Source organism: Saccostrea cucullata, unplaced genomic scaffold (assembly GCF_032062105.1).
Source record: "Saccostrea cucullata isolate Sc308-1 unplaced genomic scaffold, CSIRO_AGI_Scuc_v1 ctg4035, whole genome shotgun sequence".
Classification (NCBI taxonomy): Eukaryota; Metazoa; Mollusca; class Bivalvia; order Ostreida; family Ostreidae; genus Saccostrea; species Saccostrea cuccullata.
The window spans coordinates 10,739-72,659 of NW_026936878.1; the positions used below are offsets into that span (position 1 = coordinate 10,739).

Below are 61,921 nucleotides of genomic sequence, written 5' to 3' on the forward strand. Positions count from 1 at the left end.
TCTAGGGATGGACACTACCAGACTTGCTTTGGATGCTGGATCTGACCTATTTTTTCATTCCCAAGTAACTATAAGTCCTACCTGAACCAAACTTGCATGGATGATGCATTTAGAGATGGACACTACCAGACTTGCTTTGGATGCTGGATCTGACCTATTTTCATTCCCAAGTAACTATAAGCGCTACCTGAACCAAACTTGCATGGATGATGCATCTAGGGATGGACACTACCAGACTTGCTTTGGATGCTGGATCTGACCTATCTTTTTATTCCCAAGTAACTATAAGCGCTACCTGAACCAAACTTGCATGGATGATGCATCTAGGGATGGACACTACCAGACTTGCTTCGGATGCTGGATCTGACCTATATTTTCCATACAAGCAATTCAGCTGCATCACTATTCAAGATATTCTAATCAAATTTTATACACATACAAATTTTCATGTTGCTTTATTAATATATCCTCAGCGGGGCATTCATGTCCCATGGACATATTTCTAGTTTTTCAAGTACCACTGGGCCAGAAAAGCTTTATTGTATGTGGAAGCATCCGGGGGTAATTTAGATATTAAATTGTTCAAATCATGATCCCTTGGGGTAGGGCGGGGCCACAATAGGAAATACAATTTTCACATCGAAATATAGAAAAATCTTTTAAAATCTTCACAACCACTGGTCTAGGAAAGCTGAAACTTATTTGGAAATATCTGTTAATGTAGATTCAAAATTTCCCAAATTACCATCCCATGGCATAGGTTGGGCCAATAGGTATTGCAATGGAAGGGGAGAATGAAGAACAGCATTGCCAAGTTTTTCAGATGAGCACTGTGGTCCATGGGCCTATGTTTAACAATTGTTTCTCAACAAATCAGATTCAACCAATCAAAATGAAAAGTATAAAATTCATAGCTATAACATATTTCATACAGAAGCAACTTTTTCATGCATAGGTCGAGGACTTTAAAAAAATTTTTCGGGGAGAGGGGGCACTGGTCTTTAAACAAACGTACGTGACTCTAATTACATTTGTTTTTGTTTAAGACAGATCCCTCCTTCCCAAGGATCCCAGTCACCCTACTTAGATCCTCGCGTGGGGGGGGGGGGGGGGTGTGTGGGACAGGTCACTTTCCAGCTAAATTCTTGAGAGTCCTATGGAGGTTTGGATCCCTCCTTCCCAAGGATCCCAGTCACCCTACTTAGATCCTCGCGTGTACATGCGGGGGGGGGGGGGGGTTGTTATATTTAGGACAAAATTCTTTCTTTCTTATCTATGACTTTCCTTAAATTCTATGGTTAAAACTAAACGAATTAGATTATTATATCCCAAACGGACTATTATATCCCATTTGGGCGATTGGTCCCAACCTGCAGAATAGTGAATTATTATGTTGTATTTTGAAAATGTATTGTGCTGTTAGACTGTATAAGTTTGAGATGTCAGATCCTGAGTTAGGCTAACTTTGCCTTGAATCAGCTGTGCATTGATATTGCAAATATATTTACTGTCAGGCATTTTAGGGAGTTGAAGGGGGCTGTTTTTGTTTTGCTCCTTTCTTAATGGCAAAAAGTGTTTTCCCAATTTCATCATAGAAAATTTCCAATAGACAATCAAAACAAACAAAATTTGGTTATAAAATGTTGAGACTTGGTAACATATAAAGTAAATGATGTTCAAAAAAATATATAAATTGTGTGCTCTGTTACAGCGCACTTTGAAAAATTACACACTTTGAAATTTTTTTTCAAAGTGCGTTAAATTTTGGACCACATCAACGCACTTTACAAAAATAAAATTTCTTTTTCAAAGTGCATTAAAATCGACCATATTAACACACTTTGAAAAAATGTGCAAGGCTAGGTCAATATTCTTGCAAATCTTAGTTATGATAAATAATTGAACATGTTCGATAACTCATCATTGATGATGAGGTCACTTCAGGATTTGAAAGTGAGCGATTTTGATTTTTCCATGCTTTGAAAATTCTTTCTCTCTAAAATGTTTTACTGTACTTATTTTTTTCCAGCTTGCATGCATTTTATTTAAACTAAAATTTATTGAAAGTTTTCAATGTTATACCAGTTATGCAAATAAATACATTTGGTGTAGCATAGAAATTGGTGCCGGAAGGGGGGCTTAGGCACACGTACAAATGTTTTACAAAGATATACATAATACAGGCATTGAAAATTGTGGCTTACCTTGGGGGCTAGGGGGTTCCACTTTCAATTTGCTACTGACGGCTTTGTACAGTGTATAAGAAAATAAAATTAAGCTGACAGACCTTCTTCTCATCTTCTCCTTGTTCTCATTGAGGTTAATTATCAATGTGTACATATAAATTAAAAAAAAGTTTTTTGAAGGATATAATTACATGTATACATGTATATTACAAATTGATTCTCTCGGTTACTAAAATCTTAGTCAAGAATTTTGGGTTTTATACATTTTTTTTCAAAGTGTGTTAAATGTCCCTGTGGTAAAAATGTTTATGTATACTCTTAACGCACTTTGAAAAAAATTTTCAAAGTGTGTTGAGTGTGTCCCAAATTTAACGCTTTTTGAAAATTTTTTTCAAAGTGTGTTGATTTTGTCCCAATTTTAATGCACTTTGAAAAATTTTTTCAAAGTGCATAATTTTTTCAAAGTGCGTTGCCACAGTGCTCCAAATACTGATTGAGGGAATGTTGAAGTATTGTATGTATAAACTGACATTGCTGGTAATTGTTTATATTAATTTGTATTCAGCATTAATCATACAAGACTTACAATATTATAATACGCAATCTTTCCTGCAATACAAGTGACTAGATCTACACACCTCCATGCACAACAGACGATAACGTACTCACACTTGCGCATCGCACACAGTGTCAAGTTAACACATACCTGCACACACTCATACCACACTACACTCCCCTCCCTTTTGAAAAAGAGGGAGGTACTCCTGTACCTTAATACAACATATGCAAGTAAAAAAAGTCAATGAGTACCTTGAAAATAAAAGAAAAACTATTATTTATTTACATAAATAGAAAAATGACAAAATTATAGTTTTTTTTTTAAATTTCAACCAAATGTCACTTTTTTCTCAAATGGAATAGCCCAGCCCATTGATGTTTTGCCCTCTTTCCGGATTCTGCTGGAAATCAAGCGGTGAGGTTGTCGGCATGACATTTTACTTGCATAAATTTATTCATCAAATGCATAAAAAAATGCATTTTAATATTAGTAACACCCATGGGATCAGTGCAAGTGTTGGTGTCCCAGATGAAAGTTATTGGAGCAGACTTCTTTTTAAGTACATCTATGCCCTAGCCCCTAAGGGATGCATGTAAGATGCTTAAAGTGTGTTTCATTGTACTAGCCAGGGTTTCAGAGACAATAATTTCAGCTAATTTAAAAGAATGATCAGGTTAATGTTTTTGAAGCAGGTGTCATTTCCAAGTATTTTGACCTAACTTACAAGAATCGTTCATGTACATCTGAAATAAAATATATGGACGTACACTACCAGGCTTGCCTCGGATGCTGAATCTGGCCTTTATTTTTAATATGAGTGACTAGGTTAAAAGTTTTTTGAGCTAGTCTCATTTCCAAGTAACTATAAGGCCTATTTTGACCAATCTTCCATGGATCCATTACCAGGCTTGCTATAGATGCTGAATCCAACCTACATTTTATGGATGAGTGAAAGAGTCAAGATTTTTGGAGCACGGAAATATTTGGAAATAGTCATTCTAATATAACTATTTACCTGTTGAATGATCACAATCAAATTAGGCCACACCAATAAAATTTTTTGTTTGTCGGACCCGCTCGTATATAAACAAAACTATGAAAAAAAATTAAATAAATTTAAATTTTCCGCACCATGGGGATTCTGTGCTATTTTTCTGTTTTATTTCCGCTCTATGTATCGTATTCTTAATCGGCTTACTCTGAAAATAATGAATAAAAAATTAATTGTCCGCTCAATTTTTTTCTTGATCTGCCTAAAAATGTCGCCTACAAAAAGTAATAATATTATTTTTAAAACGGCTTGACTGCTTGTACTTTTTTTCATCAAATGCCCGACGAACAAGAAATTAAATTGGTGTGGCCTCAGAGATATAAAGGTTATTCAGATGCAACAATTTTTTTTACCTTGAAGCTTTATTTTGAACTTGAACTTACCTCAGCAAAGTCAAGATGTAGTTATGCTATACCCTGACACCAGCCTCAGGGATAGCATTAGTGCCCTGGTATAGTTTTAGGAGCAAGTCCATGTTCAAGTAGAAGAATTACATGCTTAGTTTGGACTTTCAGTAAGGCGTGGCATTCTCAACGTTACCTAATTAGCTTCTGAAATTTACACAGCTTCCCTTCACTGTTGAAATATACATATGATAGAAATGCGGCCGAATGTCAACTGGTGTAGTAAATAGCCAATTAAAAGTTCTCTCACGGCACAGAGGTGGGGCATAAGTCGTCTGATCATTCGTATGTTATTAATTTCGTAACCAATGAGAATCTACTAGTATTTGCCATTACGTAGCGCCGAGAAAGTCACGCCCTACTGAAAGTCCAAAGATAGGGTAAAATACTCCTAAGTATAAGTTGTACCTGGACCAAAATTGCATGGATGATGCATTTAGGAATGGACACTACCAGACTTGCTTCGGATGCTGGATCTGACCTATATTTTCCAGATGAGTGACCAGGTTAAGGTTTTTGGAGCAGGTCCATTTCCAAGAAACTGTAAGTCCTACCTGATCCAAACAAGCATGGATGATGCATCTAGAAATGGACACTACCAGACTTGCTTCAGATGCTTTATCTGACCTACATTTTCCAGATGAGTGATGAAATTATTCCCAACTCAGCCCTACCCTGACCAAACTTGCATGGATGATGCTTCTAAAGATGGACATTTGAAACTTGCTTCGGATGCTGGATTTGACCTGCATTTTTCAAACGAGTGACCAGGTGCAAGTATTTGGAAAACGTCAATCCTCAATGAATTTTAAAACCTATTTAAACAGAATTTGCTTGAATATTGTTTTCAGGATAAATACTAACTGTTAAGGAAATAAGATGTGAATTTTGGATTACTTAAACTGATAACATTCATCGAGGTGAGCTTCGTAATTTTTGATTATCTATGCTTTTAAATGAAGTTTCATACTTGATATGAAATGAGAGTGTCTCCCCTTTGATGTGTCTGTTTTCTCTTTATAAGAGCAGAAGAAAGTTGAGGCTGACCAGGATCCTGAAGTGAGGAGTATTCCCTCTCCTGTTTAACAGCATTCATGAGGAGAAAGTGGGGGTATGATTCATACTTGACCTCTTTGCACCTTTTCCCAATATTTTGGCTTTCCAATTTGGTGTTAGCTTTGTCAGGCTTTGACCTCTTGATTTTGAATTGACAGAAATTTAAGCAGAGATGCTGAGACAGTTCAGAAGAAACATCACCAGGAGCCACAGGAACAGCAAAGGAAACTTATATGGAAGTATTTTTGATTTTCTCCCTTCTATCCTCTGCTCCCTGCTGACTCTAACATTACTAACCATTCACTTCACTTTTCCCCTCATTCGTCTTCCTGAATTCAGTCAATGTTTTCTGATTTTTCAATGAATTGTGTTGTACTGATTTTATTCACGTGAATTTTTGTGATTTGTTGCATTGTTTTGAAGTTTTACTAACATTGTGCCAGTTTTATACTTTCAGGGACTCGGAAGAGGAACAACGATGGAGGAGCAGGGTCGACCAACAGAAGGAGACGAGATGACGAGTCCATTTCCCATCTCTATACAGCAGCCAACATGGCCCAAAGTGGTAAGTAACTTTTCGTGATTTGTTGCATTGTTTTGAAGTTTTACTAACATTGTGCCAGTTTTATACTTTCAGGGTTTCAGAAGAGGAACAACGATGGAGGAGCAGGGTCGACCAACAGAAGGAGACGAGATGACGAGTCCATTTCCCATCTCTACACAGCAGCCAACATGGCCCAAAGTGGTAAGTAACTTTTCGTGATTTGTTGCATTGTTTTGAAGTTTTACTAACATTGTGCCAGTTTTATGATTTCAGGGTTTCAGAAGAGGAACAACGATGGAGGAGCAGGGTCGACCAACAGAAGGAGACGAGATGACGAGTCCATTTCCCATCTCTACACAGCAGCCAACATGGCCCAAAGTGGTAAGTAACTTTTCGTGATTTGTTGCATTGTTTTGAAGTTTTACTAACATTGTGCCAGTTTTATACTTTCAGGGTTTCGGAAGAGGAACAACGATGGAGGAGCAGGGTCGACCAACAGAAGGAGACGAGATGACGAGTCCATTTCCCATCTCTACACAGCAGCCAACATGGCCCAAAGTGGTAAGTAACTTTTCGTGATTTGTTGCATTGTTTTGAAGTTTTACTAACATTGTGCCAGTTTTATACTTTCGGGGTTTCAGAAGAGGAACAACGATGGAGGAGCAGGGTCGACCAACAGAAGGAGACGAGATGACGAGTCCATTTCCCATCTCTATACAGCAGCCAACATGGCCCAAAGTGGTAAGTAACTTTTCGTGATTTGTTGCATTGTTTTGAAGTTTTACTAACATTGTGCCAGTTTTATACTTTCAGGGTTTCAGAAGAGGAACAACGATGGAGGAGCAGGGTCGACCAACAGAAGGAGACGAGATGACGAGTCCATTTCCCATCTCTATACAGCAGCCAACATGGCCCAAAGTGGTAAGTAACTTTTCGTGATTTGTTGCATTGTTTTGAAGTTTTACTAACATTGTGCCAGTTTTATAATTTCAGGGTTTCAGAAGAGGAACAACGATGGAGGAGCAGGGTCGACCAACAGAAGGAGACGAGATGACGAGTCCATTTCCCATCTCTACACAGCAGCCAACATGGCCCAAAGTGGTAAGTAACTTTTCGTGACTTGTTGCATTGTTTTGAAGTTTTACTAACATTGTGCCAGTTTTATACTTTCAGGGTTTCGGAAGAGGAACAACGATGGAGGAGCAGGGTCGACCAACAGAAGGAGACGAGATGACGAGTCCATTTCCCATCTCTATACAGCAGCCAACATGGCCCAAAGTGGTAAGTAACTTTTCGTGATTTGTTGCATTGTTTTGAAGTTTTACTAACATTGTGCCAGTTTTATAATTTCAGGGACACGGAAGAAGAACAACGATGGAGGAGCAGGGTCGACCAACAGAAGGAGACGAGATGACGAGTCCATTTCCCATCTCTATACAGCAGCCAACATGGCCCAAAGTGGTAAGTAACTTTTCGTGATTTGTTGCATTGTTTTGAAGTTTTACTAACATTGTGCCAGTTTTATAATTTCAGGGTTTCAGAAGAGGAACAACGATGGAGGAGCAGGGTCGACCAACAGAAGGAGACGAGATGACGAGTCCATTTCCCATCTCTATACAGCAGCCAACATGGCCCAAAGTGGTAAGTAACTTTTCGTGATTTGTTGCATTGTTTTGAAGTTTTACTAACATTGTGCCAGTTTTATAATTTCAGAGTTTCGGAAGAGGAACAACGATGGAGGAGCAGGGTCGACCAACAGAAGGAGACGAGATGACGAGTCCATTTCCCATCTCTATACAGCAGCCAACATGGCCCAAAGTGGTAAGTAACTTTTCGTGATTTGTTGCATTGTTTTGAAGTTTTACTAACATTGTGCCAGTTTTATAATTTCAGGGTTTCAGAAGAGGAACAACGATGGAGGAGCAGGGTCGACCAACAGAAGGAGACGAGATGACGAGTCCATTTCCCATCTCTATACAGCAGCCAACATGGCCCAAAGTGGTAAGTAACTTTTCGTGATTTGTTGCATTGTTTTGAAGTTTTACTAACATTGTGCCAGTTTTATAATTTCAGGGTTTCAGAAGAGGAACAACGATGGAGGAGCAGGGTCGACCAACAGAAGGAGACGAGATGACGAGTCCATTTCCCATCTCTATACAGCAGCCAACATGGCCCAAAGTGGTAAGTAACTTTTCGTGATTTGTTGCATTGTTTTGAAGATTTACTAACATTGTGCCAGTTTTATAATTTCAGTGTTTGGGAAGAGGAACAACGATGGAGGAGCAGGGTCGACCAACAGAAGGAGACGAGATGACGAGTCCATTTCCCATCTCTATACAGCAGCCAACATGGCCCAAAGTGGTAAGTAACTTTTCGTGATTTGTTGCATTGTTTTGAAGTTTTACTAACATTGTGCCAGTTTTATAATTTCAGGGTTTCAGAAGAGGAACAACGATGGAGGAGCAGGGTCGACCAACAGAAGGAGACGAGATGACGAGTCCATTTCCCATCTCTATACAGCAGCCAACATGGCCCAAAGTGGTAAGTAACTTTTCGTGATTTGTTGCATTGTTTTGAACTTTTACTAACATTGTGCCAGTTTTATAATTTCAAGGACTCAGAAGAGGAACAACGATGGAGGAGCAGGGTCGACCAACAGAAGGAGACGAGATGACGAGTCCATTTCCCATCTCTATACAGCAGCCAACATGGCCCAAAGTGGTAAGTAACTTTTCGTGATTTGTTGCATTGTTTTGAAGTTTTACTAACATTGTGCCAGTTTTATAATTTCAGAGTTTTGGAAGAGGAACAACGATGGAGGAGCAGGGTCGACCAACAGAAGGAGACGAGATGACGAGTCCATTTCCCATCTCAATACAGCAGCCAACATGTTCCAAAGTGGTAAGTAACTTTTCGTGATTTGTTGCATTGTTTTGAAGTTTTACTAACATTGTGCCAGTTTTATAATTTCAGAGTTTTGGAAGAGGAACAACGATGGAGGAGCAGGGTCGACCAACAGAAGGAGACGAGATGACGAGTCCATTTCCCATCTCAATACAGCAGCCAACATGGCCCAAAGTGGTAAGTAACTTTTCGTGATTTGTTGCATTGTTTTGAAGTTTTACTAACATTGTGCCAGTTTTATAATTTCAGAGTTTCGGAAGAGGAACAACGATGGAGGAGCAGGGTCGACCAACAGAAGGAGACGAGATGACGAGTCCATTTCCCATCTCTATACAGCAGCCAACATGGCCCAAAGTGGTAAGTAACTTTTCGTGATTTGTTGCATTGTTTTGAAGTTTTACTAACATTGTGCCAGTTTTATAATTTCAGGGTTTCAGAAGAGGAACAACGATGGAGGAGCAGGGTCGACCAACAGAAGGAGACGAGATGACGAGTCCATTTCCCATCTCTATACAGCAGCCAACATGGCCCAAAGTGGTAAGTAACTTTTCGTGATTTGTTGCTTTGTTTTGAAGTTTTACTAACATTGTGCCAGTTTTATAATTTCAGGGTTTCAGAAGAGGAACAACGATGGAGAAGCAGGGTCGACCAACAGAAGGAGACGAGATGACGAGTCCATTTCCCAACTCTATACAGCAGCCAACATGGCCTAAAGCGGTAAGTAACTTTTCGTGATTTGTTGTATTGTTTTGAAGTTTTACTAACATTGTTCCAGTTTTATAATTTCAGAGTTTCAGAAGAGGAACAAAGATGAAGGAGCAGGGTCGACCAACAGAAGGAGACGAGATGACGAGTGCATTTCCCATCTCTATACAGCAGCCAACATGGCCCAAAGCGGTAAGTAACTTTTCGTGATTTGTTGCATTGTTTTGAAGTTTTACTAACATTGTGCCAGTTTTATGATTTCAGGGTTTCAGAAGAGGAACAACGATGGAGGAGCAGGGTCGACCAACAGAAGGAGACGAGATGACGAGTCCATTTCCCATCTCAATACAGCAGCCAACATGGCCCAAAGTGGTAAGTAACTTTTCGTGATTTGTTGCATTGTTTTGAAGTTTTACTAACATTGTGCCAGTTTTATGATTTCAGGGTTTCGGAAGAGGAACAACGATGGAGGAGCAGGGTCGACCAACAGAAGGAGACGAGATGACGAGTCCATTTCCCATCTCTATACAGCAGCCAACATGGCCCAAAGTGGTAAGTAACTTTTCGTGATTTGTTGCATTGTTTTGAAGTTTTACTAACATTGTGCCAGTTTTATAATTTCAGTGTTTCAGAAGAGGAACAACGATGGAGGAGCAGGGTCGACCAACAGAAGGAGACGAGATGACGAGTCCATTTCCCATCTCTATACAGCAGCCAACATGGCCCAAAGTGGTAAGTAACTTTTCGTGATTTGTTGCATTGTTTTGAAGTTTTACTAACAATGTGCCAGTTTTATAATTTCAGGGTTTCAGAAGAGGAACAACGATGGAGGAGCAGGGTCGACCAACAGAAGGAGACGAGATGACGAGTCCATTTCCCATCTCTATACAGCAGCCAACATGGCCCAAAGCGGTAAGTAACTTTTCGTGATTTGTTGCATTGTTTTGAAGTTTTACTAACATTGTGCCAGTTTTATGATTTCAGGGTTTTGGAAGAGGAACAACGATGGAGGAGCAGGGTCGAACAACAGAAGGAGACGAGATGACGAGTCCATTTCCCATCTCTATACAGCAGCCAACATGGCCCAAAGTGGTAAGTAACTTTTCGTGATTTGTTGCTTTGTTTTGAAGTTTTACTAACATTGTGCCAGTTTTATAATTTCAGGGTTTCAGAAGAGGAACAACGATGGAGAAGCAGGGTCGACCAACAGAAGGAGACGAGATGACGAGTCCATTTCCCATCTCTATACAGCAGCCAACATGGCCCAAAGTGGTAAGTAACTTTTCGTGATTTGTTGCATTGTTTTGAAGTTTTACTAACATTCGGAAGAGGAACAACGATGACCAGTCCATTTTATACAGCAGCCAACATGGCCCAAAGCGGTAAGTAACTTTTCGTGATTTGTTGCATTGTTTTGAAGTTTTACTAACATTGTGCCAGTTTTATAATTTCAGGGTTTCAGAAGAGGAACAACGATGGAGGAGCAGGGTCGACCAACAGAAGGAGACGAGATGACGAGTCCATTTCCCATCTCTACACAGCAGCCAACATGGCCCAAAGTGGTAAGTAACTTTTCGTGATTTGTTGCATTGTTTTGAAGTTTTACTAACATTGTGCCAGTTTTATAATTTCAGTGTTTAAGAAGAGGAACAACGATGGAGGAGCAGGGTCGACCAACAGAAGGAGACGAGATGACGAGTCCATTTCCCATCTCTATACAGCAGCCAACATGGCCCAAAGTGGTAAGTAACTTTTCGTGATTTGTTGCATTGTTTTGAAGTTTTACTAACATTGTGCCAGTTTTATAATTTCAGGGTTTCAGAAGAGGAACAACGATGGAGGAGCAGGGTCAACCAACAGAAGGAGACGAGATGACGAGTCCATTTCCCATCTCTATACAGCAGCCAACATGGCCCAAAGTGGTAAGTAACTTTTCGTGATTTGTTGCATTGTTTTGAAGTTTTACTAACATTGTGCCAGTTTTATAATTTCAGAGTTTCGGAAGAGGAACAACGATGGAGGAGCAGGGTCGACCAACAGAAGGAGACGAGATGACGAGTCCATTTCCCATCTCTATACAGCAGCCAACATGGCCCAAAGTGGTAAGTAACTTTTTGTGATTTGTTCCTTGTTTTGAAGTTTTACTAACATTGTGCCAGTTTTATACTTTCAGGGTTTCAGAAGAGGAACAACGATGGAGGAGCAGGGTCGACCAACAGAAGGAGACGAGATGACGAGTCCATTTCCCATCTCTATACAGCAGCCAACATGGCCCAAAGTGGTAAGTAACTTTTCGTGATTTGTTGCATTGTTTTGAAGTTTTACTAACATTGTGCCAGTTTTATAATTTCAGGAACTCGGAAGAGGAACAACGATGGAGGAGCAGGGTCGACCAACAGAAGGAGACGAGATGACGAGTGCATTTCCCATCTCTATACAGCAGCCAACATGGCCAAAAGCGGTAAGTAACTTTTCGTGATTTGTTGCATTGTTTTGAAGTTTTACTAACATTGTGCCAGTTTTATAATTTCAGGGTTTCGGAAGAGGAACAACGATGGAGGAGCAGGGTCGACCAACAGAAGGAGACGAGATGACGAGTCCATTTCCCATCTCTATACAGCAGCCAACATGGCCCAAAGTGGTAAGTAACTTTTCGTGATTTGTTGCATTGTTTTGAAGTTTTACTAACATTGTGCCAGTTTTATGATTTCAGGGTTTCAGAAGAGGAACAACGATGGAGGAGCAGGGTCGACCAACAGAAGGAGACGAGATGACGAGTCCATTTCCCATCTCTATACAGCAGCCAACATGGCCTAAAGCGGTAAGTAACTTTTCGTGATTTGTTGCATTGTTTTGAAGTTTTACTAACATTGTGCCAGTTTTATAATTTCAGAGTTTCGGAAGAGGAACAACTATGGAGGAGCAGGGTCGACCAACAGAAGGAGACGAGATGACGAGTCCATTTCCCATCTCTATACAGCAGCCAACATGGCCCAAAGTGGTAAGTAACTTTTCGTGATTTGTTGCATTGTTTTGAAGTTTTACTAACATTGTGCCAGTTTTATAATTTCAGGGTTTCAGAAGAGGAACAACGATGGAGGAGCAGGGTCGACCAACAGAAGGAGACGAGATGACGAGTCCATTTCCCATCTCTATACAGCAGCCAACATGGCCCAAAGTGGTAAGTAACTTTTCGTGATTTGTTGCATTGTTTTGAAGTTTTACTAACATTGTGCCAGTTTTATAATTTCAGAGTTTTGGAAGAGGAACAACGATGGAGGAGCAGGGTCGACCAACAGAAGGAGACGAGATGACGAGTCCATTTCCCATCTCTATACAGCAGCCAACATGGCCCAAAGTGGTAAGTAACTTTTCGTGATTTGTTGCATTGTTTTGAAGTTTTACTAACATTGTGCCAGTTTTATATTTCAGGGTTTCGGAAGGATGACGATCCATTTCCCATCTTATACAGCAGCCAACACTCGGAAGAGGAACAACGATGGAGGAGCAGGGTTGACCAACAGAAGGAGACGAGATGACGAGTCCATTTCCCATCTCTATACAGCAGCCAACATGGCCCAAAGTGGTAAGTAACTTTTCGTGATTTGTTGCATTGTTTTGAAGTTTTACTAACATTGTGCCAGTTTTATGATTTCAGGGTTTCAGAAGAGGAACAACGATGGAGGAGCAGGGTCGACCAACAGAAGGAGACGAGATGACGAGTCCATTTCCCATCTCTATACAGCAGCCAACATGGCCCAAAGTGGTAAGTAACTTTTCGTGATTTGTTGCATTGTTTTGAAGTTTTACTAACATTGTGCCAGTTTTATACTTTTAGAGATTAGGAAGAGGAACAACGATGGAGGAGCAGGATCGACCAACAGAAGGAGACGAGATGACGAGTCCATTTCTCATCTCTTCACAGCAGCCAACATGGCCCAAAGGGGTAAGTAACTTTTCGTGATTTGTTGCATTGTTTTGAAGTTTTACTAACATTGTGCCAGTTTTATGATTTCAGGGTTTCGGAAGAGGAACAACGATGGAGGAGCAGGGTCGACCAACAGAAGGAGACGAGATGACGAGTCCATTTCCCATCTCTATACAGCAGCCAACATGGCCCAAAGTGGTAAGTAACTTTTCGTGATTTGTTGCATTGTTTTGAAGTTTTACTAACATTGTGCCAGTTTTATGATTTCAGGGTTTCGGAAGAGGAACAACGATGGAGGAGCAGGGTCGACCAACAGAAGGAGACGAGATGACGAGTCCATTTCCCATCTCTATACAGCAGCCAACATGGCCCAAAGTGGTAAGTAACTTTTCGTGATTTGTTGCATTGTTTTGAAGTTTTACTAACATTGTGCCAGTTTTATAATTTCAGAGTTTCGGAAGAGGAACAACTATGGAGGAGCAGGGTCGACCAACAGAAGGAAGACGAGATGACGAGTCCATTTCCCATCTCTATACAGCAGCCAACATGGCCCAAAGTGGTAAGTAACTTTTCGTGATTTGTTGCATTGTTTTGAAGTTTTACTAACATTGTGCCAGTTTTATACTTTCAGGGATTTGGAAGAGGAACAACGATGGAGGAGCAGGGTTGACCAACAGAAGGAGACGAGATGACGAGTCCATTTCCCATCTCTATACAGCAGCCAACATGGTCCAAAGTGGTAAGTAACTTTTCGTGATTTGTTGCATTGTTTTGAAGTTTTACTAACATTGTGCCAGTTTTATAATTTCAGAGTTTCGGAAGAGGAACAACGATGGAGGAGCAGGGTCGACCAACAGAAGGAGACGAGATGACGAGTCCATTTCCCATCTCTATACAGCAGCCAACATGGCCCAAAGCGGTAAGTAACTTTTCGTGATTTGTTGCATTGTTTTGAAGTTTTACTAACATTGTGCCAGTTTTATAATTTCAGGGTTTCGGAAGAGGAACAACTATGGAGGAGCAGGGTCGACCAACAGAAGGAGACGAGATGACGAGTCCATTTCCCATCTCTATACAGCAGCCAACATGGCCCAAAGTGGTAAGTAACTTTTCGTGATTTGTTGCATTGTTTTGAAGTTTTACTAACATTGTGCCAGTTTTATACTTTCTGGGACTCGGAAGAGGAACAACGATGGAGGAGCAGGGTCGACCAACAGAAGGAGACGAGATGACGAGTCCATTTCCCATCTCAATACAGCAGCCAACATGGCCCAAAGTGGTAAGTAACTTTTCGTGATTTGTTGCATTGTTTTGAAGTTTTACTAACAATTGCCAGTTTTATAATTTCAGGGACTCGGAAGAGGAACAACGATGGAGGAGCAGGGTCGACCAACAGAAGGAGACGAGATGACGAGTCCATTTCCCATCTCTATACAGCAGCCAACATGGCCCAAAGTGGTAAGTAACTTTTCGTGATTTGTTGCTTTGTTTTGAAGTTTTACTAACATTGTGCCAGTTTTATAATTTCAGGGTTTCAGAAGAGGAACAACGATGGAGGAGCAGGGTCGACCAACAGAAGAAGCCGAGATGACGAGTCCATTTCCCATCTGAATACAGCAGCCAACATGTTCCAAAGTGGTAAGTAACTTTTCGTGATTTGTTGCTTTGTTTTGAAGTTTTACTAACATTGTGCCAGTTTTATAATTTCAGGGTTTCAGAAGAGGAACAACGATGGAGGAGCAGGGTCGACCAACAGAAGGAGACGAGATGACGAGTCCATTTCCCATCTCTATACAGCAGCCAACATGGCCCAAAGTGGTAAGTAACTTTTCGTGATTTGTTGCATTGTTTTGAAGTTTTACTAACATTGTGCCAGTTTTATACTTTCAGGGTTTCAGAAGAGGAACAACGATGGAGGAGCAGGGTCGACCAACAGAAGGAGACGAGATGACGAGTCCATTTCCCATCTCTATACAGCAGCCAACATGGCCCAAAGTGGTAAGTAACTTTTCGTGATTTGTTGCATTGTTTTGAAGTTTTACTAACATTGTGCCAGTTTTATACTTTCAGGGTTTCAGAAGAGGAACAACGATGGAGGAGCAGGGTCGACCAACAGAAGGAGACGAGATGACGAGTCCATTTCCCATCTCTATACAGCAGCCAACCTGGCCCAAAGTGGTGAGTAACATATTTCTTATTTAAATGAAGTTTGTCACTTGTTAGGGAATGAGAGTGATTCCCCCTTGATGAGTTTGTTTTCTCTTTTTAAGCAGAAGAAAGTTTAGGCTGACCAGGATCCTGAAGTGAGGAACAGTCCCTCTCCCATTTAACAGCATTCATGAGCAGAAAGTATAGTAAGATTCATACCCGATCTCTTCGCACCTTTTCCCAATATTCTTGCTTTCCAATTGATGTTGGCTTTGTTAGGCTTTACCTCACTTTTAAATTTCAGCTTCTTCTTTAACCGCTCAACCAATTTCAACCAGTTTTGGGATTAAGCATTTATGGGTGAATGGGAAGAAAAATTGTGAATTTCATGGTCTCCCCCCCCCCCCCCCCCCCCCCCCCCCCCAAGGCCTGAGGGGTGGGACAATCTTTAAAAATCTTCTTCTTTATTCCTGGACTTATTAAGCAGTCTGTTTGCATGATTGTAATCAACTTTGAGTCCTCTACCAAAAATTTGAAATTCATGGCCCCTTGATCAGGGGTTCTTGTGTAAGGGCGGGGATAAACCAATTAAATAGTGAAAAAAGTGCATTATTTCTTTAAAAATCTTCTTCTCTACTCATGGGCAATAGATAAACTAACCAGGTACATAATTATGTTGAATAAGGCTGCCTCTTTCAAAATTGCGAATTTCATTTGGTCCCAGGGTCAGGGGTTCTGTTGTAAGGGTGAAGTTTGTTTGATATGCACTTTATACAGGGTTATTTTCGCTCCATGTTATTTTCGCCCTTTCACACATAGAAAATATTTTGCCCAGTTTTATATTTGCCCAGTTACAATTCTTTCTAAGAAATCATTCTATGTTTTTTAAATTCAACCCCGTTTTAAATTCACCCTCATGTGTGTAGGGCAGATGGGGAGAAGATAAAACGGGGGCAAACATTTCCCTGTATACAGTAGTGAAATTGCATTTTTTCTTTGAAAATCTTCTCTTCTCCATGATAACAAACTAATCATGTACATAGTTATGATGAGCAAGAAAGTCTTTTCCAAAATTGTGAATCTCATGGACCCTGGGTCAGGGAATCTGGTGTTAGGGTGTGGCTCTATTGATTATTTAGTGAAAAGGCATAATTTTTTGAAAATCTTCTCTACTACTGGGTATTAAACAAACTAAGTACATAGTTATGATGAGCTAGAATGCCTCTTTCAAAATTGTGAATTTTATGCCCTCTGTATTGAGTGTTTTGGAGTTAGGGCAGGGCTGTATTGATTATATAGTGAAAATACATTAATTCATTAAAATCTTGTACTCTGCTCCTGGGTATGAAATAAACTAACCAAGTACATAGTTATATTGAATAAGGCTGCCTCTTCCAAAATTGTGAATTTCATAGCCCCTGGGTCGAAGGTTCTGGTGCAAGGGCAGGGCTCTATTGATTATATAGTGAAAATGCATATATTCTTTAAAAATCTCCTCCTCTGCTCCTGGGTATTAAACCAATAAATTATGTACATAGTAATGATGAGGAAGGATGCCTATTTCAATTTGTGAAAAGTGTCAAATCAGTTTGCAAGGAAAGATGAAACTTGTGTGGATTTATTGTTAGGTAGTGTAGTGGTTGAATAAGGAGGTTGCTGACTCTGCATCGTTGAAGATGGTGGAATAAGCATTTGGAGGAAGCTGGACATATTGGATTGGAACAACATGCCAACAATGCTGGAATGGAGGTATTTCTTAAAAGTTAGAGAATAGCAGAGGTAAGTTTGTTTTATTATTATTTTGACACACCTACTGAGTACTAACATTTCTGATATTTATCATTAGGGGTCTATGTGGTCCTTCGTGTTTTGGGGTCCCATCGGTTGTTCGCGATGGCCACCTTTGACGGTCAGTCTGGAGTGTTTCCTGCTGCAGTTGGAAGGTAAGAAGTGTATAGTAGTTGTAAGTAGCGTTACCAAGGTGTTTCTTAGTGTTAGGTTTAGTTTGGTGTTGTAGTTTGAGTTAGTAATTAGGCTTTAGTTGTTACTTAGACAGCTTAGAGTTCTTTAGGAGTGTAGATTATTATTATAATTAAGGTATTTGTTAGTTAGTGCATGATTAGTGCTTGTGGTGGATAGGTTTGCATGATTAACACCCTAACAAGCAGGGTTCTCCATGAGCTGTTTTACTGTGTTGGTCCCGACACAGAAAAATGTTCTCCGACACAGTAATTATTCAAATTTTATCTGTGTGAACAGGAAAAATTTTGCCAACACAGTAAGATCTGTGATTAGAAGAAAATCGAAACATACAAATTCTCTGTATCTGAAACATTATTAATCAAACAATTCTACCGTCTTTCAATTCTAAAAGATATCTGGAGCACTTAATTACGGTTTCACCTTGCGTAATCAATTATTTCCTACACCCTTGCCAGTCTTTACGCATGAAAGAACAAAGGCAAATAATTGGTTTCCATACTTCCATGTAACAGTTAATTGGTACTAGTAGTTGCAATTAAAGTACATTGTATTATTTTTAGAAATATATTTAAATGTCTTTTCTATAGAGCAATGGCTCTAGAATTACTGTAGATCACTAAATTTTCGCGACACCTTATTTTGCGAGATAGTCATTGACTCTTGATAAGCGAGACAAAATTTCACGAATTGTGGTCATTGCTCTATATAATTTTAAGGAATACTATTATACGCGAGAATTAAATTTTGGCTAGCACACTATCTTGCGTAATTACACGAAAAATAAAGTTCACACAAATAAAAAGTGATTTACAGTGTGTTAGCAATGTAAAATCAAACATAACACTGTACCGAAATCATTTACTTGATGTAAATAAATAGTCTTAAATTTTCAAGGAACTTTTAAAAGTATTTTACTATTCCGAAGTTTCTTTTTTTTTGTAATTCCTTAATTTGATCAAGAAAATTGACAAAAAAACAAATTTGCTTTAAAAAATTGTAAGTAATTTAACTTTATCGACAAGAATTTCCTCTGCATTTCACAATATGTGCTAATATGTTCGACCATACTATTTTTGTAACAAATCAGCAATTTTTTTTTTAAAAAGTGTGTGCATGTATTCTTAAGTTATTGTAATGAATAGTGATTCAGTTGCAAATTTGATCGCTAAAATACACTGAAATTTGAGTGCTTTGCATAAACTCTGCAACACAGTAAAATTTCAAATGATGGAGAACCCTGCACAAGTAACAAGCTACTAAAACTACTAACGTCTGCTAAATGTTGTGTGATGCGTCTAGTGTGTTGGTGTTAGTGTGTATGTGCTTGTCACCTCTCGCTTTCATCCATCACCGCTGGCTAGCAGCAATGTGAAAAGGGAAGGAATTTTTATGTCTTCCCCTGCCAGAACATAGCCTCTCCACAACAAGTCCTATGCGATGCCTCCACGTGGAAGCAGACGGATACTGGGTACCATTTGGTCCCAGGCTAAGTTCGCAAGGGCGCACGGGAAGATGAGTCTCAATAGCATTGGTAAACATCTTATTTAGGAAAGAAAACTGATCACAACCCCTATTTAGTAGAAGAATCAATTGATATAAGTGCTGGTTTTTAAAAGAAGTGAACCTTTGTTCATTTTATGTCTTTGTCATCTTTTTTTTTGACATAATGTATAAAAAGTAATATTTGTCAGGTCCAACTTTTGGTTAACCCAAATGTCAAATATAAACTGCAAAACTTTCTCAAATTTTATTCAGTTCTTGAAATTTGGACACAATATTCAGTATGGATAAAAAATATCAAGTATGATTTTGAAAAAAAAAATTCAAACATTTTTTCCTTAAGTTGGACTTAGTTATGATAATTTATGGTGAAACCTATATTCCAGCAACTATAAGTTATAGGGATATGATAATTAGTCAGTGGATACATCATGGGTAACCACAAACGTCAGTACCAGAATTAGGTCATCTTGACCTACACTGACAGAGGACTTTGGTTAAAAGGTCCATATCTCAGCATCTATAACTTATAATGGCATGATGATTTGTCAGAGAGTGTACAGGTTATAAGTAACCAACAACACAACCCCTATTAGGTCATTTTGACCTAATTTTTCTGCATGAATATATAAGGTTCATATTTCAGCAATATAAAATTGGCATGAAATACATTGGGTAACCACAAAGCCTGTACCGCGCGCATCCGTGACTTTGCATAAATTTATGGTGGCCGCATAAGCAATTTTATAGTGGCATGATAATTTTTGATAAAATAAAAAGTTAGGTATTGACCAGGTCATCTTGACCTAATTTTTCCGCATGAGTGAAAAAAATTTATGGTGGAGGTCCATATCTTGCAACTATAACTTATAGTGGCATGATAATTTGTCAGTCTACACATCATTAACCAACAATATCAGTACATTTAGGTAATCTTCACCTACATTTTCTGCATGAATTTTGATACATATACATGGATTTGATTTCAAAATGCAAGTTCAAATTATTGCGACTCATAACACGTTGCAATACATAATAAAAACATCACAATAATTTGTGAATTTACAGGGTATATGTATATATATATAAATGCCAATAGCCAAGGGATTAGATATTAAGTCAGCTTGTCAATAATATGAAATATGGAAATTTTAAACTGTACAGAAGATATTTAAAAATGCATTGGATCCTTTCTTGTGAATAATATGAAATATGGAAATTTTAAACTTAAAATATTTAACCTACAAGCATTTGGACCTACCCTTTTCTGTTTACCTTGGCAATTGCATTACACAACTCCAGATATTAATCAAGTAAATATAACTTCAACATTTTAAAACTTTCTTGACATGTTACAATGTATGTAATTCATTAAAATCATTTCAGCATCTTTTCATTTAAGAGGAAAATGTTGTGTTCATCAGATGCAAAAGTTATATATTAAATCCATATAAAATATAATTTTTGATGACAATATCTCTTTAAAAACCAGCAAAATGGTTTTTAAATTCCTTCTGAAATGTGAAATGCTTCAGTTTATCAGACAATCATTTCTTACTAACCACAGCGACAGCAGGCGAGACACAGGGTTGCGGGCAACCCTTACGTACTTTTTGTAAAATTTCACATTTTCATCTTCGTCAAAATTCAATGAAACTTGGCAAAGAGTATCCTTGGATAAATGCCATTATGGAATTTAAGTTTATTCAAATGAAGGCCCACTCCCTCTTCAAACGGAAGATTACTACAAATAAGTGAAAAATTAAGGACATCTTCTTTTCAAGAACCACTGAGACAGGAGAGACACTTATGTGGCATCATCCTCAGGTAGTGTAGATTCACAGTCAAATCAAGACCCCATGTTGGGGTTAGAATAGGGGATCAAAAATATATATTATACTGTAGATTCCTTATTTTTCGCATGTAATTATTATCGCGAATAGGCTTTTCTACGAAAGCCCAGAAGGCTCATTCGAGATTCAAGTTCGAAATACGAGATTCAAAATTCGAGATTCGAAATTCGAGTTTCGAGATTCAAGATCCAGATTAACCAATCAAAAGGCTCATTCGAGATTCGAGGTTCGAAATACGAGATTCGAAATTCGAGTTTCGAGATTCAAAATCCAGATTAACCAATCAAATGCGGGTTCAACATTTGATTACTCCCCTTTATTATGTTTTATCTATCAATAAATCGTTTAATATATTTATAACAAATGAGTCATTTGATTAAATTACAATGCAAGAAAGAGTGTTATATATATTAGAAGGAAAGTTAAATAATCATTGGATTTTTTATCAGCAAGGTATACTTCAATTTATATTATGACTTCTTAAATATTAAATAGAATACATATATCAGAAATATATATATTTTTGCATTGTCTACTTTATATAAAGGGTTGTTGACATAATAATAAATTTATAAATAGTGACTAAAGATTAACAAAATCCCCACCCCTACCCGCCTGACACCTGCCAATTTTTCCCGACACTGAAATGTTACTTTAAAAACTTGAATTTCGAATCTCGTATTTCGAACCTCGAATCTCGAATGAGCCTTTTGATTGGTTAATCTGGATCTTGAATCTCGAAACTCGAATTTCGAATCTCGAATTTTGAATCTCGTATTTCGAAACTTGAATCTCGAATGAGCCTTCTGGGCTTTCGTAGAAAAGCCTATTCGCGATAATAATTACACACGAAAAATAGGGAATCTACAGTATAATATATATTTTTGATCCCCTTTTGATTCTGGGCCCCGTACTTTTCACTCTCAAATCACGAGAATAATAATTCGAATGGATGGTTGGTTAAAAGATTTTACATAGATTTCAGCTCCATAAAAATAAAGGCGAGTAATTTAATTTTGTGTTTGATGCCCCTCGCGAAATTACGTGATAATTACTTCCACGCATATATTTAGGAATCTACAGTATTTATACATAATTTTTTTTCTCAAGCCACAATTAGTCATATTGATATCAAATCATCCTTTTTGGTAGTGAAGATTTCATTTTGTTCAAATCATGTCTACCGGGGAAAGGTTTGGGCCACAATGGACAATCAAAGTTTTACATTGGATTATATTGGAAATATCTTTAGAAATCTCAGAAACAAAAATGTCATGACTGGTGATATGTATACGCTAGCATCTTCATGTAGTGGAGATTTAAGTTTGTTCAAATCATGACTCCCATTTGTAGGGCAGAGCCCCAATGGTGGATCAAAATGGACAGGGGAATATATAGGAAATGTCCTCTCAATAATACCAAAGCCATATATAGTCATATTGATATGGGAGCATCCTTAGGCAGTGTAGATTCACATTTGTCCAAATCTTGATTCCAGGGGACAGGGAGGGGCATCAATGGGGATAAAATTTTAACAAAGGAATATATAGAAAAAAAGTCTTATGTTCAAGAACAGCTAGGCCATTGTTATTGATATGAAAATGTCTCAAGGTAGTTATTCTAAAATTTATACTTTTCAATACTGGACTAATTTGTGCATTTACTAGCCAATATGCTTAGGTGAACATATCGCCCATTGGCCACTTGTTTATTTTAGAAATCTTCTCACTTGGTATGAAGTGCCAATGATCCCCTTTTGGTGTCTGTTTTTATCTTTTTAAGCAGAATAATGTTAGGGTTGAACAGGATCCTGAAGTGAGGAAGACTCCCTCTCCCATTGAACTGCAGACATCAGCAGAAAGCAGAGTAAGATTCAGACTAGACTTCTTGTATCTTTGCTTGCCAATTGATGTTGGCTGTACCAAGCTTTAACCTCTGGACTTTCGACAGATTTCAGTTCCTCTATAATTCAGAAGAGGAACAACAATGGAGGACCAAGGTCATTAATATAAGAAGAGTCTATTCCTGTCTGTGTTTTGAAGGCATTGTGTTTCAAAAGTGGTAAGCAACAAGCTGCTTTTTACTGAAGCTTCTCACTTGATATGAAGTGAAAGTGTTTCCCCTTTTATGTCTCTGTTTTATCTTTTTAAGCAGAAGAAAGTTAAGACTGACTAGGAATTCTAAGTGAGGAAGAGTCCCTCTCCCGTTCCGCTGCAGCCATGAGCAGAATATTTATACTTCTTTTTTTATCTATGGAACTTCATCAGGACCCACTTTAACAAGCAGGAGTCTTACAAGTATTTTTGTTTAATTATTTCTGACGTATTTTTGTCCTCCCTTCTCTAAAGTAACTATGCATTCCTCTCCTTGCCCCAATAATCCACCTTATTCCTATCATAACCTTATTGTCTTAATTTGCTCTTTGATTTTCCAGCTAATATTGTAATGATTATGATCATTTGAGTTTCTTTGATTATTACATTGCTTTGAATTATTGCTTATCTTCTCTCCATCAAGTATTTTAAAGGGATTTGACAAGGGAAGAAGGAAAAAGACCACTGCTGACCAAGAGAAGAAGAAGAGTCCATTGCCAAGCTTTGTCCAGCAGCCAATATCTGATAATGGAGTGAGTAAAAAGCTCTTTTTTTTGCAATTTTCAAATTTTCTTTATACACTTATTCAAATCATAGGTTCAGGGTGATTTACTTCTGCAGCACAACAGCAACCATGTTGCAATCTAAAGCATCCTGAGGATGTCTTGATTCAAATTAGGTTACATCATGATCCCTTTGGACTAGGATTAGTAAAAATAGGAATTAAGATTTTTTTTTCTTCTGATGACAAGGTCAAGATGATTCAGGTGAACATTTTGGCACAAGGTCTCCTTCATTATTTTCAATGATCTTTAGATTTTTCTTTGTTAACAGGCAGAAGATGAGACTAACCTCAACTTGTTAACAAGACTGGAGATGATGGACTAACTACTGTCTAACCTGAAATCTTTGGTAAGTCAGTTGTATGTCAAGCTCGAGACCTTGTGTTATGTGAATTAAATGAGATTATGACACTCACATTTCTTGAATTTCTAGTTTCTTTTTTTGTTAATAGGTAGGGGTTTATGCTGGCATTGATCCTGTTTCCAAAAGCAGCTCGCCGTGTTTCTGTGAGAGTCCAAAGAGATCAGCTAGAACCTGAAAATAAAGGTAAGATACAAGCTCTGCAAACTCCTTCTAATCTGTGAAAATATGTTAGCCTTTTTTCATTTATTAAGATTTTATTAATATTTTTTTGATCCCTCATGATTTGTTATCTTTACAGACAGACTGCCATCAATTTTGTTTCTTTGACAGCAGGCAAATATGATTCAACAATAGTGCAGAGATTAAGGTTTGGGCTGTAAGTGATGGACACACTAAAGAGCTTAACTCACGGAATTCAATGGACTGTGCTGAGTACATTGTTATCAGAAAGTGATGGACACACTAAACAGCTCACCTCACAGAATTCAATGAACTGTGCTGAGTACATTGTTATCAGAAAGTGATGGACAGTTGGACACACTAAATATCTTAACTTGTAGGATTCAGTGCACTTTGCTGAGTAACTCTTATCAACACAGTGATGGACACACTAAACACCTTAACTCACAGAATTTAATGGATATTGCTTTAATACGTTATTATTATAAAATGATGGACACAGTAAATAGCTTGACTCCAGAAGACGGTGCTGAGTACATAACTCATAAAGGATAACTCCTGACATATTCACAGCAGATCACTCAAAGTTAACTCTGTTAAATTTGTAATAAGGCATTTGGAGAAAGCTCAGAGTGCTACTACATTATTGTACATCTTTTCATATACTAAGTTATTTTTTCTGAATGTTTTTGTATCTGTATATTATATTTTCAAATAAAAAAATTTCTTAAAGACTGGATTTTAAAGCAAAAATATCAAGAGAGGTAAATCAGAGATTGTCGGAATATCTAAGCTTACGAGAAAGGGAGGTAATTTTCAGCTCACCTGAGCCGAAGGCTCAAGTGAGCTTTTCTGATCACATTTTGTCCGTCGTCTGTCCGTCCGTCTAGCTGTCCGTCTGTAAACTTTTCACATTTTTGACTTCTTCTCAAGATCCACTGGGCCAATTTTGACCAAACTTGGTACAAAGCATCCTTGGGTTAAGGGAAACATAAATTGTTAAAATGAAGGGCCATGTCCCATCAAAAGGGGAGATAATCAAGAAAAGATAAAAATAGGGTTGGGTCATTAAAAAATCTTCTTCTCAAGAACCACTGGGCCACTAAAGCTGAAATTTATGTGGAAGCATCCTGGGGTAGTGTAGATTCTAAATTGTTCTAATCATGAGCCCAGGGGGTAGGGCGGGGCCACAATGGGGAATCAAAGTTTTACATAGAAATATATAGGAAAAATCTTCTTCTCAAGAACCACTGGGCCAGAAAAGTTGAAACTTATGTGGAAGCATCCTAGGGTAGTGTAGATTCTAAATTGTTCAAATCATGACCCCCCCGGGGTAGTGCGGGGCCACAATGGGGAATCAAAGTTTTACATAGAAATATATAGGAAAAATCTTTAAAAAATCTTCTTCTCAAGAACCACTGGGTCAGTAAAGCTGAAACTTATGTGGAAGCATACTGGGGTAGTGTAGATTCTAAATTGTTCAAATCATGACCCCCGGGGGTTGGGCGGGGCCACAATGGGAATCAAAGTTTTACATAGAAATATATAGGAAAAATCTTCGAAAACTTCTTCTCAAGAACCACTGGGTCAGAAAAGCTGAAACTTATGTGGAAGCATCCTGGGGTAGTGTAGATTCTAAATTGTTCAAATCATGACCCCCGGGGGTTGGGCGGTGCCACAATGGGGAATCAAAGTTCTACATAGAAATATATAGGAAAATTCTTTGAAAATCTTCTCAAGAACCACTGGGTCAGATAAGCTGAAACTTATGTGGAAACATCCTGGGGTAGTGTAGATTCTAAATTGTTCTAATCATGACCCCCTGGGGTAGGGCGGGGTCACAATGGGGAATCAAAGTTTTACATAGAAATATATAGGAAAAATCTTCTTCTCAAGAACCCTGGGCCAGAAATTAGCTGAAACTTATGTGGAAGCATCCTGGGGTAGTGTAGATTCTAAATTGTTCTAATCATGACCCCCCCCCCCCCCCCGGGGGTAGGGTTGGGCCACAATTGCCCATCAATGTTTTACATAGGAGTATATAGGAAAAAAATCTTTGAAAATCTTCTTCTCAAGAACCACTGGGCCAGAAAAGCTTAAACTTATGTGGAAGCATACTGGGGTAGTGTAGATTTCAAATTGTTTAAATTATGATCCGTGGGGTAGGGTGGGGTCACAATATGTATTACAAGGGGGAAATCTGGTAAAGAGCTTCTCAGGTGAGCGATGTGGCCCATGGGCCTCTTGTTAGCTCTACTGGTCAGAGACCAGAAGAGCTTATGCGATAGTAATGCGTCCGGCGTCTAGCTGTCTGTCTGTCTATAAACAATTTTTCAAAATGCTACTCCTCCTACAGTTTTGGTCTGATTTCAATACACTAGACTATACTAAGATATATAATTCTGTGTATCGGTTTTTGATTTCGATGAACGGTGTTGCCGTGGTAACTAAAAATAGAAATTTCTGTGAAATTCTTTCAAAATGCTACTCCTCCTACACATTTGGTCTGATTTCAATATATTTCCATTTCTAATTTTTTTCTCTGTGATAACTGTTTGAAAGTTGTGGGAGTTTATTTCTTGATAATTCTGCCGGAATGTAAATTAGACAGGTCGATAGGTCAGCAGCTTAGGAGGCCTAATACGCATGCAAATCTCGTGCGCATCTGTCTCTGTGTCTGACGCTAAGGAGGCCAAATATGCAGGTACCTGGTAAATCTCGTGCGGCTGCCTTTGTGTTTGACGTCAGTGTGCAGGACTTTTGAAATTGGCATGGAAGTCCTCGTGTAATTTAAATCTAATAGTCTACATTTTTAATGTCTAAGTCTACAATTTTATTTCACTATGAAATGGAAATATAAGGAATCACTGTCTAGTTAGGAGATTATGCCAGGGACATCAACAATAGTGGGAAACATGGGATAATTTTAGCATAACGGGCGAATCCCATGTTTCCCACTATTGTTGATGCCCAGGCATACTCTCCAAACTAGACAGTGATTTCTTAAATAACTTGGCACACAATTAGACGACACTAAAATACATAATTCTGTATATCGGTTTTTGATTTCGATGAACATTGTTGCCGTGGTTACTAAAAATAGAAATTTCGGTGAAATTCTTTCAAAATGTTACTCCTCCTACAGATTTAGTCTGATTTCAATATAACTTGCCTCACAAGTAGACTACACTACGATACACAATTCTTTATATCGGTTTTTGACTTCGATTAACATTATTGCCTTAGTTACTAAAAATAAAATTTCTGTTAAATACTCTCAAAATGCTACTCCAAATACAGTTTTAGTTTGATTATAATATAATGTGGCATGCAAGTAGTCTACACTAAGAATATAAAGAGACTTATAATCAAGGATCATTATTCTATTTATTGCTGTTGTAAAGTTTCAATGCCCAACTGCTTAAGTACTTTTCTCTTCCTTTGCTATAAGCACAAACCAGTAGAGCTTCAGTCTCGACAGTGACTTCTGGTTTTAACACGGTTTTAATTAATAACGAGAACAATAATAGAAGTCATTTATGTTTGTGTGAGTTATCTCTCTTATACATGTATAGAAAAGGATCGATGAACCTTACCAGTGTTAATCTAAATTAAAATAGTTCATTACTTTATTGAAACAGTTTTCATATTATTACATACATGTATCATTAGCGGTATAAGTAATTTTTTGCGAATGTAAATAAATTCTTGTGTGATTTTACCTATTAAGCATACATGTAGGTTTCATTAGTCTTCATTTATACAAAGCATTACTATATCATTGATATGTTTGCTCATGGTTGATGAAACGAATTTTATGGATCAAAATTATTTCGAGCATGAAATGATAAATACAGCCATAGCTAGATATGCATAAAATTTAATTAAACTATATACATCAATGTCAAATAAATTTTTTTCATGTATATATTTACAGTCTTCTTAATAAGTCACAGGAATCTTAACGATGATCTTTTAGTTTATTCTTAACTCAAAAGAAACTCTGTATGTGTAAAAATTCGTTCAATTCTTTGAAGAATTAAAGAATTGCGAGATATCACAACTTCCAATGGCTTACTTCGCGGGAAGTTAGTCGTAAAACCATTTGCGAAGTAATCTAAACTTTGCAGGCGACACCCCAATCCAACGGCTTCTGTCTGTTTCATGATGTGGCCAGAATTCATCTTCTGACGAACCCTCGTCATATTCTAAATCTGTTTCTGATAAAGAATTCTCGGAATCATCACTAATTTCAAAAGTGTTCGAATTTTTCTGTTGTTCGCGAGAAGCAAGTGAGTTATTTGCATCAATGTTCTCCACATATACCTGTTGGATTAATCTGTTGTCTTTGTCCATGGTCATTGTTTTAGAAAACCTTTCATCTATTACGTCGTTAGTTTCCTCACTGCCATATCCTTCCTGACATGCTTTATTTCCGTTTGAATCCATTTCATGAACACTGAAACAAACGTGATCGTCTGTATTTCTCAGTTCCGGAGAATTTTGCCGCGAGTTTTTGCAACCGACGTGTACACCCATTTCTTTTGTCATTTCATAATCATTGAAACATATTTGATCGTCTGCTTCTCTCAATTCAACAGAATTTTTTCGTGAGTTCTTGCAACTTACCTGCACACCCGTTTCTTTCGTCTCGGCGAAATCGAAATCATTGCCGACACCCACATCACAGACATGTATTCCATTAGCATTCACTTTCCTGGGAGTACATCCGTCCTTCAATTTCGGCATGTCAGGAAACACAGGGGACGTTATGTATGGAATATCATGATCCACCAAGTCTAAATCTAACCCAAGATCGCTATCATCCGAAAAATCCGAATCGCTGAAATCAGTTTCGTCTTCCTCTAACTTCACTTCACTCATGGTAATTCTGGATCCTCTGAAATCTTTTTAAGAAATGTACTACGTGTACTGGAATAAGACTTTTCCTTTCGCACTGTTTTTATTTTGCGTTTTAAAATCCTGTCATTTATTGATGTATATACTGTTTACAATCCCTCCCGAGATAAGTTTTGAATACACACCGTTTTTCCTTTAAATATCCTTTTGTCATAAATAGGAACCAGAATGCTGAATTTTAAACTGAACCCACCAAGACAAATATCTTTAAAATCAATTCAATCAATTAAGTAGGCACATTATAAAATGACTTGACGGGTTGTCGAATCTTTAAATGTTTCAATCAAATGACTTTGAAACGTCTTGTATTTCAAATAAAAAAGCAACCGTGCAATAAAGATCTAATAAATTTTGATTTATCACTGCATTCGTGGTGGTATCCCCCATGTTGGTTTCTTATTAAAATCGTTCAAACAGTATAATTAAAATGCTTGAAGTGAGGGCATGATGTTTTGGGAAAATTGCCAGTGCTTCTGTACTGAGAGGGGAAAATGACTCCTTTGTCATCAGTTTCCATGTCTTGCTTTAGGAGACCCAAAATAAGTGTCAGATTAAAAAGTAACATAGGAGATGCGCAATTGCATTCTGTGAAAGTACCAATATATTAATATTGCATGTCTTAATTTAGGAGACCCAAAATAAGTGTCAGATCAAAAAGAAGTGTAGGAGAATTGCATTCTGTGAAAGTACCAATATATAAATATTGCATGTAGTTGAGTGTAACATTGAAAATTTTCACCCCAAGAAAACCATTGTCAAACGAGGCGCAGCTGAGGTTGACAACGGTTTTCTTGGGGTGAAAATTTTCAATGTTACACTCAACTACATGTACATGCAATATTTATTATATTATACTGAATGTTTTATACAAATACATATGGACCGCTCTCTGGGAAAAGGGGTCTTAATGACAAAATTTTCGAAATTTACTTTATCAGATATTTCAAATCTACAGCAAATTTGGGACACACAGTCAAAATTTGAGCATTAAATTTGCTTTAGTTTTAAAGTTATACGTGTTTAAACACAACATGTTGCAATTAAATAATAACGTCAATGACGTTATTCAATAACGTCATCCTTTCAAAAAAAAAATGACGTCTTTAAATACAAAGTCTTTCATTAACGTTATCTTTGTAAAAAGAAATGACGTTTTTGAAACAAAGTCTAAGATTAATTTGATGATAAAATAGAATAACCTAATTTTAATTTTGATATAAATTATTTTTTCCTAACACATTTTTTAATAAATATATCATGAAGCACATTTATTGAATTATAAAATGATTGTATCCGTACATGTTGCACAGCGAATGACATTGTGTTTATGTATATCCAATTGATTTCATAAAGGTTGACTACAAATGGTTTTTTTTAACAATAAATGTTTATAAAAGACTAACAAAATGATTATGATAACAAAGAAACAGAAAAGTAATATACACAACAAAGCTTAGTATCATTACATATACGTTTTTCAAGGGGTTAACAGGCACGATGGGAAATTGTGACCAGATAAATGTTTGCGGGCGTCAATAAGATCATTGGTCAGTAAACTAACTGGTCAATCCTGGGTAGAATTTCTCATCTTCTAATACGCTGATCTTTAATTCTGCTTTTGAACCTTATTCCTCTACGGACAAAATACCAGGCTTTGTATTTCGTAATCAGTTTGGTACATTTGTATTCCCCTTAGAGATGTAGGAAAGTCTTTCATTCCAGTGAGCCACTGTCATGCGGGGTACCCGAGAGCCAAGTGAAAACTGTTCCAAGATTGTTTCAGTCTGATCAATGAAATAGTATCCTAAATTTTTAATCAATGCTGCAAGCGTTTGACATTGAACTTGTATCATAAACTGATTTGTCCTGCTGCCTCGTCATAATTTGCCACATGAAACATACACATGTATTCCATAAATAAAAAAAAAATCTTGTTTTGGCCGTTGCAGTTATCAGTATGAATTGTACATAAAAGTTCTGTATTTCAAAGAAAACGAATAGATCAAATAATTGAATCTGGCCCGTGTGTATTGTAGCTTTACGCACTACAGTTTCATGTTGAGAATTTTAAAACAAAAGAGATTTTAATATCGTCTTTTCGGAAACCAAACTTCTGGATTTTATAAAGAGTCAAGAAATAAAGAGGCCATTGGACACAATAACGAGGTATAACTCATTGGTATCGGAGATGTCAAATAAATATTACATGGCGTTCGGGAGAAGTGTTAAACTTTGAGACTGCCAAACCCTGAAAAGAAACCAGAGTTCGATTTATAAAATTGTGTGTTGAGTTAATAATTAAAAAGCTAAAACCATCTTTAAAAAAAATGGTTGTCATCTCCCGATCGACTGTCTAAAGATGGCCGGACTCAAAACCTTTTTTTTTACATACCAGGACACAATATTTTTTTTTCCTTTTTATTCCTCTTATTACGTCAACAAATATGTTGAAATTTTCTGGAAATGTTTTTTTTTTCGACCTACCTAATGATCCAATTATTTACCCCATGTCGGGAGAAGGTAAACAAACATTATTCTAAAGACGGCCTAATTAACATACGTGAATTTAACTTGCTGTATTTAGATTAAAAAAGATTAACATGATACATTTGTATGCACACGCTGTAGGAGGTAATTTTCGTTGAAAGAAGGGGATCAGTCTAACAGAAAAAATTAACAAAAACAAAGCAAAAAACAAAAACAAAAAAAAAAAACGTCACATTACTTTTGAGGTGCACAACCAAAATTTCTTTAAATATTCTTTTGAAGAGTATTCACTGGTAAAGCTTTTAAGGGTTAAACTTTTAATGAGCTTTGTTTTCTATTAAGTGTATAATAGTGAATTATTGCCCCCCCCCCCCCCCCCCCCCGGTTTGTATCTGATATAAAGTACAACATGAAGAATAACTCGGTTTTTTTTTACGGTGTAACTTTAGATCAAATCTCTCCATGAACGAACTTGTGTAAAAGTCAATCAAATATACATGTATGTAATATGTGCATGTTTTCAATAAAACATAAACTAAATTATAAACTTCCACAGACACCTCAGGAGTGGATAAAGTGCATGTACTTATTTCACCCCCTCCCCCACCCCCAACCTTCGGATGAAGTGTATTTGAGTTACTTTTCATGATATGACATGACATGATAGAATCAAATCTACCATTTTGAAAACACTTAACACTATTTTCGGAGAATATCTTTGCTTATGAACTAAAGTATAAAAAAAAAATAAAAAATGATAAATTTGACGGAGAGTGTTTTTAAAATTATATGATCGCTACATTTTTGTTATTAGAGGGAGAGAGTTGGTCAATCTTGTTAGCTATCAGATAGGTATTAGTCATGAAGATAAGTATGTAATGTCATGTATGTTATCGACATTTCATACAAGTCAACATGCGGCTGCCTGTGATATATCAGTATGACAGTATCCCGCTCTCTCAATCTCTTATGTTTAAGGATATCCGATCCTCAGCCAGGAAGGATAACTCCAAAAATTTATAATTAATTTGAAATGCATCAAAATGAGGCTTGAAAGTGAAATTTTTTTATGCAAGAATTTTCATTGTATTCATCTTTAAAAGATTCAAGGTCTTTGGAAGTCTTAGAAAAGATCTTATAAAAGTTGACATTTGTACCCTACCAACGGAGAACAAATTAATACAGTTTTAGATAAATAAGATTTTCTTGAATCCAGCCTTAGATACCAATGCTTATTAGCATGATATGAATGAGAAGTAATGTGTGGTGTCTTGCAATGATAGTAAAAGCCTTTTACACTATGTATTATAGAATATATAAAGGGAAAAGAAGACAAAAAATACCAAATAAGTATAAAATTCATGACAATTTCTCTGAATGCCTGGATACCTATTGTTTTTTAACCTAAAATATATTTGTTGATCAATTTGCAATTAGGAAATGCATTGCTGATGTTCTAATTCACTTTCTCTGCAAAAATATTGGAGATTTGACAATTTTCCTTATATAATATGATTAACTTTAATCTTTAACTTTAAAGAAATACTGTGGATAAATTTACCTAACTTTGTCAATTCAGAGATATTTTTCTGAGTATTTTTGATTACTTAACTGCTAATTTGATAAACCTGAGGATCGGACAACCTTAAACATCATAATGTATCGGGGAGATAAGCCATGCAGGATCCAAGCCTCGAAATTTATTCCTGGGTTATAAGGGGGAGCATGGATTCTGCATAAGTAATAATTACATCCAAATCATAATTTGTTGACAAGCTAAAAGAAAATAAAACCAAACCAAAAAAAATGTACACTCCTTTCAAAGGTGTTAAACTTATTCTGTAGAGGGGTGGGTCGGACTGCTTTCACTTCCTAAGCTTTAAAAGTATTATTTCTCCTCAAATTTTAATCATTTGATTACTATAGTAATATTTTAAACACTTGATTACTATAAAATTTGAGGAGAGCATAACTCTACTATTTTTAGCGGGGGGGGGGGGGGCATCCGCACATGGAAATAACACATCGTTTTTAAAGTTTTTTGATATTGATTAAAAGAAACTATTATTCTTTGAGAGTATAATCGGGAATTATAAATAAATCCTAAAATCCAGAAGCAACGCTTGTTAAAAAAAGGTTGAACAATGGAAAGGTGGAAAGTGTCAAAGTATATGATATGAGCTAAATAAAATACGTGTATGAACTGCAAGCAATACATTGAAAAAAATCTTAACACGCACTGCAGTTTTATACATGAAAAAATATCAGAAAACAAATGAATTTCAATCCATCAACCAACAAATTAATGCTACAATTATAGAACATGTTGATTTATGTTACGTGAACGCATAAATAGGCCTATCATAACTAATCAAACTCATTTAATATTGTCAATTTTCATGTATGCAAACTTTCAAAGTATAAACATTATACTTACTGATATTCCATCGTCTCTTCTTCTTTCTGTGTTTATCCCTTAAATCGCTATGCTTTGAGGTCGGGCTCGAGTGACGTAATGTAAATATTCAATTCAATTCATTTATTGACAACACCATCATACATTGGCATATAGTCATGAATACAACAATTAACATACATAAAATAAAATATCAAAGAAAGCATATCAGGTTTGTTGAAGGTTTTCTTTCCTAATATTAAAGCACTTTTTCAAAAAGTTACAAACTCTCCTAGCATGGCATTTGTGAATTTTGGTGGATCATAATACTTAACATTCATAGAGGCGGATAACGTATGAATAGAAATTTTGACACATAATTTGTTTCAGTGTTGGATTAACTATTCATTTCACCAGTATATCAAATCTAACGAAAATAACTAAGCAAAATTTTGATAAAGTGTATATATATATTGTGTACATTGACCTTCAAATTGTTCGCGAAATGCCGATGTAAAATTCACACAGGAAACAGTACAGTAAATACAATGTTAATCTAAGTTATATCAGAATATCCTTCAGGGGTATCCTGAGAAAATATTTTAGAATGGCAAAAAACTTATTTCTCACACAATACGACGATCATAACACGTATTCATTTATACTTTCACTCTGAAAATGAAAAAGAACAGCAGAGGGTAAAAAGTGAGAAAAAAGAAACATGTGCGTTTAAGACGCGAAAATTTGACGTCACAATAAACACGTTTTCTCAACGTCAACACTTATGTCATTAAGACCCCTTTTACCAGAGAGCGGTCCAATTATAACAGTGAACCGTGCGCGCCCAAATTCTGCGCAGTCGCTATTTTTTGGAACATCACCCGTCGTCAAGCACTGTTAACTGTTGCTTGGCTGCGCCGGTTGACAATGGTTTTCTTGGGCTTAAAATTTTCAATAATACACTCAATTACATGCAATATAAATTATATTATACTGAATGTTTTATACAAATACATATAACAGTGAACCGTGCGCGCATAAATTCTGCGCAGTCGCTATTTTTAGAATATCACCCGTCGTCAAGCACTGTTGACTGTTGCTACGCTGGAGGGCGTGGCTTCATTATTCAGTGGGTTAGAGTCTTTTTGAACAGATGTTTATCGACCAATCAGATTCAACTTATTTACATGAAAGTATAATATTAAATTTTATTCAACGGTATCTATAAGGAGGAGTTGCGGATAAGAGATGGGTACCCATCAATATGATTGAAAGAATGGCCGAGCTCATGTTTTGCTATGGAAAACCCAAAATATGTGTCGGATCAAAAAGTAAAATAGAAGGTGCACAATGGCATTATGTAACAAAGATTCTGTAAAGTGTCATTGAATTTCTTTCAGTGGTATAAGAGGAGTTGCGGTTAAGAGATGAGTATCCAAAGCGTAACAGACGGACGGGTGTATTGACAGACGCAAGGACGGACGGACATCCCGATCGTTATATACCCTTACACCTTTTAACGGGGGTTTATAAAATTTAATGTATATTTTTTTTCATACTTTTCCTTGTACTTTTGGTACTTAATTATGCATTGGGTTTTCTATAAGATGACAAATAGGAATGCTAGCAGACATGCAGATAACATATTTTCCGCACAAAATATATTAACCAAGTCATGGAAATATAAATACACCTCTGATGACAAGTTTATAAATGTACAGAAAAATGTTTAGATTTAAAGCATATTCCAGTTTTTAACCCAGCTGCTAATGCAGTGTAGATACATGTTCCAGATATGCTCGCTGGGTGTAAAGAATCAATTTTATTAACAAGGCTATTTAAGATATGTACTCTTATCAGAGAAACACTATGGATGATCGAACTGATTATTTATACATACATGTATATTTCTAAGAATTTCTTTTCAAACATGCAACGTATTTAAGCAAAAGGAAGATTCTGATTTGGAAAATTGAACTTAAATATTATGGATGTACTGTGCATGCACGCATATGTCAAAATGAATAATTATTATCTATTTAAATGAAAGATCTATCCTAATAATTATCATATCTGCTGTCATCAAATTTTATATTCAGAAAAATAGCATTTTTGTTTTTTGGTTTTTTTTAAATCTAAAAACTAGTATACATGTATTTTAACCGTATTAAAAAAAGCTATTTCACAAAGAAATATCAATTTTAAAAGCAAATTATAACTAATATACTACTTGTATAAAAGTTTTATTAACGTCATTTATGCACATTTTTTTTCGTAACAATATGAAGATCAATTTTTGAAAAGTAACATGCATAAGTGCCAAAAATGAAGAAAAATTGCAAAAAAGTACATTTAATAACTAGAAGTACTGTGAGCAATGAGCTCACTAAATGATAGCCCCAGGCTCTCATATGAATAATATGGCAGTGTGCATGATTTGCTATGGGAAACCCAAAATATGTGTCGGATCAAAAAGTAAAATAGGAGGTGCACAATGGCATTATTTAATAAAGACTCTCTGAAAGTCTCATCAAATTTCATTCAGTCAGTAGTATAAAAGGAGTTGCGGATAAGAGATCGTACAGGCAGACGGACTGACGGACATCCCGATAACTAGATACCCTCCCACTTTTCAAGCAGGGGTATTAATGATACGTTTTATATTACGGAGATACCGATCAAAATATTTATTCTGTTGAATCAGGTACAGATACTATACTTTCAAAACCTATGCAGATAGAACAATTACTAGTAGTTATAAAAAAGGGTTACACATGCACAAAAAAGTAAGTAGTCACATATTTCTGGGAAATAAGTTATTTGAAACCTCGAGCTTCATACAAACACAAACACATCCAAATTATCACCCAAAGCTTTCTACAATGGAACCAAAACATAAAATTTGTTTCAAAATAATCCTCATCAGATTACCACATTTGCAAAGTAAAGAGAACTAGAGGTACTGTGAGCAATGAGCTCACTAAATGATATCCCCGCCTCCCATATGAATATAATGGCAGTGTCCATGTTTTGCTATGGGAAACCCAAAATATGTGTCGGATCAAAAATTAAAATAGGAGGTCACAATGGCATTATGTAATGATCCTCTGAAAGTCTCATCAAATTTCATTCAGTGGCATAAGAGGAGTTGCAGATAAGAGATGGGTACGTATCCCAAAACGTAACAGACGGACTACCCGATTACTATTTACCCTCTCGCCTTTCGATCGGGGGATATCAATGATGGAGAAATTGCAGTACATGTACCAACCAGACCCAACCTCAGAGAAAGCACATTTGCTAAGTAAAGTGTGAATGATCATTTATTTATATCACTGGGAAGTAGAATGCAGTTTTTGAGATATCACGACACAGTGATAGAATGATGGAAAAATATACAGTACCGGCCAGAACCAATCTGACAGAAAACAGTCTCAGGGCAATCTCCGGAACTGCATGCTTTCCGGGATTGCTTTGGAATCAGGTTGGATTGGTTGGTATTGTATAAATCTAAAACCATAAAATTAAAATTTTTTTATGTAGAAAATTATCAATAAGAATGAAATAGTCATCGAGTTGTAAATCACGCGATGTCACGACGTTACGCACAGGAACAGGGAACCATGTGGTACAGAATCCGCTACACCCCCTACAACATTTTTCTTATTTATCTCAGATGTTATTACAACTGTACATAAAATAGCTCTTAATTAGTTGATAGGGTTTATTTGAAGTTTGGCGTATCTGGTCGCGGTGACATATGACAAATTTGGGAGCAGCCGCCGGGTCGTCTCCCCAACAATCAACAACAAATGTGGCGACCCCAAATGAGCTAAATATTGTGCACTGGGTAAATTTCGCGAATGCACAACGCCACGCAAAAATGGATACAGTGGGCCAATATCCCATTTACAATGTTATCCATGTCAAATGATTGGGCCAATATCCCATGAAGAATGTTACAATGTCAAATCAACACAATGTGACTCAATGGGCCAGTATCCCAAAAACAATGTTAGCAATGTAAAATACAATATTGTTCAATGGACCAATATCACATTAACATATTCAGGGAATAACAATGTTGAAACTGGATGTCAGTGTTTAAAATAAAAGTAAATGCGCAAATAGCGACACAAGATGTCTACGAGTTAGCAACAGCACTCGTTCATGTGAGGTGGGGTTGACGATAACGCCACATGCTCGCAAGAGCATCCACCTCTAATGACTGTCACACAAACTGGTGACGGCGTCAATTCCGCACCTCAGTCACCATTAAACAACGCCAATTATAACTAGAAAGTCTGCTATTGCAAGCAATAGCTTATGTCGTCCTGAACTGATAAGACTTTCAATTTTTTCATCATTAAAACAATACCCATTATAGCTAAACTTGGAAAACCATCAACTTGTATCAGTCCTTTCAGTACTTTCAGTACTTTGATTTAAAAATCAAAGTTAAAGAATTTGCACTTTTCCCTGTTTCCATGGAAACTATTGACAATTTCCATTTTTTAAATCCAATGAGCACAATTACAGATACTAATCATTACATCAATAAAATTTCATGATGAATGTTCAAGGGACCAGAGAGAACACTCGCGGACAAAATTCGTCGCTCTTTGCAGGTTTCCATGGCAACGGTAGCCATTTTGAAACTGAGTGACCACACACCACAACTACAACCAGTGATCCTTCTTTGAGGAAAGTTTCAGGAATATTGTCCCACCCATCTCCGAGAAACAACTTGTATAACAAAAACATGCGTGCAATCGCAATATGTCGTCCCCGACTTCGATTGGGACGATATAATTAAGCTAATTTTGCCCTAATCTTTTTAGTAACTATGGTCATGATAAAACTACCTTTTTAACTTACCTTGTTTCCTATTTATGGAAAAAAAACATAGCAATTAAACAATATATATACAATCAATCAATCAATCATACATCAAACTAATTTAATAATCAACTCCCATCAGTACTTTTCAGTACTTTGATTAGAATTTTAGATCTGCTAATGATAAGAGCAATATATACTTTTTCACTAAAACTTAAGATGGTCTTCTCTCTTAATTTGAGTAATTCCATAGCAAAAGTATTTGGCAGATTACTTTTGACATTACTTAAATCTTCCGAATACCTTGTACATTAACTCTACTTGCAGTTCGTGGAATTTAAATCTATTTTAAATTATTTATTCAACCATGCATGTACATAATTATCTTTGCTTTGTTCATTAAACTTATCTTTCCTTCTAATATCATTAATAAAGTATTGTATAATAAATATATATGTTTTTCATACTTTTCTTCGTACTTTTGGAGCCCCGTGGGGATCCGGGTTAGAATAGGTCCTCAGTACCCCCTTGCTTGTCGTAAAAAGGCGACTAAATGGGGCGGTCCTTCGGATGAGACCGTATAAACCGAGGCCCCGTGTCACAGCAGGTGTGGCGCGATAAAGATCCCTCCCTGCTCAAAGGCCGTAAGTGCCGAGCATAGGCCTAAATTTGCAGCCCTTCACCGGCAATGGTGACGTCTCCATATCAGTGAAATATTCTGGAGAGGGACGTTAAATAGTATACAATCTTCGTACTTTTGGTACTTAATAAGTGGGCTTTCCATACAATGACAATGTGGAATGCTTGGAGACAGCATATTTTCCTCCCAAAAATATATTAACCAACTTGAAGGCATGGAAATACATACACTCTACATCTCTGATGAAAAGTTTATCAATATCCAGAAAAATGTGTATAAGCATTCCAGTTTTTAACCCAGCTGCTGATGTAGTGTAGAAACATAGACCAGAAATTCTCGCTGCGTGTAAAGAATCAATTTAACAAGGCTAAAGATATGTACGTACTCTTATCAGAGAAACACTAAAGATGATCGAACTTATTATTTTTACATACACTTATATTTCTAAGAATTTCTTTTCAAATATGCAACGTTATAAGCAAATGGAAGATTCTGATTTGGAAAATTGAACTGAAAAAATATGGATGTACTGTACTTGTATGCATGTGCCAAAATGAATAATTATTATCTGTTTAAATGAAAGATCTATCATAAGAATCATGTACAGTATGCTGTCACCATACTCTGAAGAATAGAATTTGTTTGTTTTGTGTGTTTTTTTTCTTAATTCAGAACTACTACATCTTAAATATATTAAAAAAATATTTATTCATTTTTTCAAAACAACTTTAAAATCAAGTTTGTAAAAGTAACATTCATTATATTATATCCGTGAAAAGACAAAAGGTGCCAAAAATAAAGAAAAACTGCAAAAAGTACATTCAATAACGTTTTATATTACGGAGATACCGATCAACATATTTATTCTGTTGAATCAGGTACAGGTACTACACTTTCAAAACCTACGTAGATAGAACAATTTGTTGTAAAAAAGGGTTACACATGCAAAAAAAGTAAGAAGTAGTCACATATTTCTGGGAAATAAAGCTATTTGAAACTCGAGCCTCATAGAAACACAAACACATCCAAATTATCACCCAAAGCTTTCTACAATAGAACCAAAACATAAAATTTGTTTCAAAATAATCCTCATCAGATAAGCACATTTGCAAAGTAAAGAGAGAATGATCATCTATTTATATCACTGGGAAGTAGAATGCAGTTTTTGAGATATCACGACACAGTGATAGAATGATGGAAAAATATACAGTACCGGCCAGAACCAATCTGACAGAAAACAGTCTCAGGGCAATCTCCGGAACTGCATGCTTTCTGGGATTGCTTGGAATCAGTTTGGGCTGATTGGTATTGTAAATCTAAAACCATAAAATTTAAATATTTTTTGGTAGAAGATTATCGATAAAAGAGTGAAATGGTCATCGTGTCGTAAATCACGCGGTGTCACGACGCTTCGCATGGGAACAGGAACCATATCGTATAAAATCCGCAACACCCCCTACAACTTTTTTGTTATATATTTTACAGTGCTGTTAAAATCCCTAAACAGTAGTGTAAGCACAAAAATGGCTCTGTCAATAACGGAATAACTTTGAATAAGCTTATTAAAACAATGTAAATTTTACAATGTTTCTAGATCTATTTTACTATAAAAAGAAAATACTGAGTATGATGGCATCTGTAATTAAAATTCTAGCTTGCATAATTATACATTCCCTTTTAAATTGCTTGCACAATGCATCATTTTATACACGCAAACTGATTTAATTTACAGCGATCAGTGAAAGTTTTTCTTTCTTTTTTTTAAAAAATGATTTTATCAATTAGAATAGATTTTGATTGTTTCAAGTTTTTATAAATTTTAACTCAGTATTTCCCTTAAAAAGTTAATTAAATCTTATTTATACAAAACGAACAGCTTTTTGGATGCACATTTTTTCCCCGATGTTGATCATAAACAGCTTCTGTGCGCGTGATCTCAAATAACTATAATTCCAATCTTAATTCTATTTATCGATTCCTTGTGTTTTGATTGGACGAGAACAAATTCAAGAAAAGGTTTACACATCGATGAATTTTTCAACCAGAACTACTTTATTGACTGTTGTAAAAACAATGAAAACAGATACTTCTAGTCCGTTTTAGCTAAATTATGATTACAAGAAACTTATAAATGAATGAATGAAAAGGAGATAAACAGGACTGACAGACGGTAATATTATGTTTATGTCATTGTCAGATCACGAGTGTGAAATATTTTGAAATCGCTGATCACGCTGTCATTTTCTCGACGTTCCATATCAACTCAGTTGGTATCGTAATGTGATAGGGAAAAGAAACGTACCTCAGACTCTTGCCTTTTCAGCATCAAATCATATATTTACATCCTACAGATCCCATATTTCCCTAAATCTTTGAACGAACCAGAGCAAATCGAACGTCGACGGTTCAACTTTCGTCATGACGTCAAATGGCGAAGTCAAGGACGAATTATTTTGGAGAATTATTCGCGTATTCACGATATTTGTTGAAAACAACATTCAATGAGTTTTTATAAGTTTAATTTATAGATTGTTTTGACAAATAAAGTTGGATTTTATCAATATTCATCTTGTATACGTTTCTTTGCGGCATAAAGTATTCCTACGCCGTACAAAATAACGGATTGTATGGCGGCCTCAAAGAGAAATAATTTTAACAATTAAAAAAATTCGTAATATTGAATTATAAGAATTAAACGTTCTTTTTTCATGTGTAAACTCTGCCTTTTTACTCACAAACTTAACATAAAAGTGCTTCACTTTTATTCAGTTTGTGAGTAAAAAGGCAGAGTTTACACATCGATAAATTCTGAAAAAAGAACGTTTAATCCTATAGAATCATTTTTATCATCACATAATTTCAGACTAAAGATTGATCAATTATTGTACATTTATGAACAATTACTTTAATAATTTCAGATTGGGGAATGTTGATCTAGACTTCATTTCTGCACACATTACTGTTGAATTATGTTTTACGAAAGTATAATTTTCATCTAAACAATACAAAAAGAATTTTGCAAAGTGACAAATATAATTCATAGGCCTTTATTTATATTTCCTAGTGCTGCAAACGCTGAGGGAAAAAATATAACCAGTGTCGAGACAAATGCGTAAATGTGAGAAGTGATAGTTAACGCAAATTTATTCTGATTGTACATATTTTAACTGTTTGGTGTTACCCTTATATTTAAATCATAAATGTAGCATATAAACTTGTTAGGTAGAACAACACTTCTTCAAGCATCTTGATTTTATTTAAAAATTAATTGACGTGTCCTGTGACTACATATACAATGTATACATGTACGTACGCAGATTCTATTGAAGTGCTGCATTTAACTCACCCTAAATATAATGTAGGGATGTAGATTACTATATCATGTGTATTTTTCAATTGTTAAAAAATCATTTAAAAAATATATAGATTTTCAGGCATCTGAAGAATGTATGATTTTGTTTTGCTTCCTCTATGGCCTTAGAATTTTGTGTAAATAAAATATATATAGTATATCATTGCAAATTATTACAGAAAACTTCGAAGTCAGTTTCATTGCAGAAAGACTAAGCATTGGTACATAGGACAAGCATTGGGGATGTCTTTCAGATTGTTTAATTATGTCATTTTTAGGAAGCTCCTTGTACATGTACATGTATTTAGAAGATTTCAAAGACCTCATTCTATCTTTGGATCATTATTAAATTCAGCGTCATTTTAAGAATTGCTTAAACAAATAAAATTTTCAAAAGTTTGTGTTCCTGGTTGAAGGTAAAACATTCTAAATGTACTGTGCATGATTGTATGAAGCACCCAAAGAATACATTTACTACAAATCATTCAATTCCACTGGTACACGTCTGTGAGGTCATATCTTTGTCTATTCTCATTCCTGACAACACAAGATAAGCTATGACGTAAGAGACGGATTCCATTAACAGAAGGATAAGGAAGAATAAGAAAAAGAGCTTGTCTAGAGCCAAACACATTCTGCCCCAATCGTCTTTTGGTTCCTCGAGACTTTGTGTCACGTCACAACTTTCACGGTCATCGTCACATGAGGCATTTTGTCTGTCTGTTATGTTTGACAAATCCCCATCTCTTTTTTGGCAAGAAAAAGATGAACCCATATTCAAAAACTTAGACACAATTTTCTGTACACATGGCGACACCTTTCTTTTCTCTCTGTGGAAAAGACGCGTCACTATAGTAACGGCTATTACTATACAGGTGCTACATCCCAGTTTAAAAACAAGTACGTAACTTAGCAACGGCATTGGGTTTGAAGTTTCAGGAATTATCTCCCCTATATAAACCATAAATACTGTGAAAGACAGGAGGACTGTTATTGAGAAAGAAACTCTTTCCCCTGCCTGGACGGGCTGGAAGAAAACGGTTAGGTTAAGAAACCCAAGCATCATCACTGGAAGAATGATATTGACGAGGGCAAAGGTTGATCGTCGATGTATTGTGACAGGAAATGCCACAGCATACAGTTCCCGGTTTGGTATTTTGACTATGCACGGTTTCTTTGTCCGGTAGGTCCATTTTCCGTCGTCATCTCTTTCCTCAAAGTTGTCTTTGATGATGGGGTCCTCCATGATAACTATCGTAAATGGCGAGGCATACTCCGGAAAGAGAAAATTTTCAAATGGAATGAATAGAAGAACACATTCATGGAAATCGAATGGGAAGTATTTTACGTTCGGATCACACGTCACGTCAAACACTCCAGCGATAAGCAGATTAGCAGTTCCGTCATTTGTGTACCAAATGACAAATTCTTCCTTTCTGTCATTGATGATGATGAATTTCGAGAAAGTATTCAAAAGTGATATTTGGGGCTTCCACACTTCTGATGACGTAAACGGTGTCAGCATCGTGTTATTAAACTTCAGTGGATCCCAGGATAATTTAATCGAAGCATACCGTTACATTCAAATCGACCTCGAATCTCATCAAATTCATTGAGGCTCAACAATTCAAAATAAAGTCCAATGGTTACCATTATTGAAGGCGGAACGTTTTTTCTGTAACTTGAACTTTCATCCTTTCCTTTGAGCAAAACGTCCTGTAAATTGGCAGTTTGTCGTAGATAAAGCTCATCGACAGTAGAATATTCCGACTTTGACACTTTAATGTAAATCCACAAAGTGACAAGAGCTTTAAGACAAATCATTATGTTTAGCTTTGGAAAACGTTAATTCAGACCCTGTTATTCGCTCACTGACTATTTGGTGAACCTGTAGCCACACTATCTCGGTTTTTATCTCCTGATGGAAAGGGAAATTTATAAACAGAAGAAGCGAAAATACAGTTTTATTTACAGTATAACACTATTGCAGGAGGAAAATGTGGGTTCTATCAATCGTACGAATAATAAACACAAAAACAATGTATACTATGGATATTTATATACACATGTATCTGAACATAATTGATTGTCGGTTTGATGAATTCAAATTTTCTTTCCTCCAGAAATTAACACTTTATGTATATGGAATGTTTTAAATGTAGATTTTCATAAATACGTGTAATGATAGTAGTCACATTGCAATTTGGTTGTTCAGATAAAGAGACTAAAATTTATCAATTCAAATATGAAAGGGCATTGCCGTACACTTAAAATTTTACATATGAAAAATTATAGGATTATTATTTTTATGTAAAATCATAACATGACACAAACAAGATGTATTTGTGAAATACTGATGCCTACGTATGACAGCTTTTGGCGAAGGTTAAATTTTTTTCAAATACAAGTCAAACTCCAAGGTCAAGAGATATGATTATTGTTTCACAAAGAAAGGACTTGTCTCAGTGAATATTATAGTTTGCAGTTAAGTGTAAAGTTTTACGTTACGTCACGATCCTTTTAGTCAGATGCATCCAGCGGAAACAAATCACGCGATTGGTCAATTTAGATTATCATCATTGACACGGAAATAGTCTGTTGCACTAGCAACCAATCAGGGATAAGAAGAAAGTTCCAGTCGTAAAGCTTGCGGTTAGGAGGCGTGTACAATTTACCTTGAGCGCAGCTGTCAACTAGATCGTGACCTAACGTGAAACTTTACACTTAGCTGTAAACTATAATATACCTGTGAAATATAAAAACCCAATCAGCTACCGTTCAAAAGATATGGCCAAGGTTAAAGTCTTTATATGAAGATCAAACTCCAAGGTCAAGAGGTCAAATTAAAGGTACCCAGTGGAAGGCCTTGTCATGAGAAATGCACATGTGAAAGCCCTATACAAACTACATTTGTATTAAAAAATCATGAAAAGAGTTGTTTTTCCAAAAAAAGGCCAAACTCTTAGTTCAAGGTCAATTTTTTTTATATGCAGTGGATAATCCAAATTGAAAGTCTTGACATAAGAATTTTTCCTTAGAAATATGAAGGTCTTAGTACTAGCTCTTCAAAAGTTAAAGCCAAGAATAAAGTTTTTTAATAAGTGGGACAAACTCAAAAGTCAAGGTAAAAAATATTTATTTCCATGGAAAGGACTTGTGACTATTCATAAACCTGTGAAGTATAAAAACCTTAGCATAAACTGTTCAAAAGTTATAACCAAAAATTAAAGTTTTTTGCATAAGTGGACCAAACTCCAAAGTCAATCTAAAGAGGTCAAATATGTTAGAGCCAAAGGAAAGCCTTGCCACAAGAAAACACATGTGAAATATTAATCCATGAATATTAAAAGTTATATGAAGCGTAATTTTTTTTCCAAGTGACCTAAAGGCACTCGGTCAAATGTCAAAAATATTTATATTCATGAAAAGGACTTATAACAGTTTATACACATGAAAATATAAAAGCCCTAGCACCAATTGTTCAAAAGTTATGAGTCAAAGGTTAAAGTCTGGTAATTATAAACTTTTTCAAAAGTGGGCCAAACTCTACTGTGAAATATGAAAGCCACATCTGCAACCAATCAAAAGTTATATGAAAGGTTGAAGATTCTGCGGACAAGCAGACAAACAGACAGCGTAGACAGATGAATGGACATGACAAAACTATATTGTACTTCCGAATCTTTGATTGAGTTGCATAAAAAGTATTTTATGAAATAGCATAAACTAACTAGTTAGCCATAACAATGATTGCATATACAAAGACAGTTACGCTAAATGCAAAGAACGATACAGTAAAGCAAAAATAGTCAAAAACATGTCCCACATCAATCCATTTTATATGTTCATAATCAATGTTCTCTTGAACAGATAACGTTTGGTTGTTGTCAATAACTTCCACATATGATGACGAAGGGGGCGCGCTTCTTCTTTTAGAACCATTAAGAGTTTTCACGATCCTTTTCAGCCAGTCTGGGGGTTGTAAGTGGCCAGGCTTGTAGTATAGACGAAGTCCTAAAATGGACACCACCACAATTACCCCGCTCTCCAACAGCATCAGCATGAGGATGTAACACAGTATCGGAACAGGGGCGGTATTTTTCGGCATCGTTGCACTCACAATTGTCATGAAAACCGCAAAGGAAAGGAGGACCGTGATGGCGAATGAGATCCGCTCCCCACATTCTGGAGGTATCAGAAATGCACAAGCATTCAGCAACCCTAAACACAGAATCGGTATGCATATACTTAAAATCGAGAACTCGGGACGCCTCTTGATTTTGAATTTATAGACAGCACATGAAAACAAATCAAAAGGCTCAGAATATACCAAATTATCAATAATATCCCACTCTCCAAAATTAGCATAAACGTTTAGTTTTAATTCAGCTATAAGTTTAATTTCTTTGTACACATGGTCGAGGGTTATGAACTTCACAAAACACGTGTGTACATCAAATGGGTAATATCTTAAGTTTGGTTTACATGTGCTTCTAACAGTTCCTCCTTTAAGCCAAATTGCTCGACCATTAAAATAGATTCTGACAGAAAACAAGTCCTCAGGAAAAATAGGAATGCGGTCTGTCGGGTTAGCTAGAGAGATGTCGGGGGTCCACACTTTTTCCTCAGGAACAACAAGATTAGTCACATTGCCATATTTATTTGGATTCCATTGTAAGTATGTATCTGTCCATCGAACATCTACGCCCATTGCTATGGAAATCTGACTCGTCACTTCGTTAAACTCAGTTATCCTCCTTGGTATAAATCTCACAGTTACATTCATGACTTCGTCGTGATGGTTTACTGGCATAATCAAGTTTTCGTAGCCATGAAACAACTCATTTATGAGTATTTTAGCATCAGGTGAAGCTCTAGCGTACAAACATATTAACAGAAAGATTACAATAATTCGGGACACGGAATCTACTTGATAGGTTCTCATCTCGATTATGAACTAGCCAGACGGAGTTCCTTAAGTTAACACTCGTAGACTTAAGGCCATTCCAAGTTTTTTTATGTTTAGCGTCCGCGAGCGCCTTGGTTTTTGACACCCTATATAAGAAAAAACACACAAGATCAGGAGTCCTGAAATTGATTAATTTAGTCGAATTTTTTTTTAATTTTGTCAATTTCTCGAAATAATTCTGTACAATAAGTTATATTGGGTGTATTTTAAGCATTTAATCCCTTGTTTTTGCTTAAGAATAGATATTAAATATCTATTCTTAAGCAAAAGCAAGGGTTTCTTCTATTAAAGCAGATAAGTTAGATCTAATCATTTGAACGGCGTCATTTTTATGACTTTTTAAGCCTGTGTTTTATGTTTTGGCTTGTGTGTTTCTTGCTAATAGTTAGGTAGGTTTTTGACAGATGGGTGGACGCTAAACAGAGAAAAAACTTGGAATGGCCTAATAACGCATACGATAAACCATAGAACTAAATCTAATTCATGTAAACTGTGTCTGTGTTTACAGAAAGTACACGAACGACGCCTCTGATTATATAATTGAAAGCTCTGGCTTTTTTCATCCTGTTTCCAAAGATAAATATCTACATTTAATTCTTTTAATTATATCAGCATTAGAATACTAGTGATAATGCCTTGTTATTGACTTTATCCAAAATAATACCATTTTTGTAATTTTTGTAAGTAATACATGGAATAAATACGGAATTACATCATTTACTAGTAATTCTCTCTAAAATAATTAAATTCCGTGACTGCAGATTAGTGAATGAATCATCAACTGTTATGATATTTTTCCTCTCTGTATTCTAATAACTTATGTAAATTTTGAAAGATAAACAGTATATTTTTTAAAATTCTTATTGAGAGTTCTAAAAATAAAAAATAAAAAAAAATTACCCAAATGCAGGTGTAAATAATATTTTTCATACATGCATATGTACTTTTTTATCCTTGTGTACAAAAGTATTTTTAAAGATGAGATTAAAAAATCTACTAGCAAACTGTGTAAATGATTAAGTTGGCAATTTCGATAATTATATACATTCTGTAAATACCCAGATTTTGTTTTTATATAAGCTTTTCTAATTTTCTTTAAATCCTTTCCTTATGTACTAGGAATACGAAAGCCGGATAGGCTCATTTCTGAAAAGATAAAAAAATATTTAACTCGTTATAACGAGTTAATTATCTCGTTATAACGAGTTAGTATCTCGTTATAACGAGTTAGTTGTCTCGTTATAACGAGTTAGTATCTCGTTATAACGACTTAATTATCTCGTTATAACGACGTAGTTTTATCTCGTTATTACGAATTTACTTATCTCGATATAACGAGTTAGTATCTCGTTATAACGAGTTAGTTATTTTGTTATAACGAGTTAATTATCTCGTTATAACGAGTTAATTATCTCGTTATAACGAGTCAATTATCTCGTTATTACGAGTTAATTACCTCGTTATAACGAGATAAATAACTCGTTTTAACGAATTAGTTATCTCGTTATAACGATTTAGTTATCTCGTTATAACGGATTAATTATCTCGCTATAACGAGTTAATTATCTCGTTATAGCGAGATAAATGACTCGTTATAACGAATTAGTTATCTCGTTATAACGATTTAGTTATCTCGTTATAACGAATTAATTTTCTCGTTATAACAAGTTAACTATCTCGTTATAACGAGTTAGTTATTTCGTTATAACGAGTTAATTATCTCGTTATAACGAGTTAATTAACTCGTTATAACGAGTTAGTTATCTCGTTATAACGAGATAATTATCTCGTTATAACGAAATGATAAGTTTCCCCTTTATTTCCAAATTTAATAGCAATATAGGAATTAAAAATGGCTGTATTTTCAATGCCATTGATGTTTAGTTTATAATTATCAGTCGTGCGTAACTTTAAAATTGATATATAGTTGCAAATTTAATTTGTGATATGGTTTAAATAATATTAATTCTGAACTATCTGGCTGTCAATAATCACAGGTTGATAAGTATAGCAATCTTTATTTGAACACATTTACACATTTATACGTGAACGTGTCCAAGGACATAATATTAAAAAAAATATATTGCCAAATGTACTTGCTTCAAAGTTTGGCAATTTATGGTATGACAACTTTCTCCGATAAAAGACATTTTTTAAAATATGTTTTGGATGATTTATTAGCTTTCATAATCAATGTCTAAGAATCTAAATTAATACATTATAATAGCAGCCTAACGCAGGCATTAATGCAACATATATTATATACACAAAAATGTTTTGAGGAAGGGGGATATGGAAACATCAGCAGTTAGGTCATGGGCGTAAAATTCGAGGCAGTCATAAGTTTCCGTATACATGTATTTGTCTTCGGTCTTTTAAGTGAACAATACAAAACAACTGCATCGTTTATACATAAACGAACTACAATCAAAGGCACAACCCCTCGAAAAACAAAAAATACTAGTTTGTTGTTTTTCAACAAAATCTTTATCATACACACTTTAAACAAACTTGATCGACTCGGTTTTATATGCTATACTTCCTATCATTTAAATATATCAACTTAAGACCAGTGTTTAACTCGTTATAACGAGAAAAATTAACTCGTTATGACGAGATAATTAACTCGTTATAACGAGAAAACTAAGTCGTTATAACGAGATAACTAAATCGTTATAACGAGATATAAACTCATTATAACGAGATAATTAATTCGTTATAACGAGATAACTAACTCGTTATAACGAGATAATTAACTCGTTATAACGAGATACTAACTCGTTATAACGAGAAAACTAACTCGTTATAACGAGATAACTAAGTCATTATAACGTGATACTAACTCGTTATAACGAGATAATTAACTCGTTATAACGAGATAACTAACTCGTTATAACGAGATAACTAACTCGTTATAACGAGATAATTAACTCGTTATAAGGAGATAATTAACTCGTTATAAGGAGATACTAACTCGTTATAACGTTACAATTTTTTTTATCTTCTCAGAAATGAACCTATCCGGCTTTCGTATAGGAAACCTCTGTCCACGCGAATTCCGTTCTCCGCGACATTTTTATTAAACTGCTACTACTGCTAAACTGCTCATATTTAGACCTAATTACTGACATAGCAGAAGGCTAGTGCTCCTTGTTGAACTTATTGTTCTTGTGTAAAATTTACATCTAGTCACTAGGTGAAAATAAACTTTTAAATATACATCTATGAGTATTAATTTTCTCCTGGTGTTAGCCATGTGAAAGTTAAAAAATATTTACACCCGTGCATGTGCAGATATTGCAATTGTCTAAAATATTGCATAATAAGATTAACTAGAGATACTGTGAGCACTGAGTTCACTAAATGAGCCACCGCCCATATGATTATAGTGGCAAAATCTATGTTTTTCTCTAGATACGGGAAACCAAAAATAAGTTATCAATCAAAAAGTAAAAAAAAAAAAAAAGGTGCACAATGGCATCAAGTAAAAAAAAAATTATAAAAGTATCATCAAAGGGTTTTATTCAGTGGTGAAGGAGGTATTGCGGATAAGAGATGGGTACCCTTCAATAATATAGAAAAAATGGCAGTGTCTAAGTTTTGCTAAGGGAAATCCGAAATATGTAAACGATCAAAAAGTAAAATAGGAGCTGCACAATGGCAATATACAACAAAGATTCTATAAAAGGTTTATTCAATTTCATACAGTGATATAAGAGGAGTAGCTGATAAGAGGTGGGTACCCTTTAATATTATAGAACGAATGGCAGTGTCCATGTTTTGCTATGGGAAACCAAAAATATATGTCGGATCTAAACGATTCTGTTAAAGTCTCATTTAATTTCATTCAGTAGTATATAAGTTGCGGATAAGAGATGGGTAGCCCCAAACATACAGATGGACGTACAGACAGCTAGACGGACGGAGTAGAGACAGACGGACATCCAGATGACTATCTACAGTTCTTCTTTTCAAGCGGGGAGTATATGGAATGTAAGTTTTTGAGAAAAATTAACATGCAATAGCAAATTGTGTATAAATCAGCAAACCATTGACACTGTCATTCGTCTATAAATTTAAAGGGTACCCATCTCTTTTCAGCAACTCTCCTTATACCACTGAATAAAATATGACAGTTTTATAAATTCTTTATTACTCAATGCGATTGTGCACCTATGTTTTACTTTTTGATCTTGCACTTATTTTGGGTCTCCCAGAGCAAAACATAAAATTTGCCACTATAATCATCTGGGAGGTGGGGATATCATATAGAGAGCTCAGTGTTCACAGTACCTCTTGTTTTACACACATTTTACTTGGGATAGTTTGGTTAACGCACATTGTGTGAATTGATAAGTACAGACAAAGAGAGAAAACCTTATTCAAGGAAAACAGGCTCAAGAGTAGAATTTCCCTCCGGAAATTTATCTCTAGAGCATATTTCCCCATGGAAAAAATGGCTCAACCTTGTCCATAACGTTTAATTTGGTACAATTTGTAAAGATAGTTAACATTCCACATCTGTATTTCTTGTGACAAGATCTTTCTTTTGGGTACAAATGAATATGTCCTTTTGACCTTTTACTGGGAATTTCATCTAATTTTGTCAAAAACTACATTTGTACATAACTTTTGAACGATTGGATCTAGGACTTTTATATACTTAGTATAACCTGCATATTCAATACTGTAATTCCGTGAGCCCTAGGGTACCACAATTTTTATCTTTTCAACATGAGCTTTGAGTGTGACCTACTTTTGAAAAAACTTTTAACTTTGGTCATAACTTTTAAATATCGCAAGTTCATTTTTAGTGACAAGACCTATATTTTGGGTACCAACATTTTTGACTTCATGACCGTACAATTAGACTGTATTTAAAAGAAAGCTTTAACTTTGCCTATGGTTTTGGAGTTATTGCTGCTAGGCCTTTCATATTTCACTTATGCATTACCTGTGACAAGATCTTCCTTTTTTTACTATTATTTTTTGTTCTCATGTCAGTGACCTTATAATTAGAGTATGACCTTTTTCTCAAGACATTTTTTCACTCTTGACGTTGGAGTTTGACATACATTTCAAAACCTTTAATCTTGCTCGAGCTGCTGTATAAGGCAACAGCCTTTTAAAATACATCTTGTTTTTATACCCCCGCTGGAAAAGAGTAAGGGTATATAGTGATCGGTATGTCCGTCCCTCCGTCTTTTACGCTTTGAGGTACTCATCTCTTATCCACAACTCCTCTTATACCACTGAATGAAATTAGAAGCTTTCACAGATCCTTTGTAACATAGTGCCATTGTGACCTCATTTTGATCGGACACATATTTAGGGTTTCCTATAGCGAAACATAGACATCGCCATTTTTTCTATAATATTGAAGGGTACTCATCTCTTAACCGCAACTACTCCTATATCGATGAATAAAATTTAATGATGTCTTCACAGATTCTTTATTACATAATGCCATTGTGACCTCCTGTTTAACATTTTGATCCGACATTTATTTCGGGTCTCCCAGAGCAAAGCATGGACTTACGGACATGGGCCATTATAATTATCTGGGAGGCGGGAGGTTTCGTTTAGTGAGCTCAGTGCTCAGAGTGCCTCTAGCTTATTTTCTATTAAAAGGAAGATACTCGTATTTGGTGCAAATGGTTTTTGCTATAATGGGGCGGATCGACAAAACTGGACCTTATTTGTGTTACGGGTACCCTACAAAAAGAACCAACTAGCATAAGATGCAATGGGTTTAAAATAAAAATTCTATTTTATGAAACTTATTTTAAAAGAATAAAAAAAAACTGTGATCTGTAATACGGATAGGTTATTGTTTGTATAGGTAGTGTTATATCTTGCTTTAGTACAAAAAGCCGTTGCTCAAACTGTATGTAACTGTTGAGTAGTTCTTCTGTTTTCAAACTTCAGATTTTTGTTTTTGAAACTGAGTCATTAGAACTACAGAGATATCGACAAGTAAAGAAGAAAATATATCGAGTTGTGAATAATTTTCTTGTCGATCATTATGTAACATCCATTAAAACAAAATACGATGGACCAAGAACAATATCACCATTTATAATATATAGGGAATATACAACGCGCTATATCTCAAATTGTAATTTTCACTAGATTGTTACCTTGTTACTTGTAATAAAGTTCTTTCAGATAAAGGCCGGATCCCAGCCCTGGGTAGGATTATAAGTTCATAAAGAGGTATCAAATGAAATAACCTTCTTTAAAATGAAAAATCTTTTGCAAAAAATTCCAGAACCTGCGATTAACACTTATCTTGAAAGTGTCATCCATTTCAAAGATGAGGCCAAGAAGTGGAATGTATTCAGATGGAATGCTATCTTTGAGATGTTTAGTATCAGTGGTGTGATTTGGAAACTTAGATATAGATCTTACAAAATTTATCGTGAGAAAGAACTTTACCTACGTTTGTTGACAGGAGGTTGTCATGATTAACTAATAAAAATAGATATTGACGAGGGAAAAGATGTTTTATCAATTTATGTCTCCATTCACAATACCAATATCAAAGCTTTACAGTAATTTTTTAAGGGCTCTTAATACTAAAATAATTGATAAGTTCCATTGTTTCTTCATAGGTACTTAGTATTTATTAGTTGAATATAATACATTTAGTTGTTAATATCGTTCGGAATCGTTTTTATTCTAGATAATCATAACTTTGAGACAGATGCAAGAGAAAGACTGACTGGTATTTATTAAGATACTATAAAAATGGGAAAATAGCGATACCTGCATATGCTTCCAGTATTGGTTTCCAGTATGCTATAAGAAGTAATAATTTATTATGACGCATAAGATATTCACTAAATGTCTTGCTTTTTACCCCCTTTATCAAATATGATTATGTAAGACAATAACGAATTCAGATATTAAGTTTCATGCTGCGAGAATCGTGTAGACAACAGAAATTGATACACCGTGCTTGATTTGATTGGAATCCATCACAGATGAGTTTTATCTGCAATTGTCTGTCTTTAAAATGGTGCACCTGCAGATAAAGTGGAGATAGCTGTGAAATTTTAACCCCAGCAAAGTATGAGACGCAGCGAGAATTACGAAATATTCCAGGAAATTCTGGTTTGGCTATTTTCAAAATTTCTTGTGAGAGATAAAACTAATGATGTGTTTCATGTAGGGTAAAATAAATATGACAGCTCATAAGCATTTAGTGTTTTGCGTGAACGTTTCTGATGCCACTATCCCTGTTTGGTTTTCCCCATTTGATTTTTTTATCAAGCGTATCTTTTTTCATCCAATGTTATAAAGCAGACATGCACAGCGATTGATAAAAGCTCGTTGGACTTGACGTTGCTGGTGATGGATCGTTTAATTTTACTTTTGTTGACTTTTGTGTTTGTTAATGGAGAAAAATACAGTCCACAAATATACAACTATTTATTCAAAAACACGTCTTACAACAAAGTCATCATTCCGACCATTAACGACAATGATACCCTGGCATTGAAGATAACATTTCTTCCACGGGGAATCAGCCAATTTAATGAGGTGAACGGACAGTTATCTATAGCAATGGGTCTAGATGTGCGTTGGATTGACGGATTTTTAAAATGGAACCCTTTAAAGTATGGCAATGTGTCGCATTTGGTCGTACCGGAAGATCACGTGTGGACGCCGGTTATCACGCTGGCCAATCCAATAGACAGAATTCCAGTGTTCCCGGATGATTCTTTCCCAATAAGACTTTACGCAAATGGTCAAGTCATTTGGATCAAGGGAGGAACCGTAAGCGTTACATGTCGACCAAACGTGAGATTTTACCCCTTTGATGAACATACATGTTACGCTAAATTTTTAACCATTGATCGAATTGGAAACGAGCTTAGAATGGAAACAGGAATTAGGTCTGCAATTTATGAGAAACATGGAGAGTGGGACATACATAGCATGAAGGCATATTCCTCCTATTTTGCCGCCTATTCGTCTTGTGTTTTTGAGATTGTTGTCAGAAGGCGGTCAGAGTTTTCGATTCTAAATACCTGTGTACCAATCATTTGTCTGGGTATCTTAAATGCTTGTGTGTTCTTAATTCCTCCAGAGTCTGGTGAACGCGTTTCCTTCGCCATGACAGTTTTACTCTCGTTTGCTGTTTTTATGACAATTTTCAGTGCAACACTCCCCAAAAATTCAGATCCTGTTCCCATATTATGTTACATACTGATGATTATGATGATTGAGAGTGGAATTATATTGATACTCGTTATTGTCGGACTTCGGATTTTCTTTAAGAAGGAAAATGAACAAATGCCAAAGTTTGTGAGTCGCATAACAAGACTTTCGGGTCTTAGATCTAGAATATTTAGAAGAGATCAAGAACAACTGGCCAATGGGAGAATTTCAAATGACGAAATCCCAAATCAGGAACAATCTCCGATGACTTGGGAGCGAATTAGACAAAATTTTGACACTGCATGTTTCTGTGTCTCCTTTGGGGTATACATCTTATTGGTTGTTGTGTACGCGATGATGGTAAAAATGTCATGAATCGCCAATCACTATATACAAAACAATTATTGAACGTATGTGTACAATTGAATCAAATATTCTCTGATGTATTATACGAAAGCCTCAGATTCTTCTGAAAGCATGACCAAGTAATAATTAATTGTCAATATTTATCTTGATAGCTTAATTAATTATCATCGATTGGGAATGCATGAGACTTGATTGTGCTTCAACAGAATTCTAGTTAATTTGTTTGCCTGTATCAAATTATTTTCATGGAACATATTAAAAAAAAAGTAATTATATTCTTTTCACTCTGTCAACTTAAGCACAAAAACCATGGCCCCATAGGAAATGGGAGTACTTGGGACCGTTTTCCACATATCTTTGTAATATACAGTATATGTTTTAGAAAACAAAGCTATTTAACTGATAAGTCCCCTGGATAAGTACGTCTACACCTCCTTCCCCATCTGAATTTGCTTCCAGCAGGTTTGCAAGATAATTGCAGATAATGATTTCAGCCACACAATCAGGTCATTGTACAGCAATCAATAGCTTATTTAGATCGATATGAGTGATTGATGAACTAAGAACTGGGACATGTGTTGCCTTACTGCAGAACAAAAATGTTCTGTTTAGGTTACACATGCTCTAAACAGAAAACATACATATGGCACATGAACATTACAGAACGTTTCCACCTAGAATGTTACTGTTTCAAATCAGATAATTTTTCAAGGAAAATTGCGCAATAAAAAAAAAAGAAACCAAGGTGGTCTTTATCTTTTCATAAAACTGGGAAACCCAAACATAAGCCTGTTAGTTAGATTGAAATACTTTTGAATGACTTTCTTTCTGATTTTTCCAAACCGAAAAGCAAGAAAATAAAAATTCAATAAAAAGATGAAGTATTCACCTGAATTTGAAAAGTGCAATATTTAAAATAAAGTAAATGGAAGATCTCATATCAAGAATTGACAAAAAACGTGTTAATTTTGAAACACATGTCAGGCATTGCATAATCATATTGATTAAGATATTGTATATGGTCTTCATTGTATATACACTGTATTTATCATGATTTTATGTGCATGTGTTTGGCTTCTTCATTAGTTTTTACTGGGCGCTCTGGAAATAGATCAAAATCTGCTGCAAGAGGTTATCAAAATGAAATGCCGTTCATTCACTGATAAGAAACGACATCCTGAACTTTGTCTTAAACTACTCAGTTAGGTCACTTAAGATGTTGTTTCCTCCAATAACATATCATTTCGACACCTTGGAGTAAGAAAACAGACATAAGCGTTCACAAGGTTTAGTCTTTTTGTTTTGATTAAATGGTCAGGAATTTGACTCAGACCTGAATCCCAATTTCCTGACACAGAAGAGACAAGTCGAATAAAATCTTCTGTCATATTAATTAATTAATTTCTTTAAAGTATGCCTGAAAAGGTTGAAGATAAAAATAAGTATTCGATAAAAAAAAAATTGTTCTCAAAACGAAACACGGACCCCTGAGAATTCCAGAGGTTGAATGAGATACCTAAGAGGAGTAAGCATCCCCTGTTGACAAGTCACACCCATTATGAGCCATTTTTATTGTTAAGGTAGACAGAACATTCCGTACTTCAGTATTAAAACAAAGAGTTTGCTATTTGTATGAAGCAAGTTAAGCAAAATACGACCCAATGATAAAGGCAATATTTGTTAACAATTTCACCACAATTTGTATAACGACCATAGAATTTACAACATGCTGACTTCTACATGAGAAGAAAAAACATTTTTTGTGGCTAAATTCAGACATACTATGAAAAATCGGTATATCAAAATTATTCGGAATCAAAAGTGATTTCAACGATTCTTTTCATGTCAACATTACATATTTTCTATCATCGTCGTTATGATAATGGCCTTGCTTACAAAGATAACTTATCACATGGTCAGGTTTTGGTTGAAATTTTTTATTCTTATATAATTTATAATTATGGCTTTGTTTTTATACTAAATTGACTACGGGATGTATCCGTCAATTTACTTAATACATGTATGTCCAGGGCTCACAGTTGATGTGGTCGGTTGTTTGGGGATGTTTACTCCTCCAAAGCTCCTACTCCTACCTGATGAATAGTAGAAGGTTTGTATTTTACACTATGTTAAATCATAGATTTGTATTGTGGATTTCTTTTGACCGATCGCTGTTTGTTACCCCTCCCCCCTTTTCATTGTAGTAGATATAAATTGTTTTCTAACCATATTCTTAACGACCATTGAAAGAAAAGTCGCCACCGAGTAGCCAATCATTCCATAGTAAAGAGACCATCACGATAGTTTTGAAAATTATTTTCGACGAGCATTGTGGCAACGCTCTTTGAAAAAATTTCGCATTTTGATTTTTTTTTTCAAAGTGCGTTAAAATCGGAGCAAAATCAAAGTACTTTGAATTTTTTTTTTCAAAGTGCGTTAAATTTGGGACACACTCAACGCACTTTGAACTTTTTTTGTGCGTTAAAAGTGTTCATCAACATTTTTGCCAATTTTACGCACTTTGAAAAAAATATGAATAAAACAAAAATTCTAGACATAGAATTAAGTTATCGGGAGAATCAATTTGTAATAATTATAACTTTCGAAAAAAATTTAATTTTCATGTATTGATTTACCCTCATTGAGAACAAGGAGAAAACGAGTAGAACGTTAAGGTCTCTCAACCCAACTCTTTTTTCCATATACATTATTGTATAGCCGTCGGTAGCAAATTGAAAGTGGACCCCCCCCCCCCTTAAAGGTTATCCCCAATTTTCAATGCATATATTCCGTATATCTTTGCAAAACATTTATGTGCGTAAGCCCCCCCCCCCCCCCCTCATTGCCTATGCTTCACCCAAACACAAACATATACTGATGTGCATTTGCAGAAATACTATGACGTTGAAAACTTTTAATAATTTTTATTTAAGGAATGAAAGTTATTTCAACTTTTGTTATACGATATACGATATAACTTGGGGCAGTTTACGCTTTATAAACCGCGAAGCTGTTTATAAAAAAGCGTAAACTGTCCCAAGTTATATTATATCGTAAAACATAAGTTGAAATAAGATTCATTCCTTATAATTTAATTTCAATGTAGACAATGATACAATTTTTCCATTGTAATACGTTTTTGACGTAACTCATTGTGACGTTGGCAAGTTATGTTATACAAAATGGATAAAACCGTTTAACCATTCAAATGACGTGTAACAACTGTAGTTAACTTATTTGACAATGAAGGGTGTTGAAGGGGTAAATTTTTTTGTTTGGATGGAAAGTTTGGGTGTTCTTATCAGACGTCTATTGTTACTATTTCTTTGAAATGTTCGTCGTGATACTTAAGGACACCCCCATTTTTGTGACTAGCAACATGAGGTGCACTAAAATGGAGCTTTAGAAAAATTAGAAGAGAGAGAGAGCGTTAGAGACTCCTCACTTCTGTAAAATACAAATTGCAACAAATATGTACAATTTTTTGAAAATTTATCATGTCTATTGGAGTTACCACAGCAGGTTTCCGATGAACACGTGTTTACTCGGTGTTTATTTAGACCGTCAATTTGATTGGCTATTATATTTATGGAAAACCTGTTCTACAGGTATTCGAATTAACAATTGGACCCTTTTATCCATTTCTAAAAAAAAATTAGGCGTGTCATCATATGACATTCAACGTTATAAAGATAGGTCAAAATGTTCTATTCGAACGGAAAATTTTACCACTTCAATGCACTGCATTGTAGAATACAAGCAAACAGGAAAAAATAAGTACAGTAAAATATTCAAGAAAGAAAGAATTTTCAAAGTATAAAAAAAACCTAAATCGCTCACTTTGACGTCCTGAAGTGACCTTATCACCGAAAAATTTTCCAATAGGTTCAATTATTTATCATACCTAAGATTTGCAAGAATATTGACCAAGCCAGAAAATTTTCAAAGTGCGTTAATATATGGTCGATATTAACGCACTTTGAAAAGAAATTTAATTTTTTCAAGGTGTGTTAAATTTGGGACCAAATCAACAAAATAAACACGGACCCCTGAGAATTCCAGAGGTTGAATGAGATACCTAAGAGGAGTAAGCATCCCCTGTTGACAAGTCACACCCATTATGAGCCATTTTTATTGTTAAGGTAGACAGAACATTCCGTACTTCAGTATTAAAACAAAGAGTTTGCTATTTGTATGAAGCAAGTCAGGCAAAATACGACCCAATGATAAAGGCAATATTTGTTAACAAATCCATTACAATTCGTATAACAACCATAGAATTTAGAATGTTCTGACTTCTACATGAGAAGGAAAACATTTTTTGTTGCTAAATCAGACATACTGTTAAATACCGATATATAAAAATTACAGTGATTTCAACGATTCTTTTCATGTCATCATTACGTATTTTCTAATCATGGTCGTTATGATAATGGCCTTGCTAACAAAGATACCTTGGAAACTTATCACAGGGTCGTATTTGGGTTGAAGTGTTTCATTCTTATATACTGTATAGTTTTGCCTTTGATTTTATACGAAATTGACTACGGGATGCATCTGCCAAACTACTTTAAAATACATGCATGTAGGGCTCACAGCTCGGTTGATGTGGTCGGTTGATTGGGAATGTTTACTCCTCCGAAGCTCCTGCTCCTACCTGTTGAATATTAAAAGGTCTGTATTTTACGCTCTGTTCATAGATTTGTATTGTGGATTTCTTTAGATAGATCGCTGTTTGTTATTTCCCCCTTTTCATTGCAGTAAATGTAAGATGTTTTCCAACCATATTCTGAACGACCTTTGAAAGAAAAGTCGCCACTGAGTAGCCAATCATTCCATTTTTTGTTTGTTTTAATTTTTTTTTTACGGAAGTATGAATCATCTTACGTCGGAATAAACATGTTAATACTTCTATACACATATCAAATAACAATAAAAAGACCTTCATGTGATTTTTGAAAATTATTCTCGACGAGCATTGTGACAACGCACTTTGAAAAAAATATACTAACTTTGAATTTTTGTTTTCAAAGTGCATAATTTTTCAAAGTGCGTTGTAACAGATCACACACAGTTGGAGTCTATTTTGTCGCCATTTTCGTATTGTGATCATGAAGGTCAGGTGATTCCTAGAAAGTGGGATCAAAACAAGAAAAAAATGCACTTGCAAGCCACCTTATTTATTGACAAGGAAGTGGAATCTTGTACAGGTGGGTATCTGATAAGGTAGATTGTTTTGTAAATTCAATGTAGCCATTAAACAACTTCGAAGTACGAAAACCAATTTCTTAAACAATATCTGACAACTTTGAATTATTTTTGGTCCTTTAAGCCGATCCAAATGGGAAATTTTTAGAATAAACAATCCCTCTTTCCACTTCCAACAATGATTGCATCAGACTTAAAAATTATATTTAAAAAAGCATTTTAGGCAATTTCATCTAAATCAACACTAAAAAAATCACAATACCGATACATGTATATATGCAGATTTATATAAATGTTTGATAACTAGTTCAGAATATGATTCAAATTCTTTTAATTCTGATTCAAATTCTTTTACCGTTGTACATGACCTTGACATAAGCACATATTTTTCTAAATACGAAGTATTCAAAATGTTGGAATTTATATTCATATTTTCAAATATTAAAGCAAAATTCTTAGGATTGGTATTTTTTAATCATTAAGATGTCTATAATCTAAATTTAATTTCGAAACTAAAATAAACCAGCTTCAATACTCTACGGCTGTTTAAACGGATCA

General features: G+C 35.6%; 3 protein-coding genes and 2 long non-coding RNA genes across 6 annotated transcripts; 3 read left to right on the plus strand and 2 right to left on the minus strand.

The window, feature by feature from the left end:
* The first annotated feature begins 4,910 nt into the window (after positions 1-4,910).
* Positions 4,911-5,516, plus strand: LOC134246793 (uncharacterized). The gene is made up of 3 exons (XR_009987719.1): positions 4,911-4,977; positions 5,225-5,305; positions 5,415-5,516. It is a non-coding gene; the product is annotated as an uncharacterized LOC134246793 (long non-coding RNA).
* Positions 5,517-22,423: 16,907 nt separating this feature from the next.
* LOC134246789 (uncharacterized) lies at positions 22,424-23,991 on the plus strand. 2 transcript variants are annotated; one of them, XR_009987717.1, is made up of 5 exons: positions 22,424-22,687; positions 22,772-22,882; positions 22,973-23,447; positions 23,749-23,826; positions 23,930-23,991. It is a non-coding gene; the product is annotated as an uncharacterized LOC134246789 (long non-coding RNA). The 2 variants fall into 2 exon arrangements; XR_009987718.1 differs by having other exon boundaries at positions 22,795-22,882.
* An 18,486-nt stretch (positions 23,992-42,477) lies between these two features.
* Positions 42,478-45,642, minus strand: LOC134246791 (acetylcholine receptor subunit beta-like). The gene has a single exon (XM_062729148.1). The coding sequence runs from the start codon at positions 44,177-44,179 to the stop codon at positions 43,136-43,138; it is 1,044 nt and encodes a 347-aa protein (XP_062585132.1). The 5' UTR covers positions 44,180-45,642; the 3' UTR covers positions 42,478-43,135.
* Positions 45,643-45,702: 60 nt separating this feature from the next.
* LOC134246790 (acetylcholine receptor subunit alpha-like 2) lies at positions 45,703-47,625 on the minus strand. The gene has a single exon (XM_062729147.1). It carries the CDS (start codon positions 47,597-47,599, stop codon positions 46,385-46,387), a length of 1,215 nt encoding a protein of 404 aa, XP_062585131.1. The 5' UTR covers positions 47,600-47,625; the 3' UTR covers positions 45,703-46,384.
* A 7,054-nt stretch (positions 47,626-54,679) lies between these two features.
* On the plus strand, positions 54,680-56,298 carry LOC134246792 (acetylcholine receptor subunit alpha-like 2). The gene has a single exon (XM_062729149.1). The coding sequence runs from the start codon at positions 54,980-54,982 to the stop codon at positions 56,162-56,164; it is 1,185 nt and encodes a 394-aa protein (XP_062585133.1). The 5' UTR covers positions 54,680-54,979; the 3' UTR covers positions 56,165-56,298.
* The last annotated feature ends 5,623 nt before the right edge of the window (positions 56,299-61,921 follow it).

Coding starts and splice junctions, on each gene's coding strand:
- LOC134246791 (XM_062729148.1), bottom strand. CDS start 44,179: ATGCTGACACCGTTTACGTCATCAGAAGTGTGGAAGCCCCAAATATCA.
- LOC134246790 (XM_062729147.1), bottom strand. CDS start 47,599: ATGAGAACCTATCAAGTAGATTCCGTGTCCCGAATTATTGTAATCTTT.
- LOC134246792 (XM_062729149.1), top strand. CDS start 54,980: ATGGATCGTTTAATTTTACTTTTGTTGACTTTTGTGTTTGTTAATGGA.